Consider the following 72,089-nt stretch of genomic DNA (forward strand, 5'->3'; position numbering starts at 1 on the left):
CCTGTTACCCTTGGGAAAATACAAAACTGGGGGCTAAAAAATAATTTTTGTGGGAAAAAAAAGATTTTTTATTTTCACGGCTCTGCGTTATAAACTATAGTGAAACACTTGGGGGTTCAAAGTTCTCACAACACATCTAGATGAGTTCCTTAGGGGGTCTACTTTCCAAAATGGTGTCACTTGTGGGGGTTTCTACTGTTTAGGTACATTAGGGGCTCTGCAAACACAATGTGACGCCTGCAGACCATTGCATCAAAGTCTGCATTCCAAATGGCACTCCTTCCCTTCCGAGCCCTCCCATGCGCCCAAACGGTGGTTCCCCCCAACATATGGGGTATCAGCGTACTCAGGAAAAATTGGACAACAACTTTTGGGGTCCAATTACTCCTGTTACCCTTGGGAAAATACAAAACTGCGGGCTAAAAAATAATTTTTTGGGGAAAAATTTTCTTTTTATTTTCACGGCTCTGGGTTATAAACTGTAGTGAAACACTTGGGGGTCTAAAGTTCTCACAACACATCTAGATAAGTTCCTTGTGGGGTCTAGTTTTCAATGTGGGGTCACTTGTGTGGGGTTTCTACTGTTTAGGTACATTAGGGGCTCTGCAAACACAATGTGACGCCTGCAGACCATTCCATCTAAGTCTGCATTCCAAATGGCGCTCCTTCCCTTCCGAGCCCTCCCATGAGCCCAAACGGTGGTTCCCTCCACATATGGGGTATCAGCGTACTCAGGACAAATTGGACAACAACTTTTGGGGTCCAATTTTTCTTGTTACCCTCGGGAAAATACAAAACTGGGGGCTAAAAAATAATTTTTGTGGGAAAAAATTGTTTTATTTCTAAGTCTCTGCATTATAAACTTCTGTGAAGCCCTTGGTGGGTCAAAGTGCTCACCACACATCTAGAAAAGTTCCTTAGGGGGTCTACTTTCCAAAATGGTGTCACTTGTGGGCAGTTTCAATGTTTAGAAATGGTAAACACGGCACTCAGGGCTTCTTGGAGGTGCACAAGTTAGGTATCCAACCCGTCATCTATCAGAAATAAATTACTTGGCACTCAGGAGATATTTTCAAGTTGAAAGGTGAACAATTCATTTATTTAGTGCATCCAGTTCCAAAATTAAACGTTTTCGGTCTAATCACAAGACCTTCATCAGAAACAGTTTTTTTTGAGGTACTGAAACATATGCAAAATGACACAGGAGAGTATTTAGAACAAAGCACATGATGCACATTATCAATACAAACGTAATACATTCTGCTCAGAAAATTACAATACATCACTTGTAGTGTGAGTGACAACGAGTGTGGCGGTCTGAACGGATCCGGCCTGGTGCTCCGTGAGTCGTGAGCCTTGATCGCGAAATGCTGTGGACTGTGCAAGTGTATAGGACGACTATTGGAAAAATAAAGGTATCAAGTCCCGCTGCAGGACTATCAGGAAAAAGGATGCAGATTGACCGCCCCAAAGGATACAGAGTACAGAATGACCTCCCCAGACGTGGAGTCATAGAACTAAGGTGCAGGGGGAACGCCTAAAACATAAAACAATAAGTTAAAAACATGAACATGCACATTGTAGCCGTTAATGGATATGCAGTGTATGGGTAAAAGACCACCATGGAATAGTGAAAACCACCCCTATGTGTGACCACCTGGTCTATCCTAAAAGAAAGCCAATGGGGTGTATAAGGCTAAAGCTGATGAAGTCTGCCCTTTCTATGCCCAGAAAATAGTACCTGGAAGCCACAAATAACCTGTGTGGACCCACACAGGAGTCGGCCAAAGCCCGGGAAGAATGAGCGCCTGGGAGATATAGTGAGGAAAAAGAGAATGAGAGACCATGTACTACGGGTCACGCTGCCCAAAACCTAGAAGAACCACGTAGATAACATTACCTGGGAAAGCCTGGAGATATGAGCGAGAAGCGCTGCTGCAGGGCGATATAATCGCAAGAGAGGAAGCGCTGTTAAAACAAAGTACAGGCCGAGAATAAGTAAAGTAATAGGAATCCCCGGAGGGGACGAGCGCTGCAGTACATGGGGGGGGGGGGGGAGGGAAACTATTGTTACCTGTAATCTTCCAGAGAACGGCACCGCGCTGCTGGGGTGAGCACACTCCCGGGACCGCTGAGAGATAGCGGTACTTCCGGGTTTAAGAACGCTGGAGGCGGGTCTAGTGGCCCGCTGCGTCATAGGGACGCCTGACCGTGGAAGCCGTGCATGCGCAGAATGGGCTCCAGGATAAGAGGCAGAAGCCTCAGAGGTGTCTGGAGCCTGCGGCGCCTGCGTGAGGGTACCGAGAACCCCTGGGACTGCGCCTGCGCAAATGGGGAACACCAGCAGAGCGGGCCGCGTGCCCAAGCAGGCTGCATGGTATCTAAAACATAATAAAGGTGGCTTGGACTATACTGTGGGTAGGGATGAATGCCAGCGCTAGAGGAACTGCAATGTGGCAAAACAGGAACCAGCAACTCTATACTGGGCCCTAACTGGTGGTCACACAGGTGTGATATAGAGAAGATGTTAACCCTCTATATCAAAGGCAATTGTGCAGAGATACTGTACCATATGGGGTGAAACCAGTGCTCGGTGCGAGAAGTGATATTACCGATTCTGTGGAAGAACAAAGAGACAACATAGAGCAATTAAAATCCAATCTACTGGTCAGTCAAAGTCAATATACATCACAATATGATATTAAACATGCACAGTTTTATATTACAAAAAAGCTGAAACGTCATAGTCCCTATTTAATCCCTTTGGTTCAAGGGTCTGTAATGTATAAATCCAGTATGCTTCCCTTCTTTTAAGCATGCTGATGCGGTTTTGACCCCTCCTAGGGATGTCTACCTGTTCTAGGACCTGGAATTGAAGTTGGGAGATGTTGTGGTTTTTCTCGGAGAAATGACAAGGGAGAGGGAGGTGCGTCTTGTTGCATCGGATAGTAGATTTATGTTGGGCCACCCTATCCCTTACCATTTGTGTGGTTTCGCCCACATAAGCCAGGCCACAAGGGCATTTGATTAGATAGACAACAAATGTGGACTCACAGGTGTAGAAGCCCCTGATAGGAATAGACCTACCAGTGTGCGGATGGAAAACCGAGGGGCCCTTTTGTACATTGCTGCACTGAAGGCAGTTAAGGCAGGGAAAGGTGCCTCGTCTCTGGGTTTGTAGGAAGGATTGTTTCGAGAACCTTGTGTCAGGGCCAATATCTGCCCTGACCAACCTATCCTTGAGATTCTTTGCCCGACTGAAACATGACAGGAACGGTGCTTTGAATTCCGGGACGTTAGGATAACTTTTTGCCAATATATTCCAGTGTCTCCTAATAGTAGATTGCACTAGGCCGGAGAACGGGTGGAAAGTTGTGACGAAGGGGATCCTCTTCTGATTGTCCTTGGGTTTTCTACTCGTTAGACCCCGTTTAGCTTCCGTCAGCACTCCTTGAGGATAACCCCTATCAGTGAATTTTTGTTCCATCTCAGTGAGTCTAACTTTTTTAATGTTCTCATCTGAGACAATCCTGTCAACCCTATGGAATTGTGATTTAGGGATTGAATTCTTAATAGCGGGAGGGTGGCAGCTGGTAAAATGCAGTAGGCAATTACGATCCGTTGGTTTGGTGAATAAGTCAATAGCCAAAGTGTCCCCCCTCCCCTTGTATATTAAGGTGTCCAAAAAGCTAATCCGATGTGTGTCATATTGTATAGAGAATTTTAGTTCAGGCCAAATGTTATTGATGTACTGGTCAAACAGTAGGAGTGATTCAACCGGACCATCCCAGATGCAAAAAACGTCATCGATATATCTCCGCCAAACCCTACAGTGAGCAATAAACAAGGGATGATTGTATACAAAGTCATTTTCAAATGCTGCCATATATGATATAGTGTAAGGGGGCGCTACGTTCGCACCCATTGCTGTACCTTGTTGTTGGGCATAAAAGGTGTCCTGGAACATGAAGTAGTTCTCTCTGAGAACTAGGCCTAAGAGGTCGGCACAAAGATGACGGATTTTGGTGTCTACCCCGTTCTCGCTCAAGACTCTATCAGTAGCTGCTAGGCCTTTCTCATGGACTATTGATGTGTATAGGCTGTTGACGTCCCAGGTCATTAAAAGGGACGTTGGGGATATGGGGCCCAAAGAGCTGATAACATTAATGAAGTGGTTCGTATCCAACAGAAAAGAGCGGGTGGTTTTGACTAATGGTGTTAGGATTTTCTCCAGCACCATCGACAATGGTGATAGCACAGAGTCCGTAAAGGATATGATAGGCCGTCCTGGTGGTTTATTTAGTCTTTTATGAATTTTAGGCAATACATAAAATATGGGGGTGATAGGATCCCTTTTAATTAGAAAGTCCCTCATTTTGTTATCGATGGTGCCCGCTTGGAAGTGAAAATCTACAATAGGCTTGATTTTTTGGACCAATTGGTTTAAAGGATTATGTGGTATTATCTTGTACACCATGGTGTCACCTAATTGTCTAAATACTTCCTCAAGGTAATCGGTCCTGTCCATTACTACCGTAGCCCCACCCTTATCCGCCGGTTTAATAATCAAAGACTTATCTGACGATAGTTGCTCCAACGAGAGTCTCTCAGAGTGTGAGAGGTTGGTACGGAAGTGGAATTTTCCTCGATCCATCTCACGAGTCAGTATGTGGATATCTCTCTCAACAAGGGAAACAAAAGTTTCCACCGGTGGACTAGCCCGCGGTGGCATATAAGAACTAGGAGTCCGTAAACCCAGTTCCTGGAGTTCAAGTAGAGTCGTGTCCCGCCTTGATGGACCCAATGCCGGAGGTTGTTCAGAGAAGTGGACACGTAGTCTCAGGTTACAATAGAACCTCTGTAAGTCCATGCTAAGTTCAAAACAATTGAACTTGTACATGGGGCAAAAGGATAAGCCCTTTTGAAGTACGGCCAACTGATGTGTGTTTAAGTTTTTAGAGGAGATGTTAACTACCAGTGGGAGGTCCTTACCTGCGAGCGTGTTGTCATCTGGTTTCTGGGTTCCCCGGCGGCATTGGCCCCCCGCCTCGTTTGCCTTTTTGACGACCGCGGTTGTTCCCTAAAAAAGAATGGGGGGAAAAAGTATTTGAGGTGCTGGGCCTGCTGTCGGTGGAACCAGAAGAGCTTAGAGAGCTGTGTCGCCTGGTGGAATGCCGAGTATCCCGCCACTGGTAGACCCGGTTTTGTAAATAGTCCTCTGTGTCCCTCAGAAATTTCGATCTCTTCTTTTTCTCGAGTTCTGATCTGTGTAGCCGTAATGATTCCTGATTTTTGGTCTTGAGTTCCTGGAACTCCTCCTGGGGCATGGTGCTGGTCAACTGGCTCTCGATGGCGCTTATTTGGGTGTTTACCGTATCCAGGTTCTTTTGAAGATAGGAGAGAGTTAGGGTCATCAGGTCTGCCGAACATTTGTTCAGAATGTGTTCAAACTTTGTACAGTAGTCTTTGTCTTCCCTGAAGAAGGTCGGTTGTAAGGGGACCCGCAGACCCCGTGGGATTCTCTGGACTCGGAGGTATTCAGCTATTGTAATGATGTGCAGTTCTAGGTTGACTGCTCTTCTGGACTCGCGTTCCAGGTCGCGATTCTTGAGTTCTTTAGTAGGAATTTGAAGAAAGTCGCTTGGTGCGGTAACTGTTGCGTTAAAGGAAAAGGTCTCACTCGACATTGTCCAAGGTGCTCATGTAAGGAACAATCATATAGAAATGGTAAACACGGCACTCAGGGCTTCTTGGAGGTGCACAAGTTAGGTATCCAACCCGTCATCTATCAGAAATAAATTACTTGGCACTCAGGAGATATTTTCAAGTTGAAAGGTGAACAGACCGCCACACTCGTTGTCACTCACACTACAAGTGATGTATTGTAATTTTCTGAGCAGAATGTATTACGTTTGTATTGATAATGTGCATCATGTGCTTTGTTCTAAATACTCTCCTGTGTCATTTTGCATATGTTTCAGTACCTCAAAAAAAACTGTTTCTGATGAAGGTCTTGTGATTAGACCGAAAACGTTTAATTTTGGAACTGGATGCACTAAATAAATGAATTGTTCACCTTTCAACTTGAAAATATCTCCTGAGTGCCAAGTAATTTATTTCTGATAGTTTCAATGTTTAGGCACATCAGTGGCTCTCCAAATACAACATGGCGTCCTATCTCAATTCCTGTCAATTTTGCACTGAAAAGTCAAACGGTGCTCCTTCCCTTCCGAGCTCTCCCATGTGCCCAAACAGTGGTTTACCCCCACATATGGGGTATCAGCGTACTCAGGACAAATTGTACAACAACTTTTGAGGGTCCAATTTCTTCTCTTACCCTTGGGAAAATAAAAAATTGGGGGCGAAAAGATAATTTTTGTGAATAAATATGATTTATTATTTTTTTACGGTTCTGCATTATAAACTTCTGTGAAGCACTTGGTGGGTCAAAGTGCTCACCACACATCTAGATAAGTTCCTTAGGGGGTCTACTTTCCAAAATGGTGTCACTTATGGGTGGTTTAAATGTTTAGGCACATCAGTGGCTCTCCAAATACAACATGGCGTCCCATCTCAATTCCTGTCAATTTTGCATTGAAAAGTCAAACGGTGCTCCTTCCCTTCCGAGCTCTCCCATGCACCCAAACAGTGGTTTACCACCACATATGGGGTATCAGCATACTCAGGACAAATTGTAAAACAACTTTTGGGGGTCCAATTTCTTCTCTTACCCTTGGGAAAATAAAAAATTGGGGGCGAAAAGATAATTTTTGTGATAAAAAATAAGATTTTTTATTTTTACGGTTCTGCATTGTAAACTTCTGTGAAGCACTTGGTGGGTCAAAGTGCTCACCACACCTCTAGATAAATTCTTAGGGGGTCTACTTTCCAAAATGGTGTCACTTGTGGGGGGTTTCAATGTTTAGGCACATCAGTGGCTCTCCAAACGCAACATGGCGTCCCATCTCAATTCCAGTCAATTTTGCATTGAAAAGTCAAATGGCGCTCCTTCGCTTCCGAGCTCTGTCATGCGCCCAAACAGTGGTTTACCCCCACATATGGGGTATCGGCGTACTCAGGACAAATTGTACAACAACTTTTGGGGTCCATTTTCTCCTGTTACCCTTAAAACAAATTGGAAGTGAAGTAAATTTTTTGTGAAAAAAAGTTAAATGTTCATTTTTATTTAAACATTCCAAAAATTCCTGTGAAACACCTGAAGGGTTAATAAACTTCTTGAATGTGGCTTTGAGCACCTTGAGTGGTGCAGTTTTTAGAATGGTGTCACACTTGGGTATTTTCTATCATGTAGACCCCTCAAAATGACTTCAAATGAGATGTGGTCCCTAAAAACAAATGGTGTTGTAAAAATGAGAAATTGCTGGTCAATTTTTAACCCTTATAAAAAAACAAAAAAAAATGTTGGTTCCAAAATTGTTCTGATGTAAAGTAGACATGTGGGAAATGTTACTTATTAAGTATTTTGTGTGACATATCTCTGTGATTTAATTGCATAAAAATTCAAAGTTGGAAAAATTGCGAAATTTCAAAATTTTCGCCAAATTTCCATTTTTTTCACAAATAAACGCAGGTAATATCAAAGAAATTTTACCACTATCATGAAATACAATATATCATGAGAAAACAATGTCAGAATCACTGGGATCCGTTGAAGCGTTCCAGAGTTATAACCTCATAAAGGGACAGTGGTCAGAATTGTAAAACTTGGCCTGGTCATTAATGTGCAAACCACCCTTGGGGGTAAAGGGGTTAAAATGGAGGTGATATGAGCTTTTTAATTTTTTTTATTTACTTTTTATATTTCTCAAACTTTATAAAAAAACTTTTTACTGTATTTAATAGTCCCCTTAGGAAGCTTGAAGCAGTGATTGTCTGATCGTCTATGCTATACATAGCAGGGCTTCAGTGCTGCTATGTATGGCAAAAATTATGATCTCCTATTTACACCAACCATGGGCCAGTGTTCACATGAGTGTCATGATGACAGGCACAGCATTCTTCAGCAGACCCCTGGCTGTCATGACAACCCATTCGTGTCTCGTGATCTTGTGACCGGATCGCCGATGGGTGGGATCAATGATACACTTCCTGTCTGCGCATATTAAAGGTTGTCAATGATTGACAGTGGCATTTAACTGGTTAGTAGGCTGTTAAAGGCACTTGACGGCTGAGTAAATCAGCAATGAAGTGCAGACAAAGTTGCAAGCTCAGTTTGAGGCATGAGGAGTCTGTCCTCAAAACATCATAAAACGATGAGTACCCCATTGTTATAACTGACATCTTTTTCATATCACAGTATGGTTGCGCGGTTCTTCATCTAGACTGTGTCCATCTCTGATTAAGTAGATCTAACCTACCTGTAATCAATGACTGTGGGCATGAATTGGTTAAGGCCCACCAGGCTACACATAGTTTACCTACAGGGTTATCATTAGGGAGAGCCGTCGAGGAGTGGGGGCATCATTTCCGCTGTACAGTAGGGTGCCAACCTCTACAGTTAGGCAGGTTGTTATAAAAAGCAGGGAACAGTTACAGAGAGGTACTCTGTGTGTGTTATGCACTTTTTTGCACATTAATTAAGTTTGTTATTCATTCTAACTCACACTGTCTATTGATTGCCATGGATGACTAATTTGTAAGGCAATCACTGTTCTTTTCATCTTTTTCCTGTCGTGCCAGATTGGAGTATAATTGTATCACATTTTTCAGTGGTCAAACAGGAGTAAAAGGGACAGCCGCCGTTGAGCGGAGGCGCCTATCTCGATTTAATTTTAGAGTGCCAACCTCCGCTGCATAGGCAGGGAAGATTTAGAGCATTAACAGTGTGAGGGACATTTTTAGTCGAGCACGGTTGTCTGTATGGTGATTGTGTTTAATATTTTTAAAAGTGAACAATAAAAGTCTAGTTTTATCTAATATCCGTTAGGGTACAAGGTTATTTTGTTTTTTCTTGAATTTGGACCTTGTTTTTCCATTGAATTTTTCTTGCTTAAGCTCAGTTTGTGATCAAAGGCAGGGACACGGTTGATGTCGTAAACAAATGTCATTGGTCATGAATGATGGGGTTAAATACCGAATGGTGCATGTTTAATTTGGATTACATATACATTAAAGTAATGTGCACATAACAAACCATTGTTTTGAGTGCTGTGGTTTCTTCTAACCCACGGTAAAAGTCAGAGGCAGCACAGGTGCAAAGCTCACACTCACTCCAACCACAATCACTTACTCAAATATCAGCACAAGCGCATACAGTCCTGCTCATCGTTATTGGCACCCCTTCATTTTTTCATAGATTTCAAGATAGATACAATATCTTAAGAAATAAATGGAAATGTATCAAAGTTATTTCCTCAGGACTTTTTAATTAGTGGTCAAAAGTAATGCAACAATGAAAATTGTTTTTCAACTTACATGTTGCAATTTCAAAGAAGAAGCAGAATGAACAGCATGTGCAGCAATAAAGGCACCCCTAATAAATACTTGGTTGCACACCCTTTGGCATTGATGACAGCCTTCAAACGTTTCTTGTAGCCATCTATAAGCTTCATGTACTTTTCAGCTGGATTTTTCTCCAGCTCTTCCTTTGCAGTTTATTCAAGCTCTTAAATGTTTGCAGGGTTCTATTTCCCAATGGCAGATTTCAGCTCACCCTTCAACTCAAACCAAGTTTTCTTACACTGGGTAGGACATTTCATCTGAAAATTTCTTGATAATTCTCTGATTTCATGATTCCTGTAATACGGTCAAGGCCTCCAGTACCAGAGGCAGCAAAGCAACCCCACAGCATTATGAATCCTCGACCATGCTTAACTGTTGGTAGGGTGTTCTTTTCTTTATATGCTTCATTGCCCTTTCTGTAAACAAACTGTTGCTTTGCATTGCCAAAAAGCTCAATTTTTGTTTAATCTGTCCACAGAACATTATCCCAGAAGGATTGGGTTTTGTCAAGGTGCTCTTTGGCAAAGATCAGTCATTCCATTTAATGTCTTTTCTTCAGCAATGTTTTCATCCTTGGCCTTAGGCCATAGCACTCTGCTTGATTTAAAAGAAATCTGTCAGCAGTGCCCTCATCTCATAGCGGCAAAATCTGCTGACAGGTTCCCTTTAATGTGCGGCATATGGTACTTGTTGAAACTATGACCCAAAGAATGTTTCAGGTTAGCCTTCAGGTCTTTTGATGTTTCACGTGGTGTATTTTCCACCATTCACGTCAAACTTCAAAGACATTTCTTATTAATTTTCCTCTTTCACCCCTGTCCAGTGAGGCTCTTGAATGTTCCATTCTTGGAAAACTTCTTAATAACATTGCGCCCTGTTGAAATTGGGATACCAAGGACTTTGGAGATGGCCTTATACCTTTTGGAAGTCTTGAGTTTGCTAATAATAGCAACCTTTATGAGGTTATAACTCTGGAACGCTTTAACAGATCCTGCTGATTCTTAGAGACTGTTTTTGCGTGACATATTGTACTTCATGTTAGTGGTAACACTTCTTCAATATTACTTGCAATTATTTATGAAAAAAATGGAAATATGGCGAAAATTTATAAAATGTTGCCATTTTCAAACTTTGAATTTTTATGCCCTTAAATCAGAGAGATATGTCACACAAAATAGTTAATAAATAACATTTCCCACATGTTTACTTTACATCAGCACAATTTTGGAAACAACATTTTTTTTGTTAGGAAGTTATAAGGGTTAAAAGTTGACCAGCGATTTCTCATTTTTACAACAAAATTTACAAAACCATTTTTTGGGGGACCATCTCACATTTAAAGTCACTTTGAGGGGTGTACATGACAGAAAATACCCAAACTTGACACCATTCAAAAAACTACACCCCTCAAGGTGCTCAAGACCACATTCAAGAAGTTTATTAACCCTTTACGTGCTTCACAGGAACTGAAACAATGTGGAAGGAAAAAAAGAACATCTAACTTTTTTTTGCAAATATTTTATTCAGAACCAATTTTTTTTATTTTCACAAGTGTAAAAAGAGAAAATGAACCAAATTTGTTGAACAATTTCTCCTGAATATGCTGATACCCCATATGTGGGGGTAAACCATTGTTTAGGCGCACGGCAGAGCTTGGAACAGAAGGAGCGCCGTTTGACTTTTTCAATGCAGAATTGGTTGGAATTGAGATCGGACGCCATGTAGCGTTTGGAGAGCCCCTGATGTGCCTAAACAGTGGAAACCTCCCACAAGTGACACCATTTTGGAAACTAGACCCCTTAAGGAACTTATCTAGATGTGTGTTGAGCACTTTGAACCCCCAGGTGCTTCACAGAAGTTTATAACGTAGAGCGGTGAAAATAAAAAAAATCAAATTTTTTCTACAAAAATATTCTTTTAGCCCCAAATTTTTATTTTCACAAGGGTAACAGGAGAAATTTGACCACGAAAGTTGTTGTGCAATTTGTCCTGAGTACGCCGATACCCCATATGTGTGGGTAAACCACTGTTTGGGCGCACGGCAGGGCTTGGAAGAGAAGGAGCACTGTTTGACTTTTTCAATGCAGAATTGGCTGAAATTGAGATCGGACGCCATGTCGTGTCGCGTTTGGAGAGCCCCTGATGTGCCTAAACAGTGGAAACCCCCACAAGTGACCCCATTTTCGAAACTAGACCCATTATGGAACTTATCTAGATGTGTGGTGAGCACTTTGAACCACCAAGTGCTTCACAGAAATTTATAACGTAGAGCCGTGAAAATAAACAATCCTTTTGTTTTCCTCAAAAATGATTTTTTTAGCTCGCAATTTTTTATTTTCTCAAGAGTAACATGAGAAATTGGACCACAAAATTTATTGGGCAATTTATCCTGAGTACGCTGATACCCCATATGTGGGGGGGACCACTGTTTTGGCGCATGGCAGAGTTCGGAAGGGTAAGAGCGGCGTTTTGGAATGCAGACTTTGATAGAATGGTCTGCGGAAGGTATGTTGCGTTCGCAGAGCCTCTGATGTACCTAAACAGTAGAAACACCCCCATAAGTGACCCCATTTTGGAAACTAGACATCCCAGGGAACTTATCTAATGTGTGGTGAGCACTTTGAACGCTCAAGTGCTTCACAGAAGTTTATAAAGCAGAATCGTGAAAATAAAAAAAAAAATTTTTCCACAAAAATGATTTTTTTAGCCCCTAATTTTTTATTTTTCCATGGGTAACAGGAGAAATTGGACCCCAAAAGTTGATGTCCAATTTGTCCTGAGTACGGTGATACCCTATGTGTGGGGGGACCACTGTTTGGGCATACATCAGGGCTCGGAAGGGAAGTAGTGACGTTTTAAAATGCAGACTTTGATGGAATGGTCTGCGGACGTCATGTTGCATTTGCAGAGCTCCTGATAATATATAATAATAATAATTTTTATTTATATAGCGCCAACATATTCCGCAGCACTTTACAATTAAGCGAGGACATGTACAGACAATAAATTCAGTACAAGTTAAGACAATTTAAACAGTAACATTAGGGGTGAGGTCCCTGCTCACAAGCTTACAAACAAGGAAGGAAATGGGGGGACACAATAGGTGAAAAGTGCTTGTTATTTCAGGTCTGGCAATTATAATAAATAGAGATTTTCATATAAAGCTGCATGATCCGGTCATCAGCCCGTGTGTTTAATAGTCAAGTATCAAGTGCAGTTATTGTGTGCATGGAGGGTGTGGAGACAGATGAGTAGTAGGGTGCAGATTCACATGCAGATAATATTTGGAAGGAGGGAACAGGACAAAGTTAGTTTACTGAGTAGTTGATGTGGTAGGCTTGTTTGAACAGATGGGTTTTTAAAGCGCGCTTGAATAGGTCGGGGCTAGGTATCAGTCTGATCATCTGGGGAAGTGCATTCCAGAGAGCTGGCGCAGCACGAGAGAAGTCTTGGAGACGGAGGTGCGAGGTTCGGATTATGGGAGATGTTAGTCTTAGGTCATTTGTGGAACAAAGTGCACGTGTAGGGCGATAGATGGAGATGAGAGAGGAGATATAAGGTGGTGCAGAATTGTGGAGAGCTTTGTGGGTGAGAGAGATAAGTTTATACTGGACCCTGTAGTGAATGGGCAGCCAGTGTAATGACTGGCACAAGATGGAGGCATCGGTGAAGTGGCTGAACAGAAATATGACCCTGGCTGCCGCATTCAAGATGGATTGGAGAGGAGAAAGTTTGGAAAGAGGGAGACCGATCAGAAGAGAGTTGCAGTAGTCCAGACGAGAATGAATAAGAGCAACAGTAAGAGTCTTAGCAGTTTCAAAGGTGAGAAAAGGTCGGATTCTGGAGATGTTTTTAAGATGCAGGTGACAGGAGCGAGTGAGTGATCGGATATATATGGAGTAAAGGAAAGTTCAGTGTCGAATATGACCCCAAGATGGCGGGCATGCTGCTTGGGAGTTATGGTTGAAACCTCCAGGGTAATTTCGATGTTGGGTAGAGTGAGGTTAGTAGAAGGGAGAAACACAAGTAGTTCAGTTTTGGAGAGATTTAGTTTCAGATAGAGGGATGACATGATGTTAGAGACAGCAGACAGACAATCCTTGGTATTTTGAATTAGGGTAGGGGTGATGTCGGGGGAAGAAGTGTATAATTGGGTGTCGTCAGCATAGAGATGGTACTGGAACCCAAATCTGCTGATTGTTTGTGCAATAGGGGCAGTGTATAGAGAGAAGAGGAGGGGGCCCAGGACTGAGCCCTGCGGGCCCAGGACTGAGCCCTGATGTACCTAAACAGTAGAAAGCCCCCCACAAGTGACCCCATTTTGGAAACTAGACCCCCCCAAAGAGCTTATCTAGATGTGTGGTGAGCACTGTGAACCCCCAACTACTTCACAGAAGTTTATAATGTAGAGCCATGAAAATAAAAAATCATTTTTTTCCACAAAAATGATCTTTTCACCCCCAAATTTTTACTTTCACAAGGGTAACAGGAGAAATTGGACCCCAAAATTTATTGGGCAATTTATCCTGAGTATGCTGATAGCCCATATGTGGGGAAACCACTGTTTGGGCGCATGGCAGAGCTCGGAAGGGAAGGAGCACCGTTTTGGAATGCAGACTTTGATAGAATGGTCTGCTGACGCTATGTTGCGTTTGCAGAGCCCCTGATGTGCCTAAACAGTAGAAACCCCCTACTAGGAACTTAACTAGATGTGTGGTGAGCATTTTGAACGCCCAAATGCTTCACAGAAGTTTGACGCAGAGCCGTGAAAATAAAAAATCATTTTTCTTCCACAAAAATGATTATTTAGCCCCTAGTTTTTTTATTTTTGCAAGGGTAACAGGAGAAACTGGACCCCAAAAGTTGTTGTCCAACTAGTACTTAGTACGCTGATGCCCTACATGTGAGCGCAAAATTGGCTGTCTCGTTTGGAGACCCCTGATGTACCTAAACAGTTGAAACTCCATCCCTAACCCCAACACACCCCTAACCCTAATCCCAACCCGATCTATAATCCTAATCACAACCCTAACCCCAATCCCAACCCTAACCATAACCCTTATCAACCCTAAACCCAACACACCCCTAATCCTAATCTCAACTCAAACCTCAAACCTAGCCCTAATCCCAATTCACCCCTAATCCCAACCCTAACCTTAACCCTAATCCCAAACCTAACCCTAATCCCAAATGTAACCCTAATGCCAAACCTAACCCTAATGCCAACCCTAGCCCTAATCCAAACCCTAATCCCAACCCTAATCCCAACTCTAACCCTAACTTTAGCCCCAACCCTAGCCCTAATCCTAACTTTAGCCTCAACCCTAACCCTAACTTTAGCCCCAACCCTAACCCTAGCCCCAACCCTAACCCTAACTTTAGCCCTTACCATAGCCCTAACCCTAACCCTAGCCCCAACCCTAACTTTAGCCCCAACCCTAACGCTAACCTTAGCCCTAACTCTAACTTTAGCCCCAACCCTAACCCTAGCCCTATCCCTAGCCCCAACCCTAACCCTAACTTTAGCCCCAACCCTAACCCTAGCCCTAACCCTAACCCTAGCCCTAACCCTAATTGGAAAATGGAAATACATACATTTTTTTTATTTTATTATTTTTTCCTAACTAAGGGGGTGATAAAGGGGGGGTTATTTACTTTTTTTATTTTGATCACTGTGATAGGATCTCACAGTTACCAAAATAAAACAAGAGGAAGAATCTTCCTCTGCTGGTCGTCAGATCACGGCGGGCGCACTGCGCATGTGTCTGCCATTTTCTTCCCAGAGGAAGATGCCGACGGCCAGAAGAAGAAGCAGGAGGACCCAGGGACACTGGTAAGTATAACAGGGTCCCCGATCCCTCTATTTCTCTGTTCTCTAATGTGCGATCACATCAAAAGACAGAGAATAACAAACAGCATTTTTTTTTTTGCGGTCGCCGGTAAATGGTTATTTACCGGCAATCACAAAACAGGGGTCGGTAAAAACCGACCCGATCATGTTCTTTGGGATCTCGGCTACCCCCGGCTGCCGAGACCCCAAAGATTTTCCGGGTGCCGGCCGGCGGATGAGAAGAAGATAGCAGCTGTTATGACCTGGTGGTCAGGACAATAATGAACCTGGTGGTTAAGAGCACACGGAATGACCTGATAGTTTCTGATAATAAAGGACGAGCTCTGGGACGTGGGAACTCTGCTGACCGCAATCCCTAATCCTATCAAACACACTAGAAATAGCCGTGGATTGCGCCTAACGCTCCCTATGCAACTCGGCACAGCCTAAGGAACTAGCTAACCCTGAAGATAGAAAAATAAAGCCTACCTTGCCTCAGAGAAATTCCCCAAAGGAAAAGGCAGCCCCCCACATATAATGACTGTGAGTAAAGATGAAAATACAAACACAGAGATGAAATAGATTTAGCAAAGTGAGGCCCGACTTACTGAACAGACCGAGGATAGGAAAGGTTACTTTGCGGTCAGCACAAAAACCTACAAAAAGACCACGCAGAGGGCGCAAAAAAGACCCTCACGGTGCGGAGGCGCTCCCTCTGCGTCCCAGAGCTTCCAGCAAGCAAGACAACAATAAAAATAGCGAGCTGGACAGAAAAATAGCAAACCAAAGAAATACAAGCTGGAATTTAGCTTCTGCTGGGAAGACAGGTCACAAGAACGATCCAGGAGTGAACTAGACCAATACTGGAACATTGACAGGTGGCATGGAGCAAAGATATAAGTGGAGTTAAATAGAACAGCCAGCTAACGAATTAACCTCGTCACCTGAGGAAGGAAACTCAGAAACACCCACCAGAGGAAGTCCATGGACAGAACCAGCCGAAGTACCATTCATGACCACAGGAGGGAGCCCGTCAACAGAATTCTCAACAGTACTCCCCCCTTGAGGAGGGGTCACCGAACCCTCACCAGAGCCCCCAGGCCAGGACACCCAATCATCCTGATCAGCAGAAACAAAGCATCTCAGATATGTTTCCAAAGTTTGATTAGTTCGTTCGGTTTGGCCATTTGTCTGAGGATGGAAAGCCGAGGAGAAAGACAAATCAATGCCCATCCTAGCACAAAAGGATCGCCAAAACCTCGAAACAAACTGGGAACCTCTGTCAGAAACGATGTTCTCCGGGATACCATGTAAACGAACCACATGCTGGAAAAATAATGGCACCAAATCAGAGGAGGAAGGCAATTTAGACAGGTACCAAATGGACCATCTTAGAAAAGCGATCACAAACCACCCAAATGACCGACATCTTTTGAGAGACGGGGAGATCCGAAATAAAATCCATAGAAATATGCGTCCAGGGCCTCTTCGGGACCGGCAAGGGCAAAAGCAACCCACTGGCACTAGAACAGCAGGGCTTAGCCCGAGCACAAGTCCCACGGGACTGCACAAAAGAACGCACATCCCGTGACAAAGACGGCCACCAGAAGGATCTAGCCACCAAATCTCTGGTACCAAAGATTCCAGGATGCCCAGCCAACACTGAACAATGAATCTCAGAGATAACTCTACTAGTCCATCTATCAGGGACAAACAGTTTCTCCGCTGGGCAACGGTCAGGTCTATCAGCCTGAAATTTTTGCAGCACCCGCCGCAAATCAGGGGAGATGGCAGACAAAATTACCCCCTCTTTGAGAATACCCGCCGGCTCAGGAACACCCGGAGAGTCAGGCACAAAACTCCTTGACAGGGCATCAGCCTTCACATTCTTAGAGCCCGGAAGGTACGAAACCACAAAATCAAAACGGGAGAAAAATAACGACCATCGAGCCTGTCTCGGATTCAACCGTTTGGCAGACTCAAGATAAGTCAAATTCTTGTGATCTGTCAAGACCACCACGCGATGCTTGGCTCCTTCCAGCCAATCACGCTACTCCTCGAATTCCTCGAATGCCCACTTCATGGCCAACAACTCACGATTACCAACATAGTTACGCTCAGCAGGCGAAAACTTTCTAGAAAAGAAAGCACATGGCTTCATCACCGAGCCATCAGAATATTTTTGCGACAAAACAGCCCCTGCTCCAATCTCAGAAGCATCAACCTCAACCTGAAACAGAAGCGAAACTTCTGGCTGGCACAACACAGGGGCAGAAGAAAAACGACGCTTCAACTCCTGAAAAGCCTCTACAGCTGCAGAAGACCAATTGACCACATCAGCACTCTTCTTGGTCAAATCAGTCAACGGTTTAGCAACAGTAGAAAAATTAGCGATGAAGCGCCGATAAAAATTAGCAAAGCCCAGGAACTTTTGCAGGCTCTTCACAGATGTCGGCTGAGTCCAATCGTAAATGGCCTGGACTTTAACAGGGTCCATCTCGATAGTAGAAAGGGAAAAAATGAAACCTTCTGAACTCCAAAGAGACACTTTGACCCCTTCACAAACAAGGAATTCGCACGAAGGACCTGGAACACCATTCTGACCTGCTTCACATGAGACTCCCAATCATCCGAAAAGACCAAAATATCATCCAAATACACAATCAGGAATTTATCCAGGTACTCTCGGAAGATATCATGCATAAAGGACTGAAATACTGATGTAGCATTGGAAAGCCCGAATGGCATAACCAGGTACTCAAAATGGCCCTCGGGCGTATTAAATGCTGTTTTCCATTCATCGCCTTGTTTAATACGCACAAGATTATACGCCCCTCGAAGATCTATCTTGGTGAACCAACTAGCCCCTTTAATACGAGCAAACAAATCAGACAGCAACGGCAAAGGATAGACCAAAATATCATCCAAATACACAATCAGGAATTTATCCAGGTACTCTCGGAAGATATCATGCATAAAGGACTGAAATACTGATGGAGCATTGGAAAGCCCGAATGGCATAACCAGGTACTCAAAATGGCCCTCGGGCGTATTAAATGCTGTTTTCCATTCATCGCCTTGTTTAATACGCACAAGATTATACGCCCCTCGAAGATCTATCTTGGTGAACCAACTAGCCCCTTTAATACGAGCAAACAAATCAGACAGCAACGGCAAAGGATACTGAAATTTGACTGTAATTTTATTAAGAAGGCGGTAATCAATACAAGGTCTCAAAGAACCATGCTTCTTGGCCACAAAAAAGAACCCTGCTCCTAACGGTGATGACAACGGGCGAATATGGCCTTTCTCCAAGGATTCCTTTATATAACTCCGCATAGCGGCGTGTTCTGGCACAGATAAATTGAACAATCGGCCCTTAGGAAACTTACTACCAGGAATCAAATTAATTGCACAATCGCAATCCCTATGAGGAGGTAGGGCACTGGCTTTGGGCTCATCAAATACATCCCGATAATCCGACAAAAACTCTGGAACTTCAGAAGGAGTGGAAGACGAAATAGATAAAAATGGAACATCACCATGTACCCCCTGGCAACCCCAGCTGGACACAGACATAGATTTCCAGTCCAATACTGGATTATGAACCTGTAGCCATGGCAACCCCAAAACGACCACATCATGCAGATTATGCAACACCAGAAAGCGGATATCCTCCTGATGTGCAGGAGCCATGCACATGGTCAATTGGGTCCAGTACTGAGGCTTATTCTTGGCCAAAGGCGTAGCATCAATTCCTCTCAATGGAATAGGATACTGCAAGGGCTCCAAGAAAAAACCACAGCGCCTAGCATACTCCAAGTCCATCAAATTCAGGGCAGCGCCCGAATCCACAAATGCCATAACAGAATAGTATGACAAAGAGCAAATCAGAGTAACAGACAATAGAAATTTAGACTGTACCGTGTTGTGAATTCTGTGGCTGAATTCACTCCTGTGGTCACAAGTGGTACTGCAGCTTCTGAGCTTCCTCCCTCAGGTGTTCTGGTGAGCTCGTTAACTGCTTCATTACTTAACTCCGCCTGATGCTGCTATCCTTGCTCCTTGTCAATGTTTCAGTGTTGGATCTGAGCTTCACCTGATTGTTCCTGTGACCTGCTGCTCTGTATAGCTAAGTGCTTTTTGCTTTTTTGTTGCTTTTTTTCTGTCCAGCTTGTCTTTTGTTTTGCTGGAAGCTCTGAGACGCAAAGGGTGTACCGCCGTGCCGTTAGTTCGGCACGGTGGGTTTTTTTTGCCCCCTTTGCGTGGTTTTGCTTTAGGGTTTTTTGTAGACTGCAAAGTTCGCTTTACTGTCCTCGCTCTATCCTAGAATATCGGGCCCCACTTTGCTGAATCTATTTCATCCCTACGTTTTGTCTTTTAATCTTACTCACAGTCATTATATGTGGGGGGCTGCCTTTTCCTTTGGGGAATTTCTCTGGGGCAAGTCAGGCCTATTTTTCTATCTTCAGGCTAGCTAGTTTCTTAGGCTGTGCCGAGTTGCCTAGGTAGTTGTTAGGCGCAATCCACAGCCGCTTTTAGTTGTGTTTAGGATAGGATCAGGTGTGCAGTCTACAGAGTTTCCACGTCTCAGAGCTCGTTCTTGTATTTTTGGGTATTTGTCAGATCACTGTGTGCGCTCTGATCGCTAAGCACACTGTGTTTCTGGATTGCCTTCATAACACCTGTCATTAGCAAACATAACAGTACAAGGAGCCAAACTAATGATTCTCAATAGAGGGAAAGAAAAAGTTCTGACATCATTTTTTTTTTTTTTTCTTCTGCTCTGTGTTCACTTTTTTTTTTTCCCCTAGACATTTGGGTGATTCTGGACACAGGTGTGGACATGGATATTCAGGGTCTGTGCTCTTCAATGGATAATCTCGTTATAAATGTACAAAAAATTCAAGATACTATTGAGCAGAAATCTATGTTAGAACCAAGAATTCCTATTCCTGATTTGTTTTTTGGAGATAGAACTAAGTTTCTAAGTTTCAAAAATAATTGTAAGCTATTTCTGGCCTTGAAACCTCATTCTTCTGGTAATCCTATTCAACAGGTTTTGATTATTATTTCTTTTTTGCGCGGCGACCCTCAAGACTGGGCATTTTCTCTTGCGCCAGGAGACCCTGCATTGAGTAGTGTCGATGCGTTTTTCCTGGCGCTCGGATTGCTGTACGATGAGCCTAATTCAGTGGATCAGGCTGAGAAAAATTTGCTGGCTTTGTGCCAGGGTCAGGATGATATAGAAGTATATTGTCAGAAATTTAGGAAATGGTCAGTACTCACTCAGTGGAATGAATCTGTGCTGGCAGCTTTGTTCAGAAAGGGTCTCTCTGAGGCTCTTAAGGATGTCATGGTGGGATTTCCTATGCCTGCTGGTTTGAATGAGTCTTTGTCTTTGGCCATTCAGATCGGTCGACGCTTGCGCGAGCGTAAATCTGTGCACCATTTGGCGGTACTGCCTGAGGTTAAACCTGAGCCTATGCAGTGCGATAGGACTATGACTAGAGTTGAACGGCAGGAATACAGACGTCTGAATGGTCTGTGTTTCTACTGTGGTGATTCCACTCATGCTATTTCTGATTGTCCTAAGCGCACTAAGCGGTCCGCTAGGTCTGCCGTCATTGGTACTGTTCAGTCCAAATTCCTTCTGTCCATTACCTTGATATGCTCTTTGTCGTCGTTTTCTGTCATGGCGTTTGTGGATTCGGGCGCTGCCCTGAATCTGATGGATTTGGATTATGCTAAACGTTGTGGGTTTTTCTTGGAGCCTTTGCGGTGTCCTATTCCATTGAGAGGAATTGATGCTACACCTTTGGCCAAGAATAAACCTCAATACTGGGCCCAGCTGACCATGTGCATGGCTCCTGCACATCAGGAAGTTATTCGCTTTCTGGTGTTGCATAATCTGCATGATGTGGTCGTGTTGGGGTTGCCATGGCTACAAACCCATAATCCAGTATTGGATTGGAATTCCATGTCGGTATCCAGCTGGGGTTGTCAGGGGGTACATGGTGATGTTCCATTTTTGTCGATTTCGTCATCCACCCCTTCTGAGGTCCCAGAGTTCTTGTCTGATTATCAGGATGTATTTGAAGAGCCCAAGTCCGATGCTCTACCTCCGCATAGGGATTGTGATTGTGCTATCAATTTGATTCCTGGTAGTAAATTCCCTAAAGGTCGATTATTTAATTTATCCGTGCCCGAACACGCCGCTATGCGCAGTTATGTGAAGGAATCCCTGGAGAAGGGACATATTCGCCCATCGTCATCACCACTGGGAGCAGGGTTCTTCTTTGTAGCCAAGAAGGATGGTTCGCTGAGACCGTGTATTGATTACCGCCTTCTTAATAAGATCACTGTTAAATTTCAGTATCCCTTGCCATTGTTATCTGACTTGTTTGCTCGGATTAAGGGGGCTAGTTGGTTCACTAAGATAGATCTTCGTGGTGCGTATAATCTGGTGAGAATCAGGCAAGGAGATGAATGGAAAACTGCATTCAATACGCCCGAGGGTCATTTTGAGTATCTAGTGATGCCGTTCGGACTTGCCAACGCTCCATCTGTGTTTCAGTCTTTTATGCATGACATCTTCCGTGAGTATCTGGATAAATTCCTGATTGTTTACTTGGATGACATTTTGATCTTCTCAGATGATTGGGAGTCTCATGTGAAGCAGGTCAGAATGGTTTTTCAGGTCCTGCGTGCTAACTCTTTGTTTGTGAAGGGATCAAAGTGTCTCTTCGGTGTGCAGAAAGTTTCATTTTTGGGGTTCATCTTTACCCTTTCTACTATCGAGATGGATCCAGTTAAGGTCCAAGCCATCCAGGATTGGATTCAGCCGACATCTCTGAAAAGTCTGCAAAAGTTCCTGGGCTTTGCTAATTTTTATCGTCGCTTCATCTGTAATTTTTCTAGCATTGCCAAACCATTGACCGATTTGACCAAGAAGGGTGCTGATTTGGTTAATTGGTCTTCTGCTGCTGTGGCCCGTTGGTCGTTATTTTTTGCCCGCTTCGACTTTGTGATTTCGTACCTTCCGGGCTCTAAAAATGTGAAGGCGGATGCTCTGTCTAGGAGTTTTGTGCCCGACTCTCCGGGTTTATCTGAGCCAGCGGGTATCCTCAAGGAAGGAGTCATTGTGTCTGCCATCTCCCCTGATTTGCGGCGGGTGCTGCAAAAATTTCAGGCGAATAAACCTGATCGTTGTCCAGCAGAGAAACTGTTCGTCCCTGATAGGTGGACTAATAAACTTATCTCTGAACTTCATTGTTCGGTGTTGGCTGGTCATCCTGGAATCTTTGGTACCAGAGAGTTAGTGGCTAGATCCTTCTGGTGGCCATCTCTGTCACGGGATGTACGTACTTTTGTGCAGTCCTGTGGGATTTGTGCTAGGGCTAAGCCCTGCTGTTCTCGTGCCAGTGGGTTGCTTTTGCCCTTGCCGGTCCCAAAGAGGCCTTGGACACATATTTCAATGGATTTCATTTCTGACCTTCCCGTTTCTCAAAAGATGTCAGTCATTTGGGTGGTCTGTGATCGCTTTTCTAAAATGGTCCATCTGGTGCCCTTGGCTAAATTGCCTTCCTCCTCTGATTTGGTACCTTTGTTCTTTCAGCATGTGGTTCGGTTGCATGGCATTCCTGAGAATATTGTTTCTGACAGAGGTTCCCAGTTTGTTTCAAGGTTTTGGCGAGCCTTTTGTGGTAGGATGGGCATTGACCTATCCTTTTCCTCGGCTTTCCATCCTCAGACTAATGGCCAGACCGAACGAACCAATCAGACCTTGGAAACATATCTGAGATGTTTTGTTTCTGCAGACCAGGATGATTGGGTGTCCTTTTTGCCGTTGGCTGAGTTCGCCCTTAATAATCGGGCCAGCTCGGCTACCTTGGTTTCTCCATTTTTTTGCAATTCTGGGTTCAATCCTCGTTTCTCTTCAGGACAGGTTGGGTCTTCGGACTGTCCTGGTGTGGATTCTGTGGTGGATAGGTTGCAGCAGATCTGGACTCAGGTAGTGGACAATTTGATCTTGTCCCAGGAGAAAGCTCAACTTTTCGCTAATCGCAGACGCCGTGTGGGTCCCCGACTTCGTGTTGGGGATCTGGTTTGGTTATCTTCTCGTCATATTCCTATGAAGGTTTCCTCTCCTAAATTTAAACCTCGTTTTATTGGTCCGTATAGGATTTCTGAGGTTCTCAATCCTGTGTCTTTTCGTTTGACCCTCCCAGACTCCTTTTATTATTATTTTATTATTATTATTATACATTTTTATAGCGCCATTTATTCCATGGCGCTTTACATGTGAATACGGGGCAAATATAGACAAATACATTAAACATGAGCAGATAACAAGGCACACGAGTACATAAGGAGGGAGGACCCTGCCCGCGAGGGCTCACAGTCTGCAGGACTGCATTCCACTTTTCCATACATAATGTATTCCATAGGTCGTTGTTGCGGAGATACGTGGCACCTATGGTTCCCTCTGTTGAGCCTCCTGCCCCGGTTTTGGTGGAGGGGGAATTGGAGTATATTGTGGAGAAGATTTTGGATTCTCGTGTTTCTAGACGGAAACTCCAGTATCTGGTTAAATGGAAGGGTTATGCTCAGGAAGATAATTCCTGGGTTTTTGCCTCTGATGTTCATGCTTCCGATCTTGTTCGTGCCTTTCATGCGGCTCATCCTGGTCGGCCTGGGGGCTCTGGTGAGGGTTCGGTGACCCCTCCTCAAGGGGGGGGTACTGTTGTGAATTCTGTGGCTGAATTCACTCCTGTGGTCACAAGTGGTACTGCAGCTTCTGAGCTTCCTCCCTCAGGTGTTCTGGTGAGCTCGTTAACTGCTTCATTACTTAACTCCGCCTGATGCTGCTATCCTTGCTCCTTGTCAATGTTTCAGTGTTGGATCTGAGCTTCACCTGATTGTTCCTGTGACCTGCTGCTCTGTATAGCTAAGTGCTTTTTGCTTTTTTGTTGCTTTTTTTCTGTCCAGCTTGTCTTTTGTTTTGCTGGAAGCTCTGAGACGCAAAGGGTGTACCGCCGTGCCGTTAGTTCGGCACGGTGGGTTTTTTTTGCCCCCTTTGCGTGGTTTTGCTTTAGGGTTTTTTGTAGACTGCAAAGTTCGCTTTACTGTCCTCGCTCTATCCTAGAATATCGGGCCCCACTTTGCTGAATCTATTTCATCCCTACGTTTTGTCTTTTAATCTTACTCACAGTCATTATATGTGGGGGGCTGCCTTTTCCTTTGGGGAATTTTTCTGGGGCAAGTCAGGCCTATTTTTCTATCTTCAGGCTAGCTAGTTTCTTAGGCTGTGCCGAGTTGCCTAGGTAGTTGTTAGGCGCAATCCACAGCCGCTTTTAGTTGTGTTTAGGATAGGATCAGGTGTGCAGTCTACAGAGTTTCCACGTCTCAGAGCTCGTTCTTGTATTTTTGGGTATTTGTCAGATCACTGTGTGCGCTCTGATCGCTAAGCACACTGTGTTTCTGGATTGCCTTCATAACACCTGTCATTAGCAAACATAACAGTACCGTACCAATGGTGGCAGACCTAGCGAACCGCTTAGTGCGCTTAGGACAATCGGAGATAGCATGAGTGGAATCACCACAGTAAAAACATAGCCCATTCCGACGTCTGTGTTCTTGCCGTTCAGCTCTGGTCAAAGTCCTATCACATTGCATAGGCTCAGGCCCATGCCCAGATAGTACCGCTAAATGGTGCACAGCTTTACGCTCACGCAAGCGTCGATCGATCTGAATGGCCAAGGACATAGACTCATTCAGACCAGCAGGCATGGGAAACCCCACCATGACATCCTTAAGGGCTTCAGAGTGACCCTTTCTGAAGATTACTGCCAGGGCACATTCATTCCACTGAGTGAGCACAGACCACTTTCTAAACTTCTGACAATATATCTCCGCTTCATCCTGACTCTGACACACAGCCAGCAAGATTTTCTCTGCCTGATCCACTGAATTAGGTTCGTCATAAAGCAATCCAAGCGCCAGGAAAAACGCATCAACATCACGCAATGCCGGATCTCCTGGCGCAAGGGAAAATGCCCAGTCTTGAGGGTCACCGCGTAACAAAGAAATAATGATCTTTACTTGTTGAACAGGGTCACCTGAGGAGCGAGGTTTCAAGGCAAGAAACAATTTACAATTATTTTTGAAATTCAAGAACTTAGATCTATCACCAAAAAACAAATCAGGAATTGGAATCCTAGGCTCTGACATCGGATTCTGAACCACAAAATCTTGAATGTTTTGTACCCTTGTAGTGAGATTGTCCATCCAAGAGGACAGACCTTGAATGTCCATGTTTACACCAGTGTCCTGAACCACCCAGAGGTAAAGGGGAAGAGAGAGACAAAACACACTGCAAAGAAAAAAAAATGGTCTCAGAACTTCTCTTATCCCTCTATTGAGATGCATTAGTACTTTGGGCCACCTGTACTGTTATGACCTGGTGGTCAGGACAATAATGAACCTGGTGGTTAAGAGCACACGGAATGACCTGATAGTTTCTGATAATAAAGGACGAGCTCTGGGACGTGGGAACTCTGCTGACCGCAATCCCTAATCCTATCAAACACACTAGAAATAGCCGTGGATTGCGCCTAACGCTCCCTATGCAACTCGGCACAGCCTAAGGAACTAGCTAACCCTGAAGATAGAAAAATAAAGCCTACCTTGCCTCAGAGAAATTCCCCAAAGGAAAAGGCAGCCCCCCACATATAATGACTGTGAGTAAAGATGAAAATACAAACACAGAGATGAAATAGATTTAGCAAAGTGAGGCCCGACTTACTGAACAGACCGAGGATAGGAAAGGTTACTTTGCGGTCAGCACAAAAACCTACAAAAAGACCACGCAGAGGGCGCAAAAAAGACCCTCCGCACCGACTCACGGTGCGGAGGCGCTCCCTCTGCGTCCCACAGCTTCCAGCAAGCAAGACAACAATAAAAATAGCGAGCTGGACAGAAAAATAGCAAACCAAAGAAATACAAGCTGGAACTTAGCTTCTGATGGGAAGACAGGTCACAAGAACGATCCAGGAGTGAACTAGACCAATACTGGAACATTGACAGGTGGCATGGAGCAAAGATCTAAGTGGAGTTAAATAGAGCAGCCAGCTAACGAAATAACCTCGTCACCTGAGGAAGGAAACTCAGAAACACCCACCAGAGGAAGTCCATGGACAGAACCAGCCGAAGTACCATTCATGACCACAGGAGGGAGCCCGACAACAGAATTCACAACAGGCAGCGCCCATGGGGAACCACGAGGAGCACCGAGGGAGACAAGTGAGTATCGGGGGGCCATCGGGGACCCCATTTCTCTATACTCTGATGTGCGATCACATCGGAGGATAGAGAAATTAAATGACAAATCGCTTTTTTTTTTTGCGACCGCCAGTAAACTGTTAATTACCAGCGATCGCAACTCGGTTTTTACCAACCCGAATCATGTTCTCTGGGGTCTCGGCTACCCCCGGCAACCGATACCCCCCAAAAAATCCGACTCTGGGGGGCGCGATACACTTTTTCCACAGCGCCGTTAATGAACGGCGCTGGGGTTCATGTACCCTTAACTGCCACCGTTAAAAGGCGTATCGGCAGTCGTTAAGGGGTTAAAACACTGAAGTCATCATTCATTAGCTAATTCATGTCACATTAACCACAGTTGATTCTCATTTGTGATTTACCACAAGGTCAAAATGTGTTTCCATACTAATTTAAGGTAAAGGGTACCAATACCAGTGTCACAGTAAGCTTTAGGTTTTTCTTTTTTTTTTTACCTCCCATTGGTTTTTGTTTTTAATGATTGCTTACCATTTGCTCTTTTGTATTTAACACGAGTGCTCTATACACAAAAACTGTTTCACTTTTTTTCAGGAGATATTCCACATTATGTACAAACACTTCATGGGTGCCACTAACGATGAGGAGCACAAAATATTCTTTTAACCCCTTCCCGACCTGTGACACAGCGTATGCGTCATGAAAGTCGGTGCCAATCCGACCTGTGACGCATATGCTGTGTCACAGAAAGATCGCGTCCCTGCAGATCGGGTGAAAGGGTTAACTCCCATTTCACCCGATCTGCAGGGACAGGGGGAGTGGTAGTTTAGCCCAGGGGGGGGTGGCTTCACCCCCTCGTGGCTACGATCGCTCTGATTGGCTGTTGAAAGTGAAACTGCCAATCAGAGCGATTTGTAATATTTCACCCATTATAACGGGTGAAATATTACAATCCAGCCATGGCCGATGCTGCAATATCATCGGCCATGGCTGGAAATACTAGTGTGCCCCCACCCCACCCCACCGATCGCCCCCCCAGCCCCCCGATCTGGCCGGTACACTGCTCCGGCTCCCCTCCATCCAGTGCTCCGCTCCCCCCCGTGCTCCAATCACCCCCCGTGCTCCAATCACCCCCCCCTGCATTCAGATCCACCCCCCCGTGCTCCGTTCCACCCCCCCATGCTCCGTTCCAGCCCCCCGTGCTCCGTTCCACGCCCCCCCCCCGTGCTCCGTTCCACGCCTGCCGCGCTCCGATTCCCCCCCCGTGCTCCGATCCCCCCCCGTGCTCCGATCCCCCCCGTGGTCCCCCCCACCCCATCATACTTACCGATCCAGCCGGGGTCCCGTCCGTCTTCTCCCTGGGCGCCGCCATCTTCCAAAATGGCGGGCGCATGCGCAGTGCGCCCGCCGAATCTGCCGGCCGGCAGATTCGTTCCAAAGTGCATTTTGATCACTGAGATAGATTATATCTCAGTGATCAAAATAAAAAAAATAATACATGACCCCCCCCTTTGTCACCCCCATAGGTAGGGACAATAAAAAAATAAAGAAAAATTTTTTTTCCACTAATGTTAGAATAGGGTTAGGGTTAGTGGTAGGGTTAGGGTTAGGGGTAGGGTTAGGGTTAGGGTTAGGGTTAGGGCTAGGGTTAGGGTTAGGGTTAGGGGTAGGGTTAGGGTTAGGGCTAGGGTTAGGGCTAGGGTTAGGGCTAGGGGTAGGGTTAGGGGTAGGGCTAGGGTTAGGGCTAGGGTTAGGGTTAGGGCTAGGGTTAGGGGTAGGGCTAGGGTTAGGGGTAGGGCTAGGGTTAGGGGTAGGGTTAGGGCTAGGGTTAGGGTTTCGGTATGTGCACACGTATTCTGCTCCTCTGCGGATTTTTCCGCTGCGGATTTGATAAATCCGCAGTGCTAAACCGCTGCGGATTTATGGCGGATTTACCGCGTTTTTTTCTGCGCATTTCACTGCGGTTTTACAATTGCGATTTTCTATTTGAGCAGTTGTAAAACCGCTGCGGAATCCGCACAAAGAAGTGACATGCTGCGGAATGTAAACCGCTGCGTTTCCGTGCAGTTTTTCCGCAGCATGTGTACAGCGATTTTTGTTTCCCGTAGGTTTACATTGAACTGTAAACTCATGGGAAACTGCTGCGGATCTGCAGCGTTTTCCGCAGCGTGTGCACATACCTTTAGAATTAGGCTATGTTCACACGGTGCGGATTTGGCTGCGGATTGGCCGCTGCGGATTCGCAGCAGTATTCCATCAGGTTTACAGTACCATGTAAACATATGAAAAACTAAATCCGCTGTGCCCATGGTGCAGAAAATACCGCGCGGAAACGCTGCGTTGTATTTTCCGCAGCATGTCAATTCTTTGTGCGGATTCCGCGGCTTTTTACACCTGTTCCTCAATAGGAATCCGCAGGTGAAATCCGCACAAAAAACACTGGAAATCCGCGGAAAATCCGCAGGTAAAACGCAGTGCCTTTTACCCGCGGATTTTTCAAAAATGGTGCGGAAATATCTCACACGAATCCGCAACGTGGGCACATAGCCTTAGGGTTAGGGTTGGAATTAGGGTTGTGGTTAGGGTTGTGATTAGGGTTATGGCTACAGTTGGGATTAGGGTTAGGGGTGTGGGGGGGTTAGTGTTGGAGGTAGAATTGAGAGGTTACCACTGTTTAGGCACATCAGGGGTCTCCAAACGCAACATGGCGCCACCATTGATTCCAGCCAATCTCGTATTCAAAAAGTCAAATGGTGCTCCCTCACTTCCGAGCCCTGAAGTGTGCCCAAACAGTGGTTTACCCCCACATATGGGGTATCAGTGTACTCAGGATAAACTGCGCAACAATTACTGGGGTCCAATTTCTCCTGTTACCCTTGTGAATCTAAAAAAATGCTTGCTAAAACATCATTTTTGAGGAAAGAAAAATGATTTTTTATTTTCACGGCTCTGCGTTGTAAACGTCTGTGAAGCACTTGGGGGTTCAAAGTGCTCACCACATATCTAGATAAGTTCCTTGGGGGGTCTAGTTTCTAAAATGGGGTCACTTGTGGGGGGTTTCTACTGTTTAGGCACACCAGGGGCTCTGCAAACGCAATGTGACGCCCGCAGACCATTCCATCAAAGTCTGCATTTCAAAAGTCACTACTTCCCTTCTGAGCCCCGACGTGTGCCCAAACAGTGGTTTACCCCCACACATGGGGTATCAGCATACTCAGGAGAAACTGGACAACAACTATTGGTGTCCAATTTCTCCTGTTACCCTTGGGAAAATAAAAAATTCTGGGCTAAATAATTATTTTTGAGGAAAGAAAACGTATTTATTATTTTCACGGCTCTGCATTATAAACTTCTATGAAGCACTTGGGGGTTCAAAGTGCTCACCACACATCTAGATAAGTTCCTTTGGGGGTCTAGTTTCCAAAATGGGGTCACTTGTGGGGGGTTTCTACTGTTAAGCCACATCAGGGGCTCTGCAAACGCAACGTGACGCCCACAGAGCATTCCATCAAAGTCTGCATTTCAAAACGTCACTACTTCACTTCCGAGCCCCGGCATGTGCCCAAACAGTGATTTACCCCCACATATGGGGTATCAGCGTACTCAGGAGAAACTGGACAACAACTTTTGGGGTCAAATTTCTCCTGTTACCCTTGGGAAAATAAAAAATTGCAGGCTAAAAGATCATTTTTGAGAAAATAATTTTTTTTTTTATTTTCATGGCTCTGCGTTATAAACTTCTGTGAAGCACTTGGGGGTTCAAAGTCCCCACCACACATCTAGATTAGTTCCTTTGGGGGTCTAGTTTCCAAAATTGGGTCATTTCTGGGGGATCTCCAATGTTTAGGCACACAGGGGCTCTCCAAACGTGACATGGTGTCCGCTAATGATTGGAGCTAATTTTCCATTTAAAAAGCCAAATGGCATGCCATCCCTTCCGAGCCCTGCCGTGCGCCCAAACAGTGGTTTACCCCCACATATGGGGTATCAGCGTACTCAGGACAAACTGGACAACAATATTTGGGGTCCAATTTCTCCTATTATCCTTGGCAAAATAGGAAATTCCAGGCTAAAAAATCATTTTTGAGGAAAGAAAAATAATTTTTTATTTTCATGGCTCTGCGTTATAAACTTCTGTGAAGCACCTGGGGGTTTAAAGTGCTCAATGTGCATCTAGATAAGTTCCTTGGGGGGTCTAGTTTCCAAAATGGGGTCACTTGTGGGGGAGCTCCAATGTTTAGGCACACAGGGGCTCTCCAAACGCGACATGGTGTCCGCTAACAATTGGAGCTAATTTTCCATTCAAAAAGTCAAATGGCGCGCCTTCCCTTCCGAGCCCTGCCGAGTGCCCAAACAGTGGTTTACCCCCACATATGAGGTATCGGCGTACTCGGGAGAAATTGCCCAACAAATTTTATGATCCATTTTATCCTACTGCCCATGTGAAAATGAAAAAATTGAGGCGAAAAGAATTTTTTTGTGAAAAAAAAGTACTTTTTCATTTTTACAGATCAATTTGTGAAGCATCTGAGGGTTTAAAGTGCTCACTAGGCATCTAAATAAGTTCCTTGGGGGGTCTAGTTTCCAAAATGGGGTCACTTGTGGGGGAGCGCCAATGTTTAGGCACACAGGAGCTATCCAAACGCGACATGGTGTCCGCTAACGATGGAAATAATTTTTCATTCAAAAAGTCAAATGGCGCTCCTTCCCTTCCGAGCCTTACCATGTGCCCAAACAGTGGTTTACCCCCACATGTGAGGTATTGGTGTACTCAGGAGAAATTGCCCAACACATTTTAGGATCCATTTTATCCTGTTGCCCATGTGAAAATGAAAAAATTGAGGCTAAAAGAATTTTTTTGTGAAAAAAAAGTACTTTTTCATTTTTACGGATCAATTTGTGAAGCACCTGGGGGTTCAAAGTGCTCACTATGCATCTAGATAAGTTCCTTGGGGCGTCTAGTTTCCAAAATGGGGTCACTTGTGGGGGAGCTCCAATTTTTAGGCACACGGGTGCTCTCCAAACGTGACATGGTGTCCGCTAAAGAGTGGAGCCAATTTTTGATTCAAAAAGTCAAATGGCGCTCCTTCCCTTCCAAGCCCTGCCGTGCGCCCAAACAGTGGTTTACCCCCACATATGAGGTATCAGCGTACTCAGGACAAATTGGACAACAACTTTCGTGGTTCAGTTTCTCCTTTTACCATTGGGAAAATAAAAAAAATTGTTGCTAAAAGATAATTTTGTGACTAAAAAGTTAAATGTTCATTTTTTCCTTCCTTGTTGCTTCTGCTGCTGTGAAGCACCTGAAGGGTTAATAAACTTCTTGAATGTGGTTTTGAGTACCTTGAGGGGTGCAGTTTTTAGAATGGTGTCACTTTTGGGTATTTTCAGCCATATAGACCCCTCAAACTGACTTCAAATGTGAGGTGGTCCCTAAAATTTTGTAAATTTTGTAAATTTCGTTGTAAAAATGACAAATCGCTGGTCAAATTTTAACCCTTATAACTTCCTAACAAAAAAAAAATTTTGTTTCCAAAATTGTGCTGATGTAAAGTAAACATGTGGGAAATGTTATTTATTAACTATTTTGTGTCACATATCTCTCTGGTTTAACAGAATAAAATTTCAAAATGTGAAAATTGCGAAATTTTCAAAATTTTCGCCAAATTTCCGTTTTTATCACAAATAAACGCAGAATTTATTGACCTAAATTTACCACTAACATGAAGCCCAATATGTCACGAAAAAACAATCTCAGAACCGCTAGGATCCGTTGAAGCGTTCCTGAGTTATTACCTCATAAAGGGACACTGGTCAGAATTGCAAAAAACGGCAAGGTCTTTAAGGTCAAAATAGGCTGGGTCATGAAGGGGTTAAAGATAACCTGTCAGGTCCCCTAACTGTCCCTAGCCACTATTATAGTGGTCTGCATGCATTTGTCTAATATAAGGTGTTTGATGTGTATTACTAAAGCTGCAGTCTATGAAGAATGTACTTTTATCCTACAGCTTTGTATATGCTAATGAGATAGGACAAGTCTGACAAGACATCTCTTTCTTGGATTTGGCAAAACAACTTAATGGGATGTGCATGGGACAAGTAAGGTACATAGAAATAAAGCAGAGCATTCGACTATTAGATTAAACAGGTGATGTCGCAAGTATACAATCCTATATGTATTTATTAAAAGCTATGAAGTGCTCATGTCACGAGTATCCTTAGCAAGTTGTCAAATCTTTCCATTTATGATTACAGCTATCAATCCAACAGCTTTCTAGTTCTTGTATAGTAATAAGTAAGGAATCATGGAATCAAGCCAACTCTAATAAATCACATTTCTAGAATACCATTGGTAAAAATGTGCTACTTTCATTGTCAATTCTACACCATCTGTTTCAGCTGCGAGCCCTTCCCAGGGGAAATAGCTGTGGCTAAGTTATTCAATTAGAGCAGCATTATTGTCCAGCCACCTCGGAGAATTGAGTTGATGATGTTGTGATTACTACAGTTTGCATTCCACATTGTCTCTCAGGCAGGTTGCTTTGCTCTGGAAACTTTCTGAAGAACTCATTTGGCCTAAGGTGAGCAATTGAAAATATGACTGATCTGAGATACCTGACTGAAAATCAATTTATTTCAATATTCTCCTTTCAACCTCAGCTCTATAAAACTTCATTTGTACTCACATAAGGTTGTGTGACTTGAAAGTAATCAATTGCATAATGCAGTACAAGAACATGTCTAGGTGTGAGGTGACTACACATGTACTGCACATATACTAACTAAATATACTGAGCATAGCGTCAAATCTATTCATTCTGAAAAAAAGAAAGATTAGAAAAAAAATCAGAGTTGAAGGTAGTACAGGTGCTTCTCACAAAATTACAATATCATCAAAAAGTTAATTTATTTCAGTTCTTCAATACAAATGTGAAACTCATATATTAAATAGAGTCATTACAGAGTTATCTGTTTCAAGTTAATTAATCTGTTAATGATGATTATGGCTTACAGCCAATAAAAACCCAAAAGTCATTATCTCAGTAGATTAGAATACTTTATAACACCAGCTTGAAAAATGATTTTAAAATCTAAAATGTCTACTGAAATGTAGGTTCAGTAAATGCACTCAATACTTGGTCGGGGCTTCTTTACTGCATCAATGCTTCGTGCTATGGAGGTGATCAGCCTGTGGCACTGCTGAGGTGTTATGGAAGCTCAGGTTGCTTTGAAAGCAGCCTTCAGACTTCAGCCTTCATTTGCATTGTTGGGTCTCTCATCTTAACTCCTTCCGACATCGGGTGTAAAAGTATGCCAATGTCGGACTCAGCGCCGAAGCCCGCACCTTTCCGGGCACATGATAGCTGATATATACAGCTGACATGTGCCCGCAACAGCCATGGGTGGAATCGTGATTAATCCACAGCTGTTAACTAGTTAAATGCCACTGTCAATCTCTGACAGCAGTATTTAACAAGCGCTTACCGAAAGCGCGCCACTAAACCCGCCAATCAGTGACACCATCACATGATAGCATGTCACCGATGGGTCGGCATGACAACCAAAGGTCTCCAGCAGAAGTCTATGGTTGTCATAGCCAGATTGCTATGAGCGCCGCCGGGGGTCGGCACTCATAGCAAGTGAGCGTTTCTGCTACATACAGGTGATCTGATCATCACCTGTATGTAGCAAAGGAGATCAGATAACTGCAGCTTCTATTCTCCCATGGAGCCTATTGAAGCATGCAAAAAGTAAAAAAAATGTTTTTAAAAATATAAAAAAAGATATAAAAGTTCAAATCACCCCCCTTTCGCCCCATTCAAAATAAAACAAGCAAAAATCAAATATACATAATGGGGTGCATTAAAAGAGGTCTGGATACACATAATGAGAGCATTATACTGCCTCTGTACAAATCCCTAGTTAGACCGCACATGGAGTACTGTGTCCAGTTTTGGGCACCGGTGCTCAGGAAGGATATAATGGAACTAGAGAGAGTACAAAGGAGGGCAACAAAATTAATAAAGGGGATGGGAGAACTACAATACCCAGATAGATTAGCGAAATTAGGATTATTTAGTCTAGAAAAAAGACGACTGAGGGGCGATCTAATAACCATGTATAAGTATATAAGGGGACAGTACAAATATCTCGCTGAGGATCTGTTTATACCAAGGAAGGTGACGGGCACAAGGGGGCATTCTTTGCGTCTGGAGGAGAGAAGGTTTTTCCACCAACATAGAAGAGGATTCTTTACTGTTAGGGCAGTGAGAATCTGGAATTGCTTGTCTGAGGAGGTGGTGATGGCAAACTCAGTCGAGGGGTTCAAGAGAGGCCTGGATGTCTTCCTGGAGCAGAACAATATTGTATCATACAATTAGGTTCTGTAGAAGGACGTAGATCTGGGGATTTATTATGATGGAATATAGGCTGAACTGGATGGACAAATGTCTTTTTTCGGCCTTACTAACCATGTTACTATGTTACTATGTTACACATATTTGGTATCACCGCATTCTGAATCGCCCAATCCATTAACCCCTTCGTGCCATGCGCTGTACTAGTACGGCGCTGCGGCAACTGCAATTGTGCCAGCCGCAGTACTAGTACGGCGCACCAATCACCGCGGTCTTGCGCTGAGCGCCGCGGTGATCAGGTGCGGGTGTCAGCTGTATATGACAGCTGACACCCCGCAGCAATGCCCACGATCGGCGCTAAGTAGTGACAGCGGCATAGAGGGGGATCGCGCAGGGACGGGGGCTCCCTGCGCTCTCCCACCCGAGCAACGAGATGCGATAGCGTGGTTCCGGTGATCCGGAAGGAGTCCCCGGATCCAAGATGGCCACGGGACTACTTCTGGGTCACGAAGTGAGGTGGCTAGCCGGCGAATGCTCAGAGCAGGTGCCGGAAAGCCTCCTGCACTGCCTGTCAGATCGCTGATCTGACACAGTGCTATGCAAAGTGTCAGATCAGCGATCTGATGAAATACAGTGATGTCCCACCCTGGGACAATGCTAGAAAAGTTAAAAAAAAAAAAATCCCAAATAAAGATAAAAAAAAAAATTCCTAATAAATCCATTTATTTATGTAAATAAAAAAAATAAAAGTACACATATTTGGTATCACCGCGTCCGTAACGACCCGCTCTATAAAACTATCCCACTAGTTAACCCCTTCAGTGAACACCGCAAAAAAATAAATAAAAAACGAGGCAAAAAACAACTCTTTATTATCATACTGGCGAACAAAAAGTGGAATAACACGCGATCAAAAAAACAGATATAAATAAACATGGTACCGCTGAAAACATCATTTTGTCCCGCAAAAAATAGCTACCATACAGCATCATCAGCAGAAAAATAAAAAAGTTATAGCTGTCAGAATAAAGCGATGCAAAAATAATTATTTTTTATATAAAATAGTTTTTATTGTGTAAAATCACCAAAATATTAAAAAAATGATATAAATGAGGTATCGCTGTAATCGTACTGACTTGCAGAATAAAGCTGCTTTTACCACACGTTGAACGGTATAAACGCCCCCCCCTAAAAGAAATTCAGGAATTGCTGGTTTTTGTTCATTTTGCCTCCCAAAAATCGGAATAAAAAGCGATCAAAAAATTTCATGTGCCTGAAAATGGTACCAATGAAAACATCAACTCGTCCTACAAAAAACAAGACCTCACTTGACTCTGTGGGCCAAAATATGGAAAAATTCTAGCTCTTAAAATGTGGTGTTGCAAAAACTATTTTTTGCAATAAAAAGCGTCTTTTAGTGTGTGACGGCTGCCAATCATAAAAATCCGCCAAAAACTGATATAAAAGTAAATCAAACCCCCCTTCATCACCCCCTTAGTTAGGGAAAAATAATAAAATTTAAAAAAATGTATTTATTTCCATTTTCCCATTAGGGTTAGGGTTAGGGCTAGGGTTAGGGTTGGGGTTAGAACTAGGGTTAGGGCTAGGGTTAGGGCTAGGGTTAGGGCTAGGGTTAGGGCTAGGGTTATGGTTAGGGCTAGGCTTGGGGTTAGGGCTAGGGATAGGGCTAGGGTTAGGGCTAGGGTTAGGGTTAGGGTTGGGGTTGGGGTTAGGGCTAGGGTTAGGGCTAGGGTTGGGGTTAGGGTTAGGGTTGGGGCTAAAGTTATGGTTAGGTTTAGGGTTGTGTCTAAAGTTAGGGTTGGGGCTAAAGTTAGGGTTTGGATTACATTTAGTGTTGGGATTAGGGTTGGGATTAGGGTTAGGAGTGTGGTTAGGGTTATGGTTGGGATTAGGGTTAGGGGTGTGTTTGGGTTAGGGTTTCAGATAGAATTGGGGGTTTCCACTGTTTAGGCACATCAGGGGCTCTCCAAACGCGACATGGCGTCCGATCTCAATTCCAGCCAATTCTGCATTGAAAAGCTAAAACAGTGCTCCTTCCATTCGGAGCTCTCCCGTGCGCCCAAACAGGGGTTTACCTCAACATATGGAGTATCAGCATACTCAGGACAAATTGGTCAACAAATTTTGGTGTCCAATTTCTCCTGTTACCCTTGGGAAAATACAAAACCGGAGGCTAAAAAATAATTTTTGTGGAAAATTTTATTTTTATTTTCACGGCTATGCGTTATAAACTGTAGGGAAACACTTGGGGGTTCAAAGTTCTCACAACACATCTAGATAAGTTCCTTGGGGGGTCTAGTTTCCAATATGGGGTCACTTGTGGGGAGTTTCCACTGTTTAGGCACGCCAGAAGCTCTCCAAATGCGACATGGTGTCCGATCTCAATTCCAGCAAATTTTGCATTGAAAAGTCAAATGGCGCTCCTTCCCTTCCGAGCTCTGCCATGTGCCCAAACAATGGTTTACCCCAACATATGGGGTATCGGCGCACTCAGGACAAATTGTACAACGACTTTTGTGGTCCAATTTCTCCTGTTACCCTTGTTAAAATAAAACAAATTGGATCTGAATTAAAAATTTTGTGAAAAAAAGTTATATGTTCAATTTTTTTAAAACATTCCAAAAATTCCTGTGAAGCACCTGAAGGGTTAATAAACTTTTTGAATGTGGTTTTGAGTACTTTGAGGGGTGCAGTTTTTAGAATGGTGTTACTTTTGGGCATTTTCTGTCATATAGACCCCTCAAAGTCACTTCAAGTCTGAGGTGGTCCCTAAAAAAATGGTTTTGCAAATTTTGTTGTAAAAATGAGAAATCACTGGTCAACTTTTAACCCTTATAACTCCCTAACAAAAAAAATTATGTTTCCAAAATTGTGCTGATGTAAAGCAGACTTGTGGGAAATGTTGTTTATTAACTATATTATGTGATATAACTCTCTAATATAAGGGCATAAAAACTAAAAGTTTGAAAATTGCTAAATTTTCACAGTGTTCGCCAAATTTCCATTTCTTTCACAAATAAATGCAAGTCATATCGAAGAAGTCTTACCACTATCATAAAGTACAATATGTCACGAGAAAACAGTCTCAGAATCACCAGGATCCATTGAAGCGTTTCAGAGTTATGACCTCATAAAGTGACAGTGGTCAGAATTGTAAAAATTGGCCCTGTCACTTAGGTGAAAACAGGCTTCGGGGTGAAGGGGTTAATATAAAAAAAACTTAACCCGTTAGTTAAACAGCGTAACGAGAAAAAAGTCAAAATGCCAGAATTTTGTTTTTTTTTATCACCGCATCATTGCATTAAAATGCAATAACGGGCGATCAAATGATCATATCTGCACCAAAATGGTATCATTAAATAGTCAATGCAAAAAATAATCCCTCACCCAACCCCAGATCCCGAAAAGTGGAGACGCTATGTGTCTCGGAAAATGGCACAATTTTTTATTTTTTAGTAACAAATGTTGGAATTTTTTTTACCACTTAAATAAAAAAGAACCTATACATGTTTGGTGTATGAACTCGTAATGACCCGGAAAACCCTAATGGCTGTTAAGTTTTAGCATTTAGTGAACATGATAAAAAAAAATAAAACCAAAAAACCACTGAGAAGTTCCACTTTTTTTGCAATTTCACCGCAGTTGTTTTTTCCCCATTTTGCAGTACAGGATATGTTAAAAGCAATAGTGTTTTTTTAAGTACCACTCGTCCCTCAAAAAACAAGCCCTCACATGGCCATTTTGACCAAAAAATAAAAAAGTTATGGCTCTGGGAAGAAGGGGAGCAAAAAATGAAAATGCAAAAAAATACAACCTTCCTTTGGTCGTTAAGGAGTTAATCTGAAGCCCTGCTATGTGTAGCACAAACAAACAGAAGATCCCAGCTTTAAGTCTCTTGAGGAGAATATTGAAGCAGGTAAAAAGTGTTAAAAAAAAAGTGTTTTTAAAAAAATGTAAGTTCCACCCCTTTTGCCCCATTGAGAAAAAAAATGAAAAATACACATTTGATATCGCTACATTTAGAAACAAAACCAATCTATCAAAATATGAAAATAATTAATCCAATCGGTAAACCGAGTCACGAGAAAAAAAATCAAAATGCCAGAATTGTTTTTTTGTCACGGCAACATTGCAATAAAATGCAATAACAGGTGATCAAAACATCGTATCTACACCAAAATTATATCAATAAAAGCTTCAGCTCGACGCACAAAAAAATAAGCCCTCACTCAGCCCAAGATCCAAAAAAATAGAGACGCTGTGGGTCAGAAAATATGGTGCCTTTTTTCTTGCAAACTTTGCATTTTTTTACACCACTTAAATAATCTGCAAACTTGTTAAGACTGTGATGCAGCGACCACTAACGGATTGGGAAATACTCCGCCTCCTAGCCACGGGTGTTTTAATCGCAGTAGGTCCATTACCCCTCCACAGAGAGAGAGAAATTTAGTCTAAGAAGAGGTTTCACAGGTACCCATTCAGATGAAGACGTTTATTCTCAGCGAGGAGAGGAAAGTGTAGGACCTGGTATACGAGAGATGCCCTAATGTGGCTACCAGGTACACATGAATTGGCCAATTTATGCGCTAAACGCTCTCATTTTTTCATATTTCTAGTGCAGTAATGCAGTTCAATTTTCATGTTTGCATGTTTTAGCGCCGCAGTGTGCTGCCTTATCTATTTGACTGTGTACGAGTTGGTGACTCTAGGTTCAGCACCTGTTCACACTTGATCTATGTTTGGATGTGACGGTCAGTTTTTTGAAATTTGTATTCACTAGCCTTCTGACCGAGCACTCTGCCTCCTAGCCACAGGTGTTTTAATCGCAGCAGGTCCATTACCCCTCCACAGAGAGAGAGAAATTTAGTCTAAGAAGAGGTTTCACAGGTACTAGTGTTGAGCCACCTCCCTAGTGTTCGGGTTCAGTTCGTCGAACAGGGAGGTGTTCGACGAACACCGTCGAACCCCATTGAAACCAATGGCTGGCAAACAGAAACACATACAAACACATGGAAAACACATAGAAAACACCTTAAAGGTGTCGAAAAGCTGACAAACTGCTCAGAAGACACAACAAGCACATGGAAAAGTGACAACTACATATAGTCATGCGAAAAGAAAAGAGGTGGAGGAGTAAAAAGAGGAGGAGACACAGATATAGGCATGTCATGCCGTTCTAAAATCAAGAAAGGCTGGAGTAAAAATCTAAAATCACTCTACCAACACCCAGACGTCTTGACAAAAAAAAAGAAAAAAAAGAAATATCTTTAGGTAGAATGGCGGCGGGTCCATTCAGAACACTTTCCTTAGAAGACGTAGTGGTACCCCAGTTGGGAGTTGTGCCAAAAAATGAACCCAATACATTCAGACTAATCCACCATTTGTCATATCCAAGGGGCAGGTCAGTAAACAACAACATCGACGCAGAACCAAGTACAGTACTATATACTGTACCTCCTTTGACGAGGCAATCAGGCGGGTCAGGAAGTTGGTAAGGGGCACTCTAATGGCCAAAACAGACATTGAGGGGGCGTTCCGGTTACTACCTGTGCCTCTGAATAGTGTCCTCCCACTGAGCTGCTTCTGTGAAGGAGCATACTACATAGATCACTGTTTGCCCATGGGGTGCTCCATATCCTGCTCACTATTTGAGGCGTTTAGTTGCTTCCTTGAATGTGTCATCATGGACGTTTGTAAGGCGGCACATATTATCCATTACCTCGACGACTTCTTATGCCTGGGCCCAAAAGATTCGCCACAGTGTGAAAACACACGAGAAGGAGAGAGTAGGAGGGAGAGTGGACACCCAGAGCCGAGGGGTTAGATTGAGAAAGGAAGAAGGCGGTGTAGCTTGCTTCATGGGTGGTGTACTCTGCTGAGTAGCAGAAATTGCTACTAGGCCCAAAAGCATTTCCTGGGCCAGATGCCGTTAAAAAATAGTACTTAGGTAAACAGGCGGTGTATCTTGCTTCATGGGTTGGGTACGCTGCTGAGTTGCACCAAATTCTACTAGGCCCAAAAGGATTTCCTGGGCTAGATACCATTACAAAATAGTTGTTAGGTAAACAGGCGGTGAAGCTTGCTTCATGGGTGGGGTATGCTGCTGAGTAGCAGAAATTGCTACTAGGCCCAAAAGGATTTCCTGGGCCAGATGTCGTTAAAAAATAGTACTTAGGTAAACAGGCAGTGTAGCTTGCTTCATGGGTGGGGTACGCTGCTGAGTTGCACCAAATTCTACTAGGCCCAAAAGGACTTCCTGGGCCAGATGCCGTTAAAAAATAATACTTAGGTAAACAGGCAGTGTAGCTTGCTTCATGGGTGGGGTACGCTGCTGAGTTGCACCAAATTCTACTAGGCCCAAAAGGATTTCCTGGGCCAGATGCTGTTAAAAAATAGTACTTAGGTAAACAGGCGGTGTAGCTTGCTTCATGGGTGGGGTACGTTGCTGAGTTGCACCAAATTCTACTAGGCCCAAAAGGATTTCCTGGGCTAGATGCCATTAAAAAATAGTACTTAGGTAAACAGGCGGTGTAGCTTGCTTCATGGGTGGGGTATGCTGCTGAGTAGCACCAAATTCTACAAGGCCCAAAAGGATTTCCTGGGCCAGATGCCGTTAAAAAATAGTAGTTAGGCAAACAGGCGGTGTAGCTTGCTTCATGGGTGGGGTACGCTGCTTAGTAGCACTAAAGTCTACTAGGCTCAAAAGGATTTCCTGTGCTAGATGCCGTTACAAAATAGTAGGTAGGTAAACAGGCGGTGTAGCTTGTTTCATGGGTGGGGTATGCTGCTGAGTAGCAGAAATTGCTACTAGGCCCAAAAGGATTTCCTGGGCCAGATGCCGTTAAAAAATAGTACTTAGGTAAACAGGCGGTGGGTGGCTGGGCTACTCTGCTGACTAGCAGACACCGAAGCTTTGGAGCAGACCTCTGAATCCCAGGCCATAGTATAGTAAACAACTCTGCAGACAACCCCACCCACCTGGAATTGACGATGGCAACGTCATGTAAAACTCAGCAAGGGGACTAAATAGTCTCCATTTTTTCCAAAAAATCGGCCACAGACACCACTTAAGTGGCATCAATTTCACCAGAGTTTTTTAAAACAGTTGGTGAGGTGATTTTCAAAAATCAAGCTTTTAGTCTCCCCAAGATGACTCAGGGGTAGAAAGGTCCTTACGGATCCAGGATTTGTTCATCTTGATGAACGTTAGTCTGTCTACATTGTCACTGGACAGCCTCGTGCGCTTATCTGTCAGCACACCACCAGCAGCGCTGAACACACGTTCAGAGAGAACGCTGGCTGCGGGGCATGACAAGATCTCCAAGGCGTGAGTGGCGAGCTCAGGCCATTTTTCAAGATTGGAAGCCCAAAATGAGCAAGGGTCCAGTACCACAGTCATGGCATCGATGTTAACTTGGAGATACTCTTGTACCATCCTCTCTAGGCGTTGGCTGTGTGTCAGACTTCTTTTCTCCTGTGGCCTTGCAAAGGATGGTCTAAAAAAATCTTGAAACGATTGGAAAAAATTGCTGTTACCACCAGCCAGATACAATGTTACTGTTACGGTTTGAGTGAGGACTCGATAGTCCCACAGTTGGCAAGTTAGAACTCAGAGATTGACTACGTGCACCACTGGTGTTTTGTGGAAAAGCAGATGTTAGATTCTGTAACAGTCTCTGCTGATACTCCTGCATGCGTGAATCCCTTTCTATGGCAGGAATTATTTCACCAAATTTGCTTTTGTACTGGGGATCTAAGAGTGTGGCAACCCAGTAGTTGGCATTACTTCGGATTCTGACAATCCGAGGGTCATGTTGCAGGTAGTGCAGCAAGAAAGCACTCATGTGTCTTGCGCATCCAGGAGGACCAAGTCCTTGTTGTCTTGGTGGTGGCGAGGTGAAAATCATGCTTCCTTCGTCTGCCCTCTCCCCCCAACCTCGCACAACAGAAATTTGATCAAGGTCTCCCTCATCTGATGAGTCTTCCATGCCCAGCGCCAGTTCGTCCTCCACTTCTTCCTCGCCTCCTGCACCTTCCTCAACAGTTAGGCTGCTACCATGCGCCCTTGGTAATCCCTCTCCCCCAGCCTCCAATGCCAGCTGCCTTGGTGCTGCCAACCTTCTTGACCTTGGAGATATGATCCCTTCCACATACGACTCCTCCTGTTCCTCCTCCTCCTTTTGTTCCACCACCTGACTCCGAACACTGTGTAAGGTGTGCTCCAGTATGTAAATCACCGGAATGGTCATGCTGATAATGGCATCGTCAGTACTAAACATCTTTGTCGCTATTTCAAAACTGTGCAGAAGGATGCATAGGTCCCTGATCTGAGACCACTCCTGCATTGTGATTTGCCACATCTCTTGATCTCGTTGGCCTAGGCTATACGTCATAACGTATTGCACTAGGGCTCATCGGTGCTGCCACATTCACTGCAACATGTGCAGAGCTGAATTCCACCGCGTGGGCACATCGCATTTCAGCCTGCGAAGGGCCACACCCAGGTTTGCAGCATTGTTGCACACAGCCTTCACTGGTTGCAGGTTGAGTGGAGACAACCATTGATGGAACTCGGTCTCCAGAGCTGACAACAACTCCTCAGCTGTGTGACTTACATTTCCCAGACATTTCAATGTAAACACTGCCTGATGCCGTTGAGCACTGGTGACAGCGTGGCGAGGTGTGCAGGATTCCTTCTGCCCAGTTACAACGCGGGTGGCAATATTAGCAAATGTGGTGCCAATATTCAAAAAGGGCTCTAAAAGTGAACCTGGAAATTATAGGCCAGTAAGTCTAACCTCTATTGTTGGTAAAATATTTGAAGGGTTTCTGAGGGATGTTATTCTGGATTATCTCAATGAGAATAACTGTTTAACTCCATATCAGCATGGGTTTATGAGAAATCGCTCCTGTCAAACCAATCTAATCAGTTTTTATGAAGAGGTAAGCTATAGGCTGGACCACGGTGAGTCATTGGACGTGGTATATCTCGATTTTTCCAAAGCGTTTGATACCGTGCCGCACAAGAGGTTGGTACACAAAATGAGAATGCTTGGTCTGGGGGAAAATGTGTGTAAATGGGTTAGTAACTGGCTTAGTGATAGAAAGCAGAGGGTGGTTATAAATGGTATAGTCTCTAACTGGGTCGCTGTGACCAGTGGGGTACCGCAGGGGTCAGTATTGGGACCTGTTCTCTTCAACATATTCATTAATGATCTGGTAGAAGGTTTACACAGTAAAATATCGATATTTGCAGATGATACAAAACTATGTAAAGCAGTTAATACAAGAGAAGATAGTATTCTGCTACAGATGGATCTGGATAAGTTGGAAACTTGGGCTGAAAGGTGGCAGATGAGGTTTAACAATGATAAATGTAAGGTTATACACATGGGAAGAAGGAATCAATATCACCATTACACACTGAATGGGAAACCACTGGGTAAATCTGACAGGGAGAAGGACTTGGGGATCCTAGTTAATGATAAACTTACCTGGAGCAGCCAGTGCCAGGCAGCAGCTGCCAAGGCAAACAGGATCATGGGGTGCATTAAAAGAGGTCTGGATACACATCATGAGAGCATTATACTGCCTCTGTACAAATCCCTAGTTAGACCGCACATGGAGTACTGTGTCCAGTTTTGGGCACCGGTGCTCATGAAGGATATAATGGAACTAGAGAGAGTACAAAGGAGGGCAACAAAATTAATAAAGGGGATGGGAGAACTACAATACCCAGATAGATTAGCGAAATTAGGATTATTTAGTCTAGAAAAAAGACGACTGAGGGGCGATCTAATAACCATGTATAAGTATATAAGGGGACAGTACAAATATCTCGCTGAGGATCTGTTTATACCAAGGAAGGTGACGGGCACAAGGGGGCATTCTTTGCGTCTGGAGGAGAGAAGGTTTTTCCACCAACATAGAAGAGGATTCTTTAATGTTAGGGCAGTGAGAATCTGGAATTGCTTGCCTGAGGAGGTGGTGATGGCGAACTCAGTCGAGGGGTTCAAGAGAGGCCTGGATGTCTTCCTGGAGCAGAACAATATTGTATCATACAATTATTAGGTTCTGTAGAAGGACGTAGATCTGGGGATTTATTATGATGGAATATAGGCTGAACTGGATGGACAAATGTCTTTTTTCGGCCTTACTAACTATGTTACTATGTGGCATTACCAGACAGGCTTTGTGTGCAGGTGGAGGACCGAGAGGAGGTTGAGGAGGCAGAAGCAGTGGAGGAACTTCTAGATACAGAGGATCGATGAGCAACTCGTGGGGACGGCAAGACTCCGACAGCAGCCCCTTCTCCTGATGTTGCCGTACTTACCCAGTGCCCTGTCACTGACATGTAACGCCCCTGTCCATGTCTACTCGTCCAAATGTCTGTGGTGAAATGCACCCTGTCACACACAGAGTTTCTCAAGGAAGTGGTGATGTTGTGTGCGACATGCTGGTGTAGCGCAGGCACAGATTTCTTTGAGAAGTAGTGGCCATTGGGCATCTGGTACTGGGACACTGCGACGGACATAAGGTCTTGAAAATCCTCTGTGTCCACCAGGCGGAAAGGCAGCATTTCTGTAGCCAACAGCTTGCAGATGGAGAAATTCAACCTCTTAGCTTTGTCATGGCTTGGAGGAAATGGTCTTTTACTTGTCCACATCTGAGGGACTGAGGGCTGGCTGCCGTGCTTAGATGGAGTTGAGTAGGGTGTCCCCAGCAAACTGCTGGCCTGTGAGGAAGGTGCAGGCAGAGATGTTATGTTGCCCTGATCAAAATGTGGTGTCGATGTCGGAGAGCGCTCAACACCAGCAGGTGTTTCCACGTGCAAATGTCCTGACAACCTGCCAATCACACTGACTGTTGCGGGTAAAGAGGTGGAAGGTCTGCATCCAAAACCATGTGCGACTGCTGTCCTCACAGTCACAGAGGATGAAGAGGACGCAGATTGTTATGAATAGGTAATTCAGAACCACAATGGACCTTGAAGTTCAGAGCACACAAAGTGACCTGACAATAACCAAAAAACATAGGACGAGCTCTGAGACGTGGGAACTCTGCTGACCGCAATCCCTAATCCTATCACACCACACTAGAGGTAGCCGTGGATTGCGCCTAACGCTCCCTATGCAACTCGGCACAGCCTGAGAAACTAGCTAGCCCTGAAGATAGAAAAATAAGCCTACCTTGCCTCAGAGAAATTCCCCAAAGGAAAAGGCAGCCCCCCACATATAATGACTGTGAGTTAAGATGAAAATACAAACACAGAGATGAAATAGATTTAGCAAAGCGAGGCCCGACTTACTGAATAGACCGAGGATAGGAAAGATAGCTTTGCGGTCAACACAAAAACCTACAAACAACCACGCAGAGGGGCAAAAAGACCCTCCGCACCGACTAACGGTACGGAGGTGCTCCCTCTGCGTCTCAGAGCTTCCAGCAAGCAAGAAAAACCAATATAGCAAGCTGGACAGAAAATATAGCAAACAAAAGTAACACAAGCAGAACTTAGCTTATGCTGGGCAGACAGGCCACAGGAACGATCCAGGAGGAAGCAAGACCAATACTAGAACATTGACTGGAGGCCAGGATTCAAGCACTAGGTGGAGTTAAATAGAGCAGCACCTAACGACTTAACCTCATCACCTGAGGAAGGAAACTCAGAAGCCGCAGTACCACTCACATCCACCAACGGAAGCCCATAGACAGAATCAGCCGAAGTACCACTTGTGACCACAGGAGGGAGCTCGACCAAAGAATTCACAACAGTATCCCCCCTTGAGGAGGGGTCACCGAACCCTCACCAGAGCCCCCAGGCCGACCAGGATGAGCCATATGAAAGGCACGAACAAGATCGGCAGCATGGACATCAGAGGCAAAGACCCAGGAATTATCTTCCTGACCATAACCCTTCCACTTAACCAGATACTGGAGTTTCCGTCTCGAAACACGAGAATCCAAAATCTTCTCCACTATATACTCCAACTCCCCCTCCACCAAAACCGGGGCAGGAGGATCAACAGATGGAACCATAGGTGCCACGTATCTCCGCAACAATGACCTATGGAATACGTTATGGATGGAAAAAGAATCTGGAAGGGTCAAACGAAAAGACACAGGATTAAGAACCTCAGAAATCCTATACGGACCAATGAAACGAGGCTTAAACTTGGGAGAGGAAACCTTCATAGGAATATAACGAGATGACAACCAAACCAAATCCCCAACACGAAGTCGGGGACCCACACAGCGTCTGCGATTAGTGAAACGTTGAGCCTTCTCCTGGGACAAGGTCAAATTGTCCACTACATGAGTCCAAATCCGCTGCAACCTGTCCACCACAGTATCTACACCAGGACAGTCCGAAGACTCAACCTGCCCTGAAGAGAAACGAGGATGGAACCCAGAATTGCAGAAAAACGGCGAAACCAAGGTAGCCGAGCTGGCCCGATTATTAAGGGCGAACTCAGCCAACGGCAAAAAGGACACCCAATCATCCTGATCAGCAGAAACAAAACATCTCAGATATGTTTCCAAGGTCTGATTGGTTCGTTCAGTCTGGCCATTTGTCTGAGGATGGAAAGCCGAGGAAAAAGACAAATCAATGCCCATCCTAGCACAAAAGGCTCGCCAAAACCTCGAAACAAACTGGGAACCTCTGTCAGAAACGATGTTCTCTGGAATGCCATGTAAACGAACCACATGCTGGAAGAACAATGGCACCAAATCAGAGGAGGAAGGTAATATAGACAAGGGTACCAAATGGATCATCTTAGAGAAGCGATCACAAACTACCCAAATGACCGACATTTTTTGAGAGACGGGGAGATCCGAAATGAAATCCATAGAGATATGTGTCCAAGGCCTCTTCGGGACCAGCAAGGGCAAAAGCAACCCACTGGCACGAGAACAGCAGGGCTTAGCCCGAGCACAAATCCCACAGGACTACACAAAAGAACGCACATCCCGCGACAGAGATGGCCACCAAAAGGATCTAGCCACTAAATCTCTGGTACCAAAGATTCCAGGATGACCAGCCAACACTGAACAATGAACCTCAGAGATAACTTTATTCGTCCACCTATCAGGGACAAACAGTTTCTCCGCTGGGCAACGATCAGGTTTATTAGCCTGAAATTTCAGCAGCACCCGCCGCAAATCAGGGGAGATGGCAGACACAATTACTCCCTCTTTGAGAATACCCGCCGGCTCAGGCAAACCCGGAGAGTCGGGCACAAAACTCCTAGACAGGGCATCCGCCTTCACATTTTTAGAGCCCGGAAGGTACGAAACCACAAAGTCAAAACGGGAGAAAAACAGCGACCAACGAGCCTGTCTAGGATTCAACCGTTTGGCAGACTCGAGATAAGTCAAGTTCTTGTGATCAGTCAAGACCACCACGTGATGCTTAGCTCCTTCAAGCCAATGACGCCACTCCTCGAATGCCCACTTCATGGCCAGCAACTCTCGATTGCCAGCATCATAATTTCGCTCAGCAGGCGAAAACTTCCTGGAAAAGAAGGCGCATGGCTTCATCACCGAGCAATCAGAACCTCTTTGCGACAAAACAGCCCCCGCTCCAATTTCAGAAGCATCAACCTCGACCTGGAACGGAAGCGAAACATCTGGTTGACACAACACAGGGGCTGAAGAAAAACGATGCTTTAACTCTTGAAAAGCTTCCACAGCAGCAGAAGACCAATTGACCACATCAGCACCCTTCTTGGTGAAATCGGTCAATGGTTTAGCAATACTAGAACAATTACAGATGAAGCGACGATAAAATTTAGCAAAGCCAAGGAACTTTTGCAGACTCTTCAGAGATGTCGGCTGAGTCCAATCATAAATGGCCTGGACCTTAACAGGGTCCATCTCGATAGTAGAAGGGGAAAAAATGAACCCCAAAAATGAAACCTTCTGAACACCAAAGAGACACTTTGATCCCTTCACAAACAAAGAATTAGCACGCAGGACCTGGAACACCATTCTGACCTGCTTCACATGAGACTCCCAATCATCCGAGAAGACCAAAATATCATCCAAGTATACAATCAGGAATTTATCCAGGTACTCTCGGAAGATGTCATGCATAAAGGACTGAAATACTGATGGAGCATTGGCAAGTCCGAATGGCATAACTAGGTACTCAAAATGGCCCTCGGGCGTATTAAATGCAGTTTTCCATTCATCGCCCCGTTTAATACGCACAAGATTATATGCACCACGAAGATCTATCTTGGTGAACCAACTAGCCCCCTTAATCCGAGCAAACAAATCAGATAGCAGCGGCAAGGGGTACTGAAATTTGACCGTGATTTTATTTAGAAGGCGGTAATCAATACAAGGTGTCAGCGAACCATCCTTCTTGGCCACAAAAAAGAACCCTGCTCCCAATGGCGATGACGACGGGCGAATATGACCCTTCTCCAAGGATTCTTCTACGTAACTCCGCATAGCGGCGTGCTCAGGTACAGATAAATTAAACAGTCGACCCTTAGGAAACTTACTACCAGGAATCAACTCGATAGCACAATCACAATCCCTATGCGGAGGTAGGGCATTGGACTTGGGCTCATCGAATACATCCCGGTAATCAGACAAGAACTCTGGGACCTCAGAAGGGGTGGATGATGAAATAGTCAGAAATGGGACATCACCATGTACCCCCTGACAACCCCAGCTGGACACAGACATTGATTTCCAATCTAATACTGGGTTATGGACTTGTAGCCATGGCAACCCCAACACGACCACATCATGCAGATTATGCAACACCAGAAAGCAAATATCCTCCTGGTGCGCAGGAGCCATGCACATGGTCAGCTGGGTCCAATACTGAGGCTTATTCTTGGCCAAAGGCGTAGCATCAATTCCTCTCAATGGAATAAGACACTGCAAGGGCTCCAAGACAAACCCACAGCGCCTAGCAAACCCCAAGTCCATCAAATTCAGGGCAGCGCCTGAATCCACAAATGCCATGACAGAATAGGAAGACAAAGAGCAGAGCAAAGTGATGGACAAAAGAAATTTCGACTGTACCGTACCAATGGTGGCAGACCTAGCTTACCGCTTAGTGTGCTTAGGACAATCAGAGATAGCATGAGTGGAATCACCACAGTAGAAACACAGCCCATTCTGACGTCTGTGTTCTTGCCTTTCAGCTCTGGTCAAAGTCTATCGCACTGCATAGGCTCAGGTTTATGCTCAGATAATACCGCCAAATGGTGCACAGATTTACGCTCACGCAAGCGTCGACCGATCTGAATGGCCAAAGACATAGACTCATTCAGACCAGCAGGCATAGGAAATCCCACCATGACATCCTTAAGGGCTTCAGAGAGACCCTTTCTGAAAATAGCTGCCAGCGCACATTCATTCCATTGAGTGAGCACGGACCACTTTCTAAACTTCTGACAATAAATCTATATCTCATCCTGACCCTGACACAGAGCCAGCAAATTTTTCTCTGCCTGATCCACTGAATTAGGTTCATCGTACAGTAATCCGAGCGCCAGAAAAAACGCATCAATATTACATAATGCAGGATCTCCTGGCGCAAGGGAAAATGCCCAGTCTTGAGGGTCGCCACGTAATAAAGAAATAATGATCTTAACTTGTTGAACTGGGTCACCAGAGGAGCGAGGTTTCAACGCCAGAAACAGTTTGCAATTATTTTTGAAACTCAGAAATTTAGCTCTATCTCCAGAAAACAAATCAGGAATAGGAATTCTTGGTTCTAACATAGAATTCTGAGCCACAAAGTCTTGAATATTTTGTACTCTTGCAGTGAGATGATCCACACATGAAGACAGACCTTTAATGTCCATCACTACACCTGTGTCCTGAACCACCCAAATGTCTAGGGGAAAAAAAAGGCAAAACACAGTGCAAAGAAAAAAAAATGGTCTCAGAACTTCTTTTTTCCCTCTATTGAGAAGCATAGTACTTTGGGCCTCCAGTACTGTTATGAATAGGTAATTCAGAACCACAATGGACCTTGAAGTTCAGAGCACACAAAGTGACCTGACAATAACCAAAAAACATAGGACGAGCTCTGAGACGTGGGAACTCTGCTGACCGCAATCCCTAATCCTATCACACCACACTAGAGGTAGCCATGGATTGCGCCTAACGCTCCCTATGCAACTCGGCACAGCCTGAGAAACTAGCTAGCCCTGAAGATAGAAAAATAAGCCTACCTTGCCTCAGAGAAATTCCCCAAAGGAAAAGGTAGCCCCCCACATATAATGACTGTGAGTTAAGATGAAAATACAAACACAGAGATGAAATAGATTTAGCAAAGTGAGCCCCGACTTACTGAATAGACCGAGGATAGGAAAGATAGCTTTGCGGTCAACACAAAAACCTACAAACAACCACGCAGAGGGGCAAAAAGACCCTCCGCACCGACTAACGGTACGGAGGTGCTCCCTCTGCGTCTCAGAGCTTCCAGCAAGCAAGAAAAACCAATATAGCAAGCTGGACAGAAAATATAGCAAACAAAAGTAACACAAGCAGAACTTAGCTTATGCTGGGCAGACAGGCCACAGGAACGATCCAGGAGGAAGCAAGACCAATACTAGAACATTGACTGGAGGCCAGGATACAAGCACTAGGTGGAGTTAAATAGAGCAGCACCTAACGACTTAACCTCATCACCTGAGGAAGGAAACTCAGAAGCCGCAGTACCACTCACATCCACCAACGGAAGCCCATAGACAGAATCAGCCGAAGTACCACTTGTGACCACAGGAGGGAGCTCGACCACAGAATTCACAACAGCAGATGCACTTGATGGGGCAGATGGTGGTTGACCCTGCCCACTAGGCCGCATTGTAGCACAGTGAGCTTCCCACTGCAACTTATGCCTCATATCCATGTGACGGTTCATGCATGAAGTACTCAAGCTAGTGATTTTTTGGACTCTACCGAGATTTTGTTGACAAATCTTACAGACAACATGAGTTGGGTCATCCTTTGCGATGTCAAAAAATGCCCAGGCTCTGCAAGGCTTAGAGCCCGTACGACCTGAAGAGCCACCACGACTTCTGGTCTGAGGCACAGCTGGGGTTGAGGATGCAGTTGTTGACATGCTTCCAGTACTCCGTCTCTGTCCAGGAAGGCGCACCATTACTTCGTCATCAGACTTGTCACTAGCATCCTCCTCCACCTCCTCTGCTGACCTCATGGACTGGCGGACTGGGGGTTGACAGTAAGTGGGGTCTACAAACTCATCATCATCCTGTGTGTTCTCACGCCCTTCGTCCTCAGAGCCAACCTCTTCCTGCCCCGACCGAAAAGTCAAGTTTTCGTTCCAATCAGGTATCTCAGTCTCATTATCATCTTCCTCATTGTCTCCACCAACAGGAGTTACAGTTTGGGAACGAGGGTCTACATTATGCTCAGAACCTTCTTCATCTGGGCCTGGATCCGACTCACAAAGATTCTGGGCATCAGTGCAGATCATTTCCTAGTCTGGATTCACAGAAGCTCTGGAGCAGACCTCTGATTCCCAGGCTATAGTATGCGTAAACAGCTCTACAGACTCAACCATGTGTGTTACCCCATGCTCAGACGGGCAGCTGGAGACTTGGGAGCTGTGAGGAAGCAAGTGTGATTGGGGTGACAACTCTGAGGACTGGAGTAGTTGTGATGTTGAAGTTGACATGGAGGAGAGCCCACTTGAACGAGCACTTGATATCTGTTCAAGCACCTGCTATTTTTGTGCCTCATCTGGAATTTTTGGCGATGCTTGTATCGATGGTCGTAAGAAAGGGATCATATCAGATTGTCCACGAAAAAAAGTAAACATCTTACTTTGGCTGGAAGATGGCCTTTCTTCTGCAGATGTTACTGTTGCTTGACCACCTACCCCACGGACACAACCTTTTTTTCCCTTTTCAACACGCCTATTCCCCTTTCCACCAGCAGCAGGCCTTTTGCCACTCATTTTAGTGCTTAACTAATTGGCAACTCTGTAGATAGTAGTTGGTGGCACAACAACCAATGGATGAAAACCGAGCAGAACTGAGTGGCCAAACTGTGGTACTAGGCCCAAAACTAATAACTGGATTAGATGCAGTGAAAATTGAGATACGCAGGTGATATAGTTTGTTTCACAGGCAGGCTACTCTGCAGACGTGCAGACACTGCTCCAGGCCCTAAACTATCAACTGGATTAGATGCAGTGAAAATTGAGATACACAGCCGGTATAGTGTGTTTCACAGGCAGGCTACTCTGCTGACGAGCAGACACTGCTACTAGGCCCTAAACTATCAACTGGATTAGATGCAGTGAAAGTTGAGATACACAGGTAATGTAGTTAGCTTCACAGACAGGCTACTCAGATGACTATCAGACAATGCTACTAGCCCAAAAGGATTGGCTGAGATAGATTACACCAAATGCTGTGACATAAACTTGCACAGCACTGGCACAGACCTGCCTGGCAATCAGTGCTATGAACTGCTGTAACCTACCCTGAAAAGGGCTGATATTACAACTAGTCCCGACTCCTCCCGACTCCCTAAACCTATCTCTCTGACAATTCGCTAAAAAAAAAACACTATTAGTCTGTATAGCGCCCACAGCAGCAGCGATGCTGTCTAACACTAAGCTGCAGCAGTGAGGAAATGGTGGCGACGGGGCAAATGGCTGGTTCTTATAGAGCAAGGACATGTAACATACACAGCCAATGACTCATGCCCTTGCTTGTGTGCATCACATGCACATTGCTGTGTGTGTGCACTGCTGATAGGCTGAGAGACTGCACCGCCCCACTGTAAATGCGGGAAAGAAAAAAACATGGAGATCGGCGTTATTTCAGCACAGATCTATCCCCGCACCCGCCCACTATACACTGAAACAGTCTATTAACAATGATAAACAATTTTAATGTGCAAATCAAGCGAGGCTTTTGCTGAACGAACAGTTATCGAACAGAAACTCGAACAGCCGAATTTTAAGCAAATTGTTCGGGTTCGTCGAACGACTCGAACACCGCCCAAAACAGCTCGAATTTGAGATTGGTGAACAGTTTGACTCGAACACCGCTCATCTCTAACAGGTACCCATTCAGATGAAGACGTTTATTCTCAGTGAGGAAAGGAAAGTGTAGGACCTGGTATAAGAGAGATGCCCTAATGTGGCTACCAGGTACACATGAATTGGCCAATTTAAGCGCTAAACTCTCTCATTTTTTCATATTTCTAGTGCAGTAATGCAGTTCAACTTTCATGTTTCATGCTTGCATGTTTTAGCGCCGCAGTGTGCTGCCTCATTTATTTGACTGTGTATGAGTTGGTGACTCTAGGTTCAGCACCTGTTCTCACTTGATCTATGTTTGCATGTGATGGTCAGTTTTTTTAAATTTGTATTCACTAGCCTTCTGATCGTGCACTCTGCCTCCTAGCCACAGGTGTTTTAATCACAGCAGGTCCATTACCCCTCCACAGAGAGAGAGAAATTTAGTCTAAGAAGAGGTTTCACAGGTACCCATTCAGATGAAGACGTTTATTCTCAGCGAGGAAAGGAAAGTGTAGGACCTGGTATAAGAGAGATGCCCTAATGTGACTACCAGGTACACATCAATTGGCCAATTTATGCGCTAAACGCTCTCATTTTTATTCATATTTCTAGTGCAGTAATGCAGTTCAACTTTCATGTTTCATGTTTGAATGTTTTAGCGCCGCAGTGTGCTGCCTTATTTATTTGACTGTGTACGAGTTGGTGACTCTAGGTTCAGCACCTGTTCACACTTGATCTATGTTTGGATGTGACGGTCAGTTTTTTTAAATTTGCACCTACTCTCTGCAATTATCAGCTATAATCGACACACCATCAGCCCTTATGAACTACAGTCTACATTCCATGGCTGTCCCTTCTCCACTATTTTCCCTTACACTCTCAATATCTCTACACTGTCCCTCACCATACAAACCTCCCTCAATATTGTCCCCCCATTTAATGCTGCCCCCTCTCCATTTCAGTTCTGTGTCCCATACTTACACTATGCCCTAATACTGTCCACCACACTGCCCTTTCCAGACCGCACCTCTCCTCACTGTCCCCCTACAAAGTATTATAGTCACCACAGCCACCTATACAGAATGATATCAACACTAGCCCCCAATATACATTATGATGTCCACGACAGTACACCATTAAGTATGATGTCATTCACAGACCCCCATTATATAGTGTCATCACCACCACAGCCCCCAATATATAGTATGATGGCTCCTACAGCACATGATACAGTATTATGACCCCCAGTCACCAATACAGTAGAATAATGTCCCCCACAGCACCACACACAGTATGATATCCACCACAGCCCCCAATATATGGTATGATATCAACCACAGCCCCCTATATAATATGGATCCCACAGCTACCTATACTGAACAATGTCTCCCACAGCACCCTATACAGATTGGTCATAACAGCCTCCAAGACAGTATAATTATAACAGGTCCCTTTAAAGTATGATGCCTCCACAGCTCCCAGTATTATTTCCCCCACCACTCCTATATATTATGATGCCCCTCACAGCTGCCTATATAGTATGATGACCCCACAGTCCCCTATACAATATGATGGCTTCATAGCCAAGCACCCAGTATAATGTCCCCCACAGTCAGCCTCCAGTATAATGTTCCCCACAGCCAGCCCCCAGGATTATGTCCCTGACAGCTAGCCCCCAGTACTATGTCCCGGACAGCAGGCCCCAGTATAATATCCCCAACAGCCAGCCACCAGTATAATGTCCTCCATAGCCAGCTAGCCCCCAATATAATGTCCATAATGTCCCCCATAGCCAGGCATCTAATGTGCCCCACAGCCCAACCCCCAGTGTGACAGCCTCCACAGCCAGCCCCCAGTATAATGTCCTCCCTAGTCAGCTAGCCCCCAATATAATGTCCATAATGTCCCCCATAGCCAGGCATCTAATGTGCCCCACAGCCCAGCCCCCAGTGTGACAGCCTCCACAGCCAGCCCCCAGTATAATGTCCTCCCTAGTTAGCTAGCCCCCAATATAATGTCTATAATGTCCCCCATAGCCAGGCATCTAATGTGCCCCATAGCCCAGCCCCCAGTGTGACAGCCTCCACAGCCAGCCCCCAGTACTATGTCCCCCACAGCCAGCTCCAGTATAATGTCCCCAACAGCAAGTCCCCAGTATAATGTCCTCCATAGCCAGCCAGTCCAAAATATAATGTCCATAATGTCCCCCATAGCCACTCCTCAAATGTTCCCCACAGTCAGCCCCACAGTCTTGCCCCCAGTGTGACAGTCCCCAACAGCCAGCCCACAGTGTGATTGTCCCCCATAGCCAACCCCCAGTATAATGTTCCCCAAAGACAGCCCCACAGCCAAATCACCAGTATGATAGTCCACTAGAGCCAGCCCACAGTGTGATAGACCTCCACAGCCAGCCTCCAGTGTGATAGCCCCCACAGCCAGCCCCCAGTGTTAGTCTCACACAGTTAGCCTTAGTATAATGTCCCCCATAGACAGCCCCAGTATGATGTTCCCCATAGCCAGTGCCCTAAAGTCCCCCACAGCCAGACCTCCCAGAGTGATAGTCCCCCACATCCTGCAGCCCACAGTATAATATCACCGACAGCCAGCAGCCCTAGTATAATGTCCCCCACTATAAGCAGCCCCTATTATTATGGTCCCCCACAGCCAGCATTCCCCAGCATTATGGTCCCCCACAGCCAGCAGCCCCCACTATCATGGTCTCACACAGCCAGCAGCCACCAGTATTATGATTTCCAACAGTAAGCATCCCCCAGCATTATGGTCCCCCCAGCCAATAGCCCCTACTATTATGGTCCCCCACAGTCTGCATCCCCCCGTATTATGGTCCCCCCAGCCAGCAACCCCTACTATTATGTTCCCCACAGCCAGCAGCCTCCAGTATTACACTGGGGGAAATAAATATTTGATCCCTTGCTGATTTTGTAAGTTTGCCCACTGACAAAGACATGAACAGTCTATAATCTTAAGGGTAGGTTAATTTTAACATTGAGAGATAGAATATCAACAATAAAATCATATTGTATAAATTATATAATTTTATTTGCACTTTGCAGTGGGAAATAAGTATTTGATCCCGCTGGAAAACAAGACTTAATACTTGGTGGCAAAACCCTTGTTGGCAAGCACAGCAATCAGACATTTTTATAGCTGATGATGAGGTTTTTGTACAAGTCAGGAGGAATTTGGGTCCACTCCTCCTTGCAGATCATCTCTAAATCGTTAAGATTTTGAGGCTGTCAATTGGCAACTCGGAGCTTCAACTCCCTCCATAAGTTTTCTATGGGATTAAGGTCTGGAGTCTGGCAAGGCCACTCCATGACCTTAATTTGCTTCTTTTTGAGCCACTCCTTTGCGAGTTGTGTTAATGCCAAAGACCTCAATTTTTGTCTCATCTGACCACAGCACCTTCTCCCAATCACTCACAGAATCATCCAGGTGTTCATTGGCAAACTTCAGACGGTCTGCACATGTGCCTTCTTAAGCAGGGGGACCTTGCAGGCACTGCAGGATTTTAAACCTTTACAGCGGAATGTGTTACCAATGGCTTTCTTGGTGACTGTGGTCTCAGCTGCCTTAAGATCATTAACAAGTTCCCTTGTGTAGTTTTAGGCTGATCTCTCACCTTCCTCATGATCAAGGATACCCAATGAGGTAAGATTGTGCATGGTGCCCCAGATCGATGTCCATTGACAGTCATTTTGTGTTTCTTCCATTTATTTTACTATTCCACCAAAACAGTTGTCTCCTCACCCAGGGTTTTACTTATGGTTTTGTAGACCATATAAGCTTTGTGCAGGTATATGATCTTGTACTTGACATCCTTATAAAGCTCTTTGGTCTTGCCCATGTTGTAAAGGTTAGAGTCTCACTGATTAATTGAGTCTTTTCTATCGGTGACTATGTAAGACAGCTGTCTTTAATGCAGGTAATGAGTTGATTAGAAGTGTCTAACTGGTCTGTAGGAGCCAGAACTCTTAATGGTTGGTAGGGGATCAAATACTTATTTCTCACTGCAAAATGCAAATAAATTTATATAATTTATACAACGTGATTTTCTGGATTTTATTTTTGATACTCTATCTTTCAATATTAAAATTAACCTACCCATAAAATTATAAACTGTTCATGTCTTTGACAGTAGGCAATCTTACAAAATCAGCAAGGGATCAATTACTTATTTCCCCCACTCTATGTCTCCACATCCAGACCCAAATATGATGGCCCCTATTCTGTGGCAATAGTATGTAAGAAAAATGTAAAAAGTTTATAATCAACCCATCCAGGCTCCCCATCGAGCGCAGCCTTTGTCTCCTATTCTATTCTTTACAGAAGTCGGCGCTGGATGGCGCGATGACGTCACTACATCGTGCCAATCGACATCCCCTGTTTGTGCCGTCTCCAACAGGGTGCTGTCCAGACGGTACCCTACAAATCTGATGAACTGCAACGTTACTGATGTCACCACTGTTCAGTGGTTGTTCGCAAAGAGTAGACTATGGAGCCTCAGAACCAGGCTCCATAGGCTTTGTGCGGAGGATTCAATGGACTTTGCAGGATTCACCTGAATTGCATCAGATTAGGTGGACTACGTTGGACCTGTATTGTGTTAATAAAGTGGTGAATGAGGGAAAGTGTTTTACATTTTTTTCTCTGTGTTTTGTGTGTATGTTCTTTTCAGTTTTCCAATCACTGGACTATGGCAGACCTGCGTAGGGATTTTTCATTTTAATGAAGTGATGAACCAGGGAATGTGTCGGGGAGTGTTTATTTAAATAAAGTATTTTTTGTGGGTGTGTTTTTTAATTTTTTTAATACTGGGTTAGTAAAGTGGGTGTCCGATAGATACCTATCCATTACTAACACCAGGGCTTGATGCCATTTGTGTTTTTGGACAATTCACAGCTGGCATTAACCCCAAGCCCGATTACCTGATCGCCAACACACCAGGGGAATCTAGGTAGAAGAACCAGAGAAAAGCAAAGTTGAAGTGCCAGAATGTGATGCTCCACTTCTAAGGCAGCTGAGAACTGGTCTTTTCAGGCTCTGAAGAGCCCTGTCACGATTCATTATGGGATTCGTGGCAGCTCTGGTTCTGCTGTAATTTAAATGTTGTTTTTTTTCCTTTCGGTCCAGCAAGAGTTAATATCAGTCTCTTTCTGCCAGCTTCTTTTAGGCTGGTCAGCTGATATTGGTTGGTAATCACTCCCACCTTCCTTTAAATAGTCACGTGACGTGACTAGTGTTGAGCGATACCGTCCGATACTTGAAAGTATCGGTATCGGATAGTATCGGCCGATACCCGAAAAATATCGGATATCGCCGATACCGATATCCGATACCAATACAAGTCAATGGGACATCAAGTATCGGAATGTATCCTCATGGATCCCAGGGTCTGAAGGAGAGGAAACTCTCCTTCAGGCCCTGGGATCCATATTAAAGTGTAAAATAAAGAATTAAAATAAAAAATATTGTTATATTCACCTCTCCGGCGGCCCCTGGACATCAGCGGGAGGATCCGGCGTCCGGCACGGCTTCTTTCTTCAAAATGCGCGCCTTCAGGACCTGTGGAATGACGTCCCGGCTTCTGATTGGTCGCGTGCCGCCCATGTGACCGCCACGCGACCAATCAGAAGCCGAAACCAATTTAGCCGAAACCGGCTAAATAAGATTAAAATAGATAAATCTCCGGGTCCGGATGGCATACACCCACGAGTACTAAGAGAACTAAGTAATGTAATAGATAAACCATTATTTCTTATTTTTAGTGACTCTATAGCGACAGGGTCTGTTCCGCAGGATTGGCGCATAGCAAATGTGGTGCCAATATTCAAAAAGGGCTCTAAAAGTGAACCTGGAAATTATAGGCCAGTAAGTCTAACCTCTATTGTTGGTAAAATATTTGAAGGGTTTCTGAGGGATGTTATTCTGGATTATCTCAATGAGAATAACTGTTTAACTCCATATCAGCATGGGTTTATGAGAAATCGCTCCGGTCAAACCAATCTAATCAGTTTTTATGAAGAGGTAAGCTATAGGCTGGACCACGGTGAGTCATTGGACGTGGTATATCTCGATTTTTCCAAAGCGTTTGATACCGTGCCGCACAAGAGGTTGGTACACAAAATGAGAATGCTTGGTCTGGGGGAAAATGTGTGTAAATGGGTTAGTAACTGGCTTAGTGATAGAAAGCAGAGGGTGGTTATAAATGGTATAGTCTCTAACTGGGTCGCTGTGACCAGTGGGGTACCGCAGGGGTCAGTATTGGGACCTGTTCTCTTCAACATATTCATTAATGATCTGGTAGAAGGTTTACACAGTAAAATATCGATATTTGCAGATGATACAAAACTATGTAAAGCAGTTAATACAAGAGAAGATAGTATTCTGCTACAGATGGATCTGGATAAGTTGGAAACTTGGGCTGAAAGGTGGCAGATGAGGTTTAACAATGATAAATGTAAGGTTATACACATGGGAAGAAGGAATCAATATCACCATTACACACTGAATGGGAAACCACTGGGTAAATCTGACAGGGAGAAGGACTTGGGGATCCTAGTTAATGATAAACTTACCTGGAGCAGCCAGTGCCAGGCAGCAGCTGCCAAGGCAAACAGGATCATGGGGTGCATTAAAAGAGGTCTGGATACACATGATGAGAGCATTATACTGCCTCTGTACAAATCCCTAGTTAGACCGCACATGGAGTACTGTGTCCAGTTTTGGGCACCGGTGCTCAGGAAGGATATAATGGAACTAGAGAGAGTACAAAGGAGGGCAACAAAATTAATAAAGGGGATGGGAGAACTACAATACCCAGATAGATTAGCGAAATTAGGATTATTTAGTCTAGAAAAAAGACGACTGAGGGGCGATCTAATAACCATGTATAAGTATATAAGGGGACAATACAAATATCTCGCTGAGGATCTGTTTATACCAAGGAAGGTGACGGGCACAAGGGGGCATTCTTTGCGTCTGGAGGAGAGAAGGTTTTTCCACCAACATAGAAGAGGATTCTTTACTGTTAGGGCAGTGAGAATCTGGAATTGCTTGCCTGAGGAGGTGGTGATGGCGAACTCAGTCGAGGGGTTCAAGAGAGGCCTGGATGTCTTCCTGGAGCAGAACAATATTGTATCATACAATTATTAGGTTCTGTAGAAGGACGTAGATCTGGGGATTTATTATGATGGAATATAGGCTGAACTGGATGGACAAATGTCTTTTTTTGGCCTTACTAACTATGTTACTATGTTACTATGTTACTATGATACCCGATATCACAAAAATATCGGATCTCGGTATCGGAATTCCGATACCGCAAGTATCGGCCGATACCCGATACTTGCGGTATCGGAATGCTCAACACTAGACGTGACCAATCAACAGATTGTTGGTAATAGAGTTATTCTATGCAGACCAGCTTGGAGTGAAGAGCTCTCTTATGTGGTGGTTTTGCTGCAGCTGTTGGAGTTCATGTTCCTGGTGCTATTTTCTATGCTGACTTGGAGCTTAGCAGCAGAGTCTGAAATTGATTATTTCTTCCTTTATCTTTGTCTGTCCCATTTTTGTGACTTCCCCTGTGTTTTTACCATTTGCAGTGGCGAGGTTAGCATCCTTGCCAGCCAGTGCACTAGCCGGGGTATATTGAAGGGACAATCAGGGACTAGGCATGTGACAGCAGCAGGGTGAAGGACCCAGATAAGGTATTAGGGGAGCTCAGAGACAGGCACACGTTGGTGTCAGGAGGGATCCCTCCCATCCGTCTCCCTTTTCCATCCCATCGTATTTGTATGCAGTATCGTCCATCGGACTTACTCATGTCCGAGTGGGACATTATTATTAACGCTCTTACCATTTTCCAGAGACCCTATGGCTCAAGAGGAGGCTTTTGCACGCCTGATCCAGATCCTCAGGAAAGAGGTTATGTACATGTGGTTTCAGGTGGTGCAGCAGCTTCAGCTCATGCCCAGGCTCAACTGGAACGTAATATTTCTTTCCCCGACAGGTTCTCTGGAGGGGAAATAAATTTATGTTTTTTAACCCCTTTCTGACATATGACGTACTATCCCGTCGAGGTGGGGTGGGCCCGTATGCCCACCGATGGGATAGTACGTCATACGCGATCGGCCGCGCTCATGGGGGGGAGCACGGCCGATCGCGGCCGGGTGTCAGCTGCCTATCGCAGCTGATATCCGGCACTATGTGCCAGGAGCAGTCACGGACCGCCCCCGGCACATTAACCCCCGGCACACCGGGAAGCATTGCACAGGGAGGGGGCTCCCTGCGGGCTTCCCTGAGACACCCGCAGCAACGTGATGTGATCGCGTTGCTGCGAGGGTCTCCTACCTTCCTCCCTGCAGCAAAGCCCGGATCCAAAATGGCTGCGGCATCCGGGTCCTGCAGGGAGGGAGGTGGCTTACCAAGTGCCTGCTCAGAGCAGGCGCTTGGTAAGCCTGCAGTGCTCTAAGTCAGATCGCTGATCTGACAGAGTGCTGTGCAAACAAAGTTAAAAAGTTTAAAAAAAAATTTCCACATGTGTAAAAAAAAAAAAACAAACCTAAATAATGAAAATATATATATATATTATTCCCAAGAAATATATTTCTTTATCTAAATAAAACAAACAAACAATAAAAGTACACATATTTAGTATCCCGAGTCCGTAACGACCACCCAACCTATAAAACTGTCCCACTAGTTAACCCCTTCAGTAAACACCGTAAGAAAAAAAAAAACGAGGCAAAAAACAACGCTTTATTATCCTACTGCCGAACAAAAAGTGGAATAACACGCGATCAAAAAGACAGATATAAATAACTATGGTACCGCTGAAGACGTCATCTTGTCCCGCAAAAAAAGAGCTGCCATACAGCATCATCAGCAAAAAAATAAAAAAATTTTCTCTAAAATAGTTTTTATCGTATAAAAGCGCCAAAACGTAAAAAAATGATAAATGAGGTATCGCTGTAATCGTACTGACCTGAAGAATAAAACTGCTTTATCAATTTTACCAAACACGGAATCGTATGAACGCCTCCCCCAAAAGAAATTCATGAATAGCTGGTTTTTGGTCATTCTGCCTCACAAAAATCGGAATAAAATGCGATCATAAAATGTCACGTGCCCGAAAATGTTACCAATAAAAACATCAACTCGTCCCGCAAAAAACAAGACCTCACATGACTCTGTGGACCAAAATATGAAAAAATTATAGCTCTCAAAATGTGGTAACGCAAAAAATATTTTTTGCAATAAAAAGCGTCTTTCAGTGTGTGACGGCTGCCAATCATAAAAATCCGCTAAAAAACCCACTATAAAAGTAGATCAACCTCCAATCATCACCCCCTTAGTTAGGGAAAAAATAAAAAAATGTATTTATTTCCATTTTCCCATTAGGGCTAGGGTTAGGCCTAGGGTTAGGGTTAGGGCTTGGGTTAGGGCTAGGGTTAGGGTTAGGGCTAGGGTTAGGGTTAGGGCTAGGGTTAGGGTTAGGGTTAGGGCTAGGGTAAGGGCTAGGGTTAGGGCTAGGGTTAGGGTTAGGGCTAGGGTTAGGGCTAGGGTTGGGGCTAGGGTTAAGGCTACAGTTAGGGTTGGGGCTAAAGTCAGGGTTAGGGTTTAGATTACATTTATGGTTGGGAATAGGGTTGGGATTACGGTTAGTGGTGTGTCAGGGTTAGAGGTATGGTTAGGGCTACTGTTGGGATTAGGGTTAGGGGTGTGTTTGGATTAGGGCTTCAGTTATAATTGGGGGGTTTCCACTGTTTAGGCACATAAGGGGCTCTCCAAACGCGACATGGCGTCCGATCTCAATTCCAGCCAATTCTGCGTTGAAAAAGTAAAACAGTGCTCCTTCCCTTCCGAGCTCTCCCATGCACCCAAACAGTGGTTTACCCCCACATATGGGGTATCAGCGTACTCAGGACAAATTGTACAACAACTTTTGGCATCCAATTTCTTCTCTTACCTTTGGGAAAATAAAAAATTGGGGGCGAAAAATAATTTTTGTGAAAAAATATGATTTTTTATTTTTACGGTTCTGCATTATAAACTTCTGTGAAGCACTTGGTGGGTCAAAGTGCTCACCACACCTCTAGATAAGTTCCTTAGGGGGTCTACTTTCCAAAATGGTGTCACTTGTGGGGGGTTTCAATGTTTAGGCACATCAGGGGCTCTCCAAATGCAACATGGCGTCCCATCTCGATTCCAGTCAATTTTGCATTGAAAAGTCAAATGGCGCTCCTTCGCTTCCAAGCTCTGTCATGCGCCCAAACAGTGGTTTACCCCCACATATTGGATATAGGCGTACTCAGGACAAATTGTACAACAACCTTTGTTGTCCAATTTCTGCTCTTATCTTTGGGAAAATAAAAAATTGGGGGCAAAAAGATAATTTTTGTGAAAAAATATGATTTTTTATTTTTACAGTTCTGCATTATAAACTTCTGTGAAGCACTTGGTGGGTCAAAGTGCTCACCACACCTCTAGATAAGTTCCTTAGGGGGTCTACTTTCCAAAATGGTGTCACTTGTGGGGGGTTTTAATGTTTAGGCACATCAGTGGCTCTCCAAACGCAACATGGCATCCCATCTCAATTCCTGTCAATTTTGCATTGAAAAGTCAAACGGCGCTCCTTCCCTTCCGAGCTCTCCCATGCACCCAAACAGTGGTTTACCCCCACATATGGGGTATCAGCGTACTCAGGACAAATTGTACAACAACTTTTGTGGTCCAATTTCTTCTCTTACCTTTGGGAAAAAAAATTGGGGGCGAAAAGATAATTTTTGTGAAAAAATATGATTTTTATTTTTATGGTTCTGCATTATAAACTTCTGTAAAGCACTTGGTGGGTCAAAGTGCTCACCACACCTCTAGATAAGTTCCTTAAGGGGTCTACTTTCCATAATGGTGTCACTTGTGGGGGGTTTCAATGTTTAGGCACATCAGGGGCTCTCCAAACGCAACATGGCGTCCCATCTCGATTCTAGTCAATTTTGCATTGAAAAGTCAAATGGCGCTCCTTCGCTTCCGAGCTCTGTCATGCGCCCAAACAGTGGTTTACCCCCACATATTGGGTATCGGCGTACTCAGAACAAATTGTACAACAACTTTTGTGGTCCAATTTCTTCTCTTATCTTTGGAAAAATAAAAAAATTGGGGGCAAAAAGATAATTTTTGTGAAAAAATATGATTTTTTATTTTTACGGTTCTGCATTATAAACTTCTGTGAAGCACTTGGTGGGTCAAAGTGCTCACCACACATCTAGATAAGTTCCTTAGGGGGTCTACTTTCCAAAATGGTGTCACTTGTGGGGGGTTTTAATGTTTAGGCACATCAGTGGCTCTCCAAACGCAACATGGCGTCCCATCTCAATTATTGTCAATTTTGCATTGAAAAGTCAAACGGCGCTCCTTCCCTTCCGAGCTCTCCCATGCACCCAAACAGTGGTTTACCCTCACATATGGGGTATCAACGTACTTAGGAGAAATTGTACAACAACTTTTGTGGTCCAATTTCTTCTCTTACCTTTGGGAAAATAAAAAATTGGGGGCGAAAAGATAATTTTTGTGAAAAAATATGATTTTTTATTTTTACGGTTCTGCATTATAAACATCTGTAAAGCACTTGGTGGGTCAAAGTGCTCACCACACCTCTAGATAAGTTCCTTAGGGGGTCTACTTTCCAAAATGGTGTCACTTGTGGGGGGTTTCAATGTTTAGGCACATCAGGGGCTCTCCAAACGCAACATGGCATCCCATCTCGATTCCAGTCAATTTTTGCATTGAAAAGTCAAATGGCGCTCCTTCGCTTCCGAGCTCTGCCATGCGCCCAAACAGTGGTTTACCCCCACATATGGGGTATCGGCGTACTCAGGACAAATTGTACAACAACTTTTGTGGTCCATTATCTCCAGTTACGCTTGGTAAAATAAAACAAATTGGAGCTGAAGTAAATTTTTTATGAAAAAATGTTAAATGTTCATTTTTATTTAAACATTCCAAAAATTCCTGTGAAACACCTGAAGGGTTAATAAACTTCTTGAATGTGGTTTTGAGCACCTTGAGGGGCGCAGTTTTTAGAATGGTGTCACACTTGGGTATTTTCTATCATATAGACCCCTCAAAATGACTTCAAATGAGATGTGGTCCCTAAAAAAATAATGGTGTTGTAAAAATGAGAAATTGCTGGTCAACTTTTAACCCTTATAACTCCCTAACAAAAAAAAATTTGGTTCCAAAATTGTGCTGATGTAAAGTAGACATGTGGGAAATGTTACTTATTAAGTATTTTGTGTGACATATCTCTGTGATTTAATTGCATAAAAATTCAAAGTTGAAAAATTGCAAAATTTTCAACATTTTTGCCAAATTTCCATTTTTTTCATAAATAAATGCAGGTAATATCAAAGAAATTTTACCACTATCATGAAGTACAATATGTCACTAGAAAACAGTGTCAGAATCACTGGGATCCGTTGAAGCGTTCCAGAATTATAACCTCATAAAAGGACAGTGGTCAGAATTGTAAAAATTGGCCTGGTCATTAACGTGCAAACTACCCTTGGGGGTAAAGGGGTTAAGGAAGCCTATAAATTGTATTTCAGGCTCTGTTCTTGTTCCTCAGGGAGTGAAGAACAATGAGTGGGCATTGCAGTTTCGGAGCAATTGTTTTGCAAAGTCATGGGAAAATACCTGTATCGTAAGGTGGGCATCCATGGACCCATCTAGACGCTGGCAACTTTCTGGCAGTGGAACAAAAGTCCCAGGAATTAAGCAGGACCAATGTTGTCACACATTACCAGTAACAAAGGCGCAGCCCAAGGTAGGAATAAAAGGGACAGGAACCGGCACAGATGTTACAACTATGGATCTGACCTCGGCAAACCCTTATATTGCTTATATTAAGCCACACTGCAGCGGGTTTGCAGAAGCAGGGTATGCTTTCATTTTGTGACATGGATACAGAGTGTGGTGCTGTTTCAAGCAAATCTGAGTCCAGGAGTACTGCAGTGTGAGGTAAAAGTGTGAAGGGAGGGCAGTACTATCACATTTTTATTATTAGAGCCTCTACATTATGAAGTGATGGCATATACTAGCCACATGCCATCACTTACTGAGATACAAAATTTCCCCTTTAAGAATATGGAAAGGTTTTTGTCACTCAGTAATACTAACTATACATACTGTAGAATTAATATACAATTTTTACTCAATTTTTTTTTATTTATTCTATTCTTCTGGAAAATGTTCTCTAAATGTAGGGTATAGCAAAATGAGTCTGAAAATACTGTAGTTTGATAACATATTAGTCTGTCTAATATTAACAGTAGCAGCATTTGAAAATATGAAACAGATCAAGCTGCCATGTGTCTATTTTAAGGTGTAGCAACTAGATTGTCAGCCCCTTTTGGCAACATGACATCCTGTTATTCTCTCTAGAATTCTGCTGGAAAAAATGAATCTCCCACAAGACACACCAATATTAAATGTGTAGTAGCCAAAGAGTTAGGTGCAGTATGAGTCATTATACATATGGTATGAATTTAGATGGAATTCATTGCATTGACTTTAAACAAACTTACTTTATACCTAGTAAAATTTTATTGGCATAGTTAATGCAAAGGAGTTCAATACAAATAGCGCAATTAATGTGTCAGATAAAAGTTACATCCTTATATTTGTAGAGGAATGATAACATTGCTTATCATGCTATGAAATAAATATATCCAGAGAAGATTATCTGACAGGTGATCATGAAAATCACCCACATTTTAAGCCAAAGAAGATAGAGATGTATATATCCTTAAATTGTTTCTAAATTGTTTCTAAACCCAACATCCTAAAAAGTATGGCACAACATGTTAAACAAACATGACAAGAAATGTATAATTTCGACAGATGCATTTATGAATGTCATTCATCAGTCTCCCATCACTCATAGTCTTCCATGTTAAAATAATTGTTTTGGTATACTAATTTTCTTTTTTCTTAATAGCAATTGATTATATCTAACTGTGTTGTATAACGTAACGCAACTTAAAAAGAAAATTAAAGGGTATTTAAGAAATTTTAATATTGATGACCTACCTTTAGGACTTTCGAGGCTTTATATTGTTGAATTGTAATTCAAATTCTGCTAAATTCTTTGGAAATTGTGTTGTCTTTTCTACCTTCTGCTTAACTTAAAATATTAGGTTAGTGTGCATCTGCTCAACCATGGAAAACCATTCCATGAAGCGCCTGATGAACAGGTCTTGTGCTGATGTTGTCTCTTCTATGGGCAATTTAGTACTCTCTGTAGTAAGAGGAAAGGAGATTTTTTTACATGCTATATGCTAGTGGCCCTGCTCTGTTAAATTAAATAGTCACGAATCCGTTAAAAGGATGCGCTAACGCTGATGGCTAAAATCTCTTTTTTTCTACAATCTCGCTAACGCATGCGCTAACATGGTATCATTGCGTTGGCATGCGTTAAAAATATAGGGGTGCATGCACAGCAAACGCGTCCGTTCGCTGTGCGTTATACCTAACGTACCCAAAAATGCAGAAAACCGCACTGGAGGGTGCATCACAAAGTAATGTATCATCGCTAACGCATGCCGTTACTTCCTTATGGTCTATTTAGACAGTTCAATGGTATTGAAAGCTTGCTTCCCAATTATTTGCTTGTCTAAATTGGCTGGTAATGAGTGAGAAAAATGCTTGTTTATTATATAAGATGATTTTTTAGCAAGCATCGTTCTCAGCAGCCCATCCTCCTGGGTACACAGAATATGTGCTGCTGAGAACACAATGTTGTGTGTGCACAGAATAATTGTTTTAAACAGGCCCTTAACGACTGCCGATCAGCTTCCATGTTGCCGATCTGCAGCCATTTAATAGCCGTGATTGTGCAGAGTATACCAGCCCTAACTTTTCAACTTTACAATACTTGCACTCAGGGCCGCCATCAGGGCATTACTGCCCTTACTGGCGTTTGGGGCCCGATGAGCAGATGGTGCTTGCAGTGGGCCCCTTCTCGCCTGCTCAGTGGGCCCCAGTTGCAGGATTCTGCCGGAATAACTGATCGTGTGTCCTCAGACACGCGGGCAGTTAAAATCTCTTGCCTTGCAGAAGTTTCCTCAAATGTATCAAGCAGAGGACACCCCTGGACCTCAGCCAGGCAAGGAGAAACTTTTTATTTTGTAAAGCTGCAGTATGGGGCTACATTATCCTACTATGGGGGTGTATTATACTCCAATTGGGTGCATTATACTCCTATGGGGGTGCATTATACTATGAGGTGCATTATACTCCTATGGGGGTGCATTATACTCCTAAGAGAGTGAATTATGCTCTGAGCTTCATTATACTCCTATGTGCGTGTATTATACTCCTATGGGGGTGCATTACACTATGAGGTGCGTTATACTATTGTTCAATGCATAATACCAATATGGGGGTGCATTATCCTATGGGGCTGCATTATACTATGAGGTTCATTATACTATGGGGCTGCATTATACTTTGAGGTGCATTATACTATTATTGAATGCATTATACCAATATGGGGGTGCATTATACTATGGGGCTGCATTACAGTATGAGGTGCATTATACTTTGCTGCTGCATTATACTATGAGGTGCATTATAGTACTATTGAGTGCATTATACCACTATGGAGTTGCATTATACTACTATAAGTGTGCATTATACTATGGGGCTGCATTATACTATGAGGTGCATTATACCACTTTGGGGGTGCATTATACCACTATGGGGGTGCATTATACTATGATCGGGCTGCATTATACTATGGGGGTGCATTATACTACTATGGGGATGCATTATATGGCTATGGGGCTGTATTATACTGCTATGGGGCTGCATTATACTGTTATGGGGGTGCATTATACTGCTATGGGGCTGCATTATACTACTATTGGGCTGCATTATATTACTATGGGGCTGCATTATACTACTATATATGACTATGAGATGCATTATACTATTTTGGACGACTATGGGGCAGTATGGAAACACATGAGGCAGAATGGAAGGACATGTGGGGTCTAGAATGTAGGATATTATTACTGTAGGTGCTAATTAAAATATATTATTTTTGAGGATACTGTTTTCAGTGTGGGAAAGGAGAGGTCCTGCTACTGTGCAGGGTGACTTGGTGGCTTTTATTCTTCATCTGGCATAGTATAGAGGTTGGGGAAAAATTGGGAAATGTGCTCTAGATAACTGTGTTATTTTTTGCAGAGACGAGTCCTGGCTGGAAGAAGTGATGGTGGTCTGAATTGGATGAAGAAGAAAAGTGAAGATGAAGGACTTTAACTAGAGACGTCACCGATGAGTCAGTGAGTGTTAGGTGTCGAGTTACCGCCGCTGCACAGGGGTAATCTCGCACCATGTCCTCTGTGGTCTCCCATTCTTCCCCAGCCGCAGTGGAGTCTGCTCAGCAGAGACGTCGGTCCCAGCGTTTGGCTCAAGCTGATATTGTGCGTCTGGTTACAGCTGCTGTCCCAGGTTCAGCCTTTGTAACCAGCATTGATCAGCAGTGAGCAGACATTTCAGGGACTATGTCCTGCTTTTCATTTACTGAGCATGCCCAGGGGATGACCTCTCATTGGAGGTCGGAGGTCACATGCCCAGGTCCTGTAGCAGCTCTGATAGGACCAACAGTAAGGTTCCAGAAGGCTGTTACTATAAAAGGTTTGCATGGCTGCTCGGCCATGCACTAGTATAGACCTGACTAAGTATGTGTGTGCTGAGAGATTGATACTGGTGAATGCTCCTAAATGATCCCCATCCCTTTGGTTGTTGTCTGGGTAGTAGGGTGAGTGGAGCAAGCAGTCAGCACCTAATTGTGGCTTCTCAGCTACATTAACACTACTGGTCAGTGTAGGGTGGGAATTAGCACTGGATCTCAGCATCTGACTCAAGGCGTCCTCAGGCGTGGACTCAAAAGCCACCAAGGGTCAGAGTGAGATCAATCACCAGCGCAGTGGTGTATGTCACTGGTGATCACTGTATTACTTGTACACTGACACTATATACAGAGCTCCAGTGTATAATGTCACTGGTGATCACTGTATTACCTGTACACTATAGACTATATACAAAGCTTCTGTGTATAATATCACTGGTGATCACTGTATTATCTCTACATTATACACTATATACAGAGCTCATGTGTTTGGTACCAGTGATCACTGTATTACGGTACACTGACACTATATACACAGCTTCTGTGTATAATGTCACTGATGATCTCAGTATTATGTGTACACTGACAATCCTGACACTATACACTATGTACTATATGCAAAGCTCCTGTGTATAATGGCACTCATGGTAAAATTAGTATTGTGTTTTTTTTATTAATGATCAGTATTGTAGTATTTGGTCACTATGTGGTTGCAATATGTGGTTCGGCCATGGTGTGTCAATATTTGTCCCTTGTATGTTGTATTATAGGTCACTATGCGGTGGTAATAAGTGGTCTGGTCATGGTGTAGTGGTATTTGTCACTTGTATGTGGTATTATTCAGTCACTATGTGGTGATAATGTGGTCTGGTCACAGTGTGGTAGTATATGTATCTTGCATGTGGTATGATAGGTCACTATGTGGTGGTAATATGTGGTCTGGTCATGGTGTGATAGTATTTGTCCCTTATATGTGTTATACAACTAAATATATATAGTTTTGGTAAATGGTATTATCATTTTTTTGACGAAATTCGGCAGGAGCTTGAAGAGCAACGTCACTGGGCCCGCCTCCATGCAGTAGAAACTTGCTGTGAGGTAAAAATTCAAAAATCACACCAAAATGGCGGGCGGAGTGTGTCACAGTATGGCACGTTTCTGATTGGTCGCTCGCAGCAGGCGGCAACCAATCAGACACTGGACACTGTTGACGTCACTTATCTCCGGACATTAGCTCCGGACATTAGCTCCGGACATTAGCTCCGAACATTATCTCCGCACATTAGCTCCGGACAAAGCCACGGAAGTTGGCACAAATTGCAGGAAGTAGTATTCTAGGCAATTAATCTCCGGACATTAGCTCCGGAC

The sequence above is a fragment of the Ranitomeya imitator genome, chromosome 3, assembly GCF_032444005.1.
Source record: "Ranitomeya imitator isolate aRanImi1 chromosome 3, aRanImi1.pri, whole genome shotgun sequence".
Lineage (NCBI taxonomy): Eukaryota > Metazoa > Chordata > Amphibia > Anura > Dendrobatidae > Ranitomeya > Ranitomeya imitator.